This window comes from Adiantum capillus-veneris, chromosome 17 (genome assembly GCF_014529385.1).
Source record: "Adiantum capillus-veneris isolate H3 chromosome 17, ASM1452938v2, whole genome shotgun sequence".
In the NCBI taxonomy this organism is placed as follows: domain Eukaryota; kingdom Viridiplantae; phylum Streptophyta; class Polypodiopsida; order Polypodiales; family Pteridaceae; genus Adiantum; species Adiantum capillus-veneris.
This window is the reverse complement of record NC_140947.1, coordinates 156,901,774-156,973,862: the sequence shown is the minus strand read 5'-3', so window position 1 is coordinate 156,973,862 and position 72,089 is coordinate 156,901,774. Positions and strand designations below refer to the sequence as shown.

The 72,089-nt window shown below is 40.4% G+C and overlaps 1 protein-coding gene across 1 annotated transcript; it reads left to right on the top strand.

The window, feature by feature from the left end:
• The first annotated feature begins 15,586 nt into the window (after positions 1–15,586).
• On the top strand, positions 15,587–18,569 carry LOC147438384 (pentatricopeptide repeat-containing protein At5g39350-like). The gene has a single exon (XM_086487684.1). It carries the CDS (start codon positions 15,743–15,745, stop codon positions 18,050–18,052), a length of 2,310 nt encoding a protein of 769 aa, XP_086343810.1. The 5' UTR covers positions 15,587–15,742; the 3' UTR covers positions 18,053–18,569.
• The last annotated feature ends 53,520 nt before the right edge of the window (positions 18,570–72,089 follow it).

Sequence of the window (72,089 nt, the reverse complement as noted above, 5' to 3'; positions counted from 1 at the left end):
TTGGGTCACAAGATATGTTTGCTACACTTATGCCTTTGTTTCAAAGTGGTACATTGGATAATAACCATGTAGAGCAGCCAAATGAGGTTCAAAGAGCTGAAAATTTGCATCCAAACATGGCTGAAAATCAGCATGAATTTCAGCCCATTGATGATGTGCAAGTTGATCATGAATTGTAGAAGGAACGCACTTCTATCAGGGATGCACAAGCAATGCCAAGAGGCTGAAGCAAACTTTACAAGATAGTAAGTTGAGTGCTCCTTTGTGTGGTAGAACAAGATCATCTACTCGCCCTGTATTGAGTGATTTTATGGATGTAGCTCTCATTGCAACAGCATGTAATGAAGAACCACTATCTTTTGAAGATGCAGCTGAAAATGAGGAGTGGATGGTTGCTATGCAATCCGAATTGGATTCCATTTTCATGAATGGTACTTGGGAGTTATGTGACTTACCTAAAGGTAAGCATGCAATCGGTACTAAGTGAATTTACAAAGTTAAGTGAAAGTCTAATGGTAGTATTGAACGCTAGAAAGCGAGACTTGTTGCAAAAGGTTATGCGCAACAATATGGTATTGACTATGAGGAGACTTTTGCGCCTACTTCATGCATGACTACCATTCATACTGTGGTTGCATTGCCTACTCATCTTGGTTGGAAATTGCATTAATCGGATGTGAAGAATACAATTGTTGCCACCTCTAATGCTTCTATAGGTAGCAAGCTTGGCCCCACAAAAGTTGCTACTTCTTCTGGTCCGGCTTTCTAGCTTTAAAGTCTCGTCCAAGTGCTTGTCAATTTCCCTAACCAAAGAGAAAAGGGCATACTTGAAATTCTTTGCACTTTTAAAGCAGTTGCCAGTATTTACACTAAAACTTATGACATTTTATTGGTTCCTTCACAACAAGTTCAAGATCTAGCTCGGATCTTGCATTATTAACCGATGTAAATTAAACAAATCCGTCGTCGTTTAGTGAAAAATGTCAAAATACTCTCTTTTTTTCCTCTTATTCTTTAGTTTTTAATTTCTCGGTAATTTTTTCTTTGGTTTTTCTTTTGATTGTTTTTTATTTTTTTTTGTTCCGTAAGGGTGGTTGTTGGACAAGATAGGGATGTGTGAACAATTTCAAAACTAGGGTTTCTGGTGGAGATAGATGAGCTTGAGATGGACGTCTCCGGTGTCTCAAATCTGGGGTTGGAGGCCTTGTGGGCAAAACATAGAAGCCGATGGAAAAAATGGTGGGTTGAATGGGTTGTGGACAAGCAGCTGGTGACGTCCGTGGCGGGGCAAGGCAAGACAACTATCCAGGGACAACCAATTAGGTGAGGCTCTGCATAGGCATATATGCCACTATAGAGGTGGCACATAGGGCGAGACTAACCACGGACAACCAACTAGGTGAGGCTTTGCATAGGCGGATATGCCACAGTAGAGGTGGCACGCAAGGGAAAAAGACAGCAGGGCAGATGGATGCGATAGTTCACAACATCAACTATGTTTGTAAGGCAAGCGCAGACAAATTGAAGACGAGGGTAGGTGACTAGAGAGGCGATGGGGGTAGAGTAACACAGGGCTGAGGCGTAAGAAGCCAGGTTGTTGTGGCCATAGGTTTGGCGAGCGTATGCGGCTTGTACTCTTAGCACTAGTCCTGTAATTGGACACTCAAGTGTCCTGAGTCACCAAAAGTGTCTTGTTGTCCTACCAAGTTTTGGCAATTTATTTGCTAATCTAGAAACAAGTCTTTATACCTTGCTTCTACCATAGGTTGGTTATGAGGGAAAGAAAACACTCGTTTTTCTCCATGTCAAAATACAATCCCGATGGAGAGAATTATGATAAGATCTAAGTCATCAATTTTAGTAAACTTTCAAGCTTTTTCAGCACAAAAATCATAAAATTCTTAGATGGCCTTTTTTATGTTTATAAAAGCCAAACGTTAGTACTTAGTGTTACGAAACAATGGAATACCCTTTAAAGACTAGTTTCCAAGTCACACGGAAGTTATAGACATAAATTTATACTTGAGCACGTGTTAAATAAGATCATAATTTAGGTCTTCCAAAGGTCCCCTCATGGAATTGGGGCTATTCTAGTGCAGTTTGACAACTACAAATGACTTTATATGTTGAAACCAAGAAAGTATGTAGTTTTTTGAATCTCTAACTCAAATAAATCTCATCGCTTGAACTCTTTCTTGAATTTTAAAGTGTACAAAAACTCTTCAAAATCTTGAGTCCTCCATAATAACATTGAAACCAAGGTTTTCGGCACCCCAATTGTGTCTTTACCACGTACTTTGATACATTTAGTTGATCTACGTGAAAAGTTTGATATTATGAGGTTTTGAATGCTAATGCCTCAAGAATGAAAATATCAAAGTTTTCTCTTATACAATTTTGAATATTTGAAGTGATCCAATAATTGTTGCATACCAAAGCCCTTCTACTTGCCACCTTGAGTCCTCAATGGAAAGGGTAAGCAATGTATCACTTTCTAAAACTCACAAATACATAAAAAATATATTTTTGGCCAAGAAGTCAATAGGAGGGCGATAGAAAAAACGTGCAAAGCTCTCACCATCCACCCAATGGTCACAATCAAATTAACTTTGATTGTTGACAATGGACCTATTTCAAGAAAAACTCAAGTCTCACACCATATAATTTTAATAGTTGATGGCTCACATTACTTGGTCTACGCTACAAATTTCAATTAATTCATCCATGAGATTCAAAGGAATCTTTGAATCTCAAAGCAAAAGAAAATCAATTATCGTCTCGTCATCCTCGTTTTGAAGTTTTCCATTGCCTCTGTGTGTGTGTGTGTGTGTGTGTGTGTCTTCCCATTAAACACTGTGTGTGTGTGTGTGTGTGTGTGTGTGTGTGTGTGTGTGTGTGGGCCTTTGCACGCAACATCTTTGTCTCTTCCTCTCTATATTTGAGGTGTAGCATTGAGCATGTAATCTATAGCAGGAGAGAAACCGTGTGATGGCACCCCTCCATTCTAGGGCTCGCTCTTTGGCAATGCCAACACATCGTAGATTTTGGCCTCACATCAGTACATAAAAAAATAAATCTCTCCCTTCAACTTCGAGCTCGCACATTGATGTGAATCTCTCTCTCTGGCTCTCTCCCTCTCTCTCCCTCTCTCTCTACGTGCCATTTCCCCTCTTTTTCTTCTCAAAGGGAAATGAATTATCTGTTCAGGCTCTGCTTAATGAAACCATTTGCTAAGGTTGAACACACCTACCCTAGATTCTAGGAATTTGTAAATTTGAAAGGAAAAGAGCTCGCCTTGTCGCTATCATCAACTCTGTGGAGCCCCTCATGACTCGCCATCGCTGCCTCTGCACAATCCTATTCCCCTCTCCATTCCCTCGATGTGTAGCTCCTGAAGGTACACCAAAGTAGGGAGATCTGTGCAAAGAGTTTTACAAGAAAAAAGGCTCTTCAATCTTTCCAATGGCTCCTCTCTAAATGACTGCTATGCAGCAAAGAGTAGAATCATTTGGCCATGGAACCTTCAAAAGATTATTTGTCACAAGCAGATAAGCGTGCAAATCTACTTTTAGACAGGATTCATTGGCGGTGAAGCAAAGATAGAAAGAGATAGAGAGAATGCCCATGCGGAGAGAGAGAGAGAGAGAGAGAGAGAGAGAGAGAGAGAGAGAGAGAGAGAGAGAGCACTCGTGTGTCTGCATTTCCATTTTGCTCACTACCATGCAACACTTGAAAATGACGCTTTTTTCCTATTTCATAAAGGGGGATCTTTCAAGATACCCCCTAATGAACCCCTTCATAAAAAAATGGATAGACCTATTGGCTTACTCAATAAAATATGAAGAATATTTTTTTCAGTTGTTGGTATTCAATGTTAAATTCTATTTTATATATATATATGTGTGTGTGTGTGTGTGTGTGCACACACACACACACACACACACACATATATATCACCATATTATTGAATTTGGGAAAATCCAAATTCTCACTTTCAAATGAGCTTAAGATTTGACCACATGGTCAAATCTTCACCAAAGTTTTGAGAGCATAGTTAGAAAAAGCTTTTCAAGTACTACCTTGTGGAAGGATGTGGCCTTAAAAAATAGTTTGAGATTTGTCCATATGGCCAAATTTTTAAGACATTGATGATTCCCAAATTGGTTCTAAAGTCTCAAACTCTATAATATGGTATATATATGAGAGAGAGAGAGAGAGAGAACCTTACAAATGTGAGGGCAATCATGACCTTTTAAGTTTTCTTTGTAATGAAGCCTTACTATATTCATTTGAACATTTTCATTATGCAAGTAAGTGTGTGTGTGTGCACACGTACGTTCATCTCTCTCTCTATCTCTCTCCATTAAAGTATTTGGAAAAAATCATTTTTCCAAACATACAAAATTTCTTTTCTTGAATTCTCCAAGAGAAAAATTTACAAAATTAGATTTATTTTTCAGGTTTTTACACTATTTTTCTCTATTTTGGGACGAAATTTCTCCTTTCACCTCCCTACTCTCAGTCAGCATTTTTGGAATCGAAAACGGCACAATATTAAGGTGAGACACATTTTTCCCGAACACTGCTCCATTAACATGTCAAATATGTTCTAATAATCACTCAATTTATTACAACAAAAAATGTTTCCTTCTCGAGGCCATCGTGAAGTCTTCACCTTGTTTATTGTACACAACGATATGCTTAAAATGGCCATATCAAACATGTAGAACTTTCCATTATTTTGTATACTTTAAAGTGAATTTTTTCGCACATGAAACTTTCAACTATCTATAGCACAATTGTGGAAAAGTCACATAAATTTTTTTAGAGGGTCGCTTTTTTCTTGAGCTTTTAAAGTCGATTTCTTCAAAGCATCAATTGTAGTCTTGCGAAGGTCAACTTGATGAGTATAGTTATTGATCATGATAGCTTCTAAAATGCAAGATTATATTTTTAGAAGAACCTCTAGCTAACATATTTAAGCATATCAAGAGGGTTTTCTTAAATACACCGTCGTCTAAGGCAAGTAGAATTGAATTTAAACTAGTAGTAAAAAGGACACTTAAGTGTCTTGTTTTGGTACCAAACTAATGGTAGTTAGAGAAGGAGCGCACAACACGTATGAAGAGAGAGAATACAAGGGGTTGGGAAGCTCACCGATCATTGATTGATCATGATCATTGGATTGCCTAGATCGTGACCATTGGATTGCCTAGGGAATGCAAAAGATTCTCATGTTTTGGATCCGGGGCTTGAACCCGTTCCCTCTCTCCTCTTTGAGATTGACCGTAATCGCTAAGTTGTCGCGTACTCGTTGAAAGCTATGTGTGTGTTAAGTTTATAGATCACGTCATTGCGTATAAGTTCACATTTATTCACACTCAACTCACATCGAGTTCACACCAAATTTGGTGTGGTGTACATACTGCCCCAATTTCACACCAAGCTCACACTCAATTCACATTGAGTTCACACCGAATTTGGTGTGGTGTACATACCTCCCGAGTTCATATTTAGTTCACACCTAGTTCAAAAAGTGATTGGACGGCCCGGATTGCACCCGCCTCACAACGCCTAATGTGGCCATTTATCCCACATCCCTAGGGAGGTGCCAATTAGCGTGACGAGCGTCGAGAAGGGAAAAGGTTGAGTGAGAGAGGAAAGGAAGAAGAGAGAGAGGGGAAGTGGGTAGGTGAGAGAGAAGTAAAGAGAACGTTAGTGAGGAGAGAGAAGGAGAGTTAAAGAGAGAGAGAGAGCAGTGGAAAATGGAAAGGGAAACGAAGGGGCACTTGGATGAGATGGTGCATGAGTTAGGCCTCTATCACACACATCCGCTCGAACATGTGTGCAATTGAGATAACAAAAAGCCATTCGTTGGATGTGTTGTCTCTCAAAGTACCCTCTCCAAACCAACAGCTCTGTGGATCAACAACTCTACAAACATGCGTTAAAATGATGGCGCAAAGGAATGTTATTGGTTTTCCTTGCTCACCACTTGCTTTCCCCACGAATGCATTTCCAGTCAGTTGGCACTGATTGGTAGGTCTTTAAGAAAAAAAGATAACAATTTCTGAGACACGGGTATGTATGGTGCTCATGTGTGACACGGGTCTTAGTGAGCACTTTGACTGGTAGAGGTATGGAGTGTGTTGCGAGACCCTACCCTAGAATTGATGCTCTATGCACTCCATACGAGTCCTATCGTATCACATTTCCTTGAACTCTACCTCCACTACTCATCCTAATTGGGGGCACCTTTCCCTTTCCCTCCTAGGGGAGGGGACTATCGCATTGCAAGATGTGCTCCTAAATGGGTATATTGCCAATCTCTGTGTTCAGGGAGGTCCTTCAAGCTGGAAATAATGAGCAGCAACCGTGAAGATCAACATGCCAAGGCCAATAATTCTTCTATCTCATACTGGCTTGCTAGATAAGCCCCTTTGCCAAATCATGCTAATTCTTTGCATAATCCCCTGGGAGTTCAAGGTCTCTCGCTCAAATAATAAGCCCGCCCACCTTTGTAGAGATTGTTAGCTCAAGACCATCTCTAGTAATGTTCCTCCTCCCTATTTTCCTCAAAGTTTTTTAGTAGGGGAAAGCTTTATACACAATATAATGTTGAGCAATCCCCACAAAATCAATCTTATATGCAATAGCCCCTAATCAACCAGATCTACAAGGACCCTAAGATTGATAACTGGATTTTTTTGAGCAAGGAATTCTTCAAGATGAGGTGCTTCCTTTACATCTTGATAAGAATCTGGAGCATGTCCGTGGGAAGCCCTCGGCCACATTAAACACACACTTGGTTCCGACCAAGCCCACTAGCCATGATGATTTGGTCATCATTGGGGACTTTGAATTGGAAAGTTGGTTTAAGCATCTAAACGATCGAGTTTTTATAGGCCTCTGTAATGGCCCAGTACCCCCTCTTGATCTCCTAAAGTAAAGGATGTTGCACAATTGGGAGGCTAGGAACTTATTCACCTGCCAGGTTCAATATCTACCTAACAATTATTATTTGAGGTATGGAAAAGTGCTCTACAAGTCATCAGCCAAGGATAGTGGCCAGTTAAAGATATCTCCATTTCATTCTATATGACACAAAGGATTCACTTCTAGGGGGAAACCTTCTAAAGTCCTTGTCTTGGTGGATTTTCCCAAATTTCCCTTAGAATTCTACCCTTGGATTAAAGGAGTTGGAGGTGGGTAAAGTGCTGGGCAAAAAACCCAACAATGGGATAAATCCCAAATGGGACCCCCAACTTGTGGTGGAAATTGACCTAAAATCCCCTTTGAAAGGAATTTGTTTCCCTTAAGGATGCTACTAGGAACTTGATCCATCAACATAAAATCATCAATAGAAACCTCCCTAATGCATGTTTCCATTGCTTCAAACATGGGCATCTGATAAAGGAATGTCTTGACCTTAAAAAATAGAAGGAAGAATATGCTCCCCCTGAATAGGGTTCACTCAAGTGACCAGGAGTATTGGTAGGAGCAAGCAAAACAAAAACTTTGCTCAAGGTAATATGTCTATTAATAACATAGTGGTCGATAGGTTGGGGGCTCTATTGGATGATGTTTTTGAACCCTTAGGTGTGGAGCCACAAGTGGAAAAGCACCAAGAAAAAGAAGCCTCTATTGATACCAATGTTCCTCATGGCAGAGCTTCTTAAGGTCCAAAGTCCAAAGAAGGGCATGATCCCACATCAGCTACCACACCCATAATTGGTGAGGTTAATGGAGATGCCCACTCTTCAGCAACTCCGACACCTTTGACTATGACAATGAATTTGTCTAAGGCACTCACAAGTTACCAAGTAATGTCAACAATACACATCAAGATTTTGATAAAGACCTTTGCAAGTGAAGACCCAACCCTTTTGAACCAAATGGTGGCCTTTCCTAAGAACTCTGTGGATGTCCTTATGTCATAAGCAAAAGAGGAGACACTTCCCACCATTAAATTCAGCTCCAAAGCTAAGAGCATAAAGGAAAAATCTATTGATCCCAATAGGGCTTTAGCTGCCTTGTCCAAACCTCCTAAAAATTCAAAGAAGTGAACTGCCCAAAACTCATTAGTTTCTCCCTCAACTATTAATGCTTCACTAATGTTATCAAGGCTATGACCATTAAAAAGCGGCTTGAAGATATTTAGTTGTTTCTTGATTTATTTGCTTGCAAGAACTTAAGGTAGGGGGCAATAGTTTGTTGGATAATCTTAAGAGTCTTGGAGCGAGATATGAGTGGTATTTCAATAACCATACACATGGAAAAGGAGGATCAACCATTGGTACTCATTAAAAACACTCTTCTCTGGTAGGTTTTGTTAAGTTTGGCACTAAGGGAAAGTGGGTTGCTATCTCTTTCAAAATTCCAATCAACTATACTGTAATTAGTAGTCTTTATGCACCAAACTCCATTTTTGACAGGATTGAGTAGTGGAATGAACTTGCTGGTATGCTTGACCCCATTTTTATCGCAAGAGACTTTAGCATGGTGGTTAATATAAGGGACAAATGTATCTTAGAAAAGACAGACACCACTTGGACTAACAAACAAAAAGGTAATTTCTTTAGAGCACCAAGAATTGATAGTGTACATGTCAGTGGATCTGCTTAAGGAGCATTGGCAATGAGTAATAGAGCAGATCACTCTTTATTATTGCTTAATCATAGTCCTGTTTGCTTTGAGCTATTGAAGGGTGAATGCAACAATAATTTTTGTTGGGTACACATCGATCAGTCTTTGTTTAAGCTTAAAATTTTCAAAAATAAAGCCAATTTTATTTTTTTCTATGTTGCTTTCAAATCTATTCACTCCCCCTTCAAGGCTTGGGATAGAGCAAGGAAACCCAACATTGCCTTATTGGATTTAAGAAAAGAGATACAGAAATTCGAGTTGAGAGAAGGATGATGATAAAAGGGAGGATTCTTATGCTTGAAGACCTCACTCCTAAGCTAGGTCCTCCGAACTACAACGATATCGCTATGCCCAATGGGTTGGCATGTCACTATGGCTCAAAGGTGAAATTGGTTTTTGCTTGTTAGGACCTGAGGGCTGAGTCGTAGTTTATTTTTTACTTTTGCTTGTAGTCAAGGTTGAAACCTTCGAACTCTAAGGGTGTTGTTTACACCTATAATGGTTTGAAGTGTTTCGATTATGTTCTTGGCACTGCATGGCAGTTAAGAGTAGTTAGTCGTTGGTTGTTTCCAGAGAGTGTGTGTGTAGAGATGTCGAACGGTATTTAGCAGGGGTTGTAGTGTGTTTTCCGATGATGAATACTATGCAGTAATACAGTTTTAGTCTCTTTTGTGTCGATGGCAATCTACAATTTTCAATTGTGAAGTAAACCTATGTGATAATGCAGTTTACTGTGTATTTTATCTTAAATTACTGTTAGGACAGTAAGCCCCTAACACTTTGGCAATCCTGTTGTGCGTGTCCTAATCGACATGGGAGAGAATTACAGTAATCTCAAAGCAAACGATGAGTTGGTTATGATGCCCGGTTATGATGCCAAGTTTCTTTCTCGTGCTCTAACCACCACCTTCTCTCAGAAGCGGTTCTTGCAAATGGTTCGAATTCAGCCTGAAACATATGGCACTCAAGAGTTCAAGAGGTTCTTGACATGTTAGTCGACCTCGACCACCTGCAAGAATTCTTGAATTGTGTAACCCCGCAGGAAATGTCTAAGGAGTATGCAACAAAGTTCTTGGTGGATTTCTTCCCGAATCTGCAAGGGGAAATCAAAATTACAATTGCTGACAAGTTGTAGTTTGCAGAATGCAGCTTCAAGAATTCCAGTTTGCAAAATGCAGTTTCAATTTTTTAGTTTGCAGAATGTAGTTTCAGGCTTTCAATTTATAGACTGTAGTTTCAGGTATTTCAGTTTGCAATGCAGTTTCAAGGTTTAAAGAGGTACAAATGCTCTCTATTCTTTTGATGTCTGATTAATGACAAAGAAGAAGAAGAAAAAGTGTGCTATTGTCAAAAAGATGGGCACTGCGCAAAGCAATGTCCTTATATGTGTAAGCCTTGTTAGAAAGAATATGTTTGTGTCAAGTATTGTATGCAGAAGTTGTGCAGGGAGTTGTATCAAATTATGCAGAGTTTTCACGATGCATCATGTCATCAGGACAGTGTGATGCTCAAGAGGATCTGGATTGGTTTTCTGGATTTCTTGATGATGCATATAAATGGCATAATAGTCGAGTTGGTAAGAAGAGGAAGTCATGCTCTACGGCTCGGCTAATATCAAGGTTGCAAGAAGCGTGAGAATGTATTTCAAAAAAGTATGAAGATGAGTTTGATGATTACCTTAGTGATGATGATTCTCGATGGTGTTTTCAACAAACTTTTACTGTTGTCAGTTTTCAGTTACCAACAGTTTTTCAGGCACCTGCAGTTTCAAAACCTGAAGTTTCAAAGCCTGAATCTGATTTTTCAGCACCTGAAGTTTTTCAACCTGATTTTGATGTTTTTGAATATGGGATCAAAGCTGTAGATACTCAGATTTATGAAGAGAAGAAGTTGATTCAAGAAGGAGAGTTCGTTCAATGCAAGGGAGATGAAGTCCAAAAGATGATGAAGGAAGAAGGAGGAAGCCAGGAGCAACTCATGAGCCAAAGGGGCCAAGAGGATTGCCAGCTATCCCCAAACCTCACATTAAAGAGACTTGTATCTTTGCAGGAAGAGAAGGCGAGTTGCCCAAAAGAAGAATTAATGATTGAGAAGAAGGGAATACAAGTGGGAGTGAGCAAGAGAAGCCACCAATATCCCATACAAACCCATATACCAACATTTGACATCAATTTTGAAGAGGTTGAAATTCAGGGAGACATCAGATTTCAGTGTAATGAAGTGGAAGAGCTGAAGATAGATAAAGACATAATGTGTGCTACTAATGAGGATGATGTGATGAATCGGTTTTTGACGAATCTTGATGAGGAGTATTCAACAGGTGACAGTCCGCAAGGTGTTTGTGTTGACGGAGAAGAGTTTTTTGGAGTTTTGAAGACTGAAAGCCAATTTCTAGGAGTGGATATGAGTTATTCAGGTTGTGAAAACAAGGATCTTGACTTTCAGATCCTTGAATTACCAGTTTTGATACGGAAGGTCCCTGATTTGCAAAGTTCTAGAATTCAGGTCCCTGATCCGCAGATTACTAATTTGCAAAGAAGTTATGTACATGAACTTGCTGAATTTCAAAGTTTTGTTCTTTCTCAAGCGAAGATGATCAATAATCTCTCATTAGAGCTAGGGAATGAGAGGCATTCAAGTATGGTTGCGGCAAATGAAGCGCTTTCCAAAATCAATCAACTTCAAGAAGAGAAGACATCATTGATGGCGGAGATTTCTCAGGTTCAAACTGAAGCCGACTTGCATATTTCTTACTGTTATGAAGTTCATGATGCTCTTAAGAAAGTTGTTTTGGATAAGGATAATCAAATTGAGGACTTGAAGCTTCAACTTACTCAAATCAAGAATATGGAGTCTTCTTCAAATCTTGATGTTACATAGGGTTTATTTAACGATGATGTCATTATCAATGATCTTTATGATGTTGGTGCTTTTACAACTTCAGTCATGGATATTGGAAGTCCATCTTTTTTCAATGAATTTCATTTTACTGATGATATTCTTGATGATTTATACCAAGTTTCTGATGTCAATGGTTTTGTTGATGCTAAGGAGATGGTTTTGACTGATGATTATGCAAGTATTTTGCAAGTTCCTGATGATGGTGAAGTGGGTTTTCCTCCTGAAGATGGTTCTACATTTCTATGTGATGTTGCTGATGGAGGAGATGATGTTGATATTCTTATATCGCATTGGTTTTATGTCTTCATGCTTGTCGACGTAAGGGAGCAGAAGTCAAAAGTTTTCAATTTCAGGGAGATATCACTGATTGGACAGTTTTGCAGCTACAAAGTGGATTTCTTTCTATTTTCAAGGAGAAATTTGAGCAAGTCATCTTGATGGTGTTTTTTATGTGTAAAGGAGAGTTCAATGTGTTATTTTTAAGCCTTGAATCAAATGATCAGTTTGATGAAGAAGCAAATCAGTTTTGGTTTTTCCTGAATCAAGATTTTTTGGGAAATCAATTGTTTTGGCATGCGGAGTTTAAATCAGGTCTTCGAGTGTTGCATCTACATGCAGAGATATTGGATGTGTTCAACAGGCAGTGTCTAATGGTTGCAAAGTTTGCATCCTACCTTGAATCTTTCTTCATTCTTCTTGAAGGGAAAAATGAACGTGAACCTAAACCTGAACGTGAACCTGAACTTGCTACTGAATTTGGATATGTATTTGAATATGAAAATGGGCCTAAAGACCTGAAATCACTTGAAAAAGAGGAGAGTTTTCTACTTTGTAGAAGGTATCTCAATTCAAGAGATGTGGAAAAAATGAAGACTAAAATGATGGAGTACATGAAGGGAGTTTGGGAAAAAAATCCAAGTCATGGTGTATGATGTGGTCAGTAAGCCATATCAGATCTTTGTAGAAGAAGAAGAAGCCAAAGAGAAGAGTTTGTTACTACAGAGGCAATATGATGAGTTGAAACAGTAGTTCGAGCAGTTGCAAAAGCAAGAGGATCAACACAAACATGATGAACCTGAACAACAGAGTGCTCAGGGTGATCCTGCAATAATGGAGCAAATTGATACTGAAGCTCAGGTACAGTTAGCTGAAGCTGCAGTCACAGTTCCAGCTGCAGTTGCAGCTGAAGAAGCAAATGTTGCAGGTGGACCACAACCGTTTAAAGATCCAATATTGTCTATTGTTGATGAGATACTTAATGCAGAGGATGCTGAGGTTGCAATGAAAGCAACTGAAGACGAGGTGACTGTAGGAATTCCTGCTATTGAAGTTCAATCTACAGTTCAGGATGCAGTTGCAGTTACAGTTCCAGATAAACAAGTGATGATACTGAAGATCAGGAGAACTTTGAGGAACTTTTGCTGAAAAGTGTTGAGGAAATGTCTGAAGAACTAGCTATTGGTGTGACATTGCTTGAAGCTGCTCAGGCCATGGAGGAACAGTCATGAAATCCTGTTGGTATTGAGGATTCAGATCTTCAGGATTAGTTATCAGAAGAACTTCATTTTGGTTTTCAAGCTTGTTTTGTCAAGGGATGTTGTGGGTTCTTACAATGTTTTGTAAACATTGCCCACCGGATGTGCCAGGTGTTAGGACCTGAGGGCTCAGTCGTAGTTTATTTTTTACTTTTGCTTGTAGTCAAGGTTGAAACCTTTGAACTCTAAGGGTGTTGTTTACACCTATGATGGTTTGAGGCATTTCGATTATGTTCTTGGCGCTACATGGCAGTTAAGAGTAGTTAGTCGTTGGTTGCTTCCAGAGAGTGTGTGTGTAGAGATGTCAAACGGTATTCAACAGGGGCTGTAGTGTGTTTTTCGATGATGAATACTATGCAGTAATACAGTTTCAGTCTCTTTTGTGTCGATGGCGATCTACAATTTTTGATTGTGAAGTAAACCTATGTGATAATGCAGTTTACTGTGTATTTTATCTTAAATTACCGTTAGGGCAGTAAGCCCCTAACACTTTGGCGATCCTACTGTGCGTGTCCTAATCAACATGGGAGAGAATTACAGTAATCTCAAAGCAAACAATCAGTCGGTTATGATGCCAAGTTTCTTTCTCATGCTCTAACCACCACCTTCTCTCTGAAGCGGTTCTTACAAATGGTTCGAATTCAGCCTGAAGCATATGGCACTCAAGAATTCAAGAGGTTCTTGACATGTTAGTCGACCTCGACCACCTGCAGGAATTCTTGAATTGTGTAACCCCGCAGAAAGTGTCTAAGGAGTATGCAACAAAGTTCTTGGAGGATTTCTTCCCAAATCTGCAAGGGGAAATCAAAATTACAATTGCTGACAAGTTGCAGTTTGCAGAATGCAGCTTCAGGAATTCCAGTTTGCAGACTGCAGTTTCAGGTATTTCAGTTTGCAATGCAGTTTAAGCAAACTACCTGATTCAATCTAGTTTGGTCTTCATTGTAAAAAGGAAGATTTGAACACCTCTAGAAGAGCTCATAGTTGTTTCAAGGAGGGGATTAATTATTGGAAGCATGTCTTTAAGGATAACTCTCCCCTATCCAAGGATTCCAAGGGATTCCCTTGCTAGCAAGTATAATTTGTCTCCTTTGCTCTTTGATTTTTTTTTGAAGTTACAAAGGTGTAGAAGCTTCATTGAATCTTCTGTTCATGTGGATTATTCAAGTTTATTCAAGACCTATGATGGAGTGCAAGCAATGGAAATACAGTTTCCAATGCACTTGGACTTTCCCAATCAATGGTTGATATTGCATCATGGCCTTTGGATTGAAAGCAAAACCCAAAAGCTTGGCATCAATGCATGCATATGCTCTAGATGCAATCTTCCGGTGACCTCCTAGTGTGAAAAAAGTGCCCTGACAACCTTAAGTGTGTTCACACACATCACTACCACATATATGGTAACAAATCCCCCCTACGAGTGATGCGGTGAACGAGATCTAGCACATAGTGTATAGGGAAGTTCCATGCCCTAAGGACATGATCAATCCACAAAGAGAAGCAAGCCCAAAGGTTTGAACTTCTCACGAGGAAATGCCTTTGTGAACAGATCTGCAAGGTTGTCATGTGTCGACACATAAGTGAAGCTGATCTTTCCTGCTAAGAGTCTCTTCCTGACATAGTGATAATGCACCTCAATGTGCTTTGTGAGAGCATGAAAAATTGGGTTCCTTGCAATTGCCAAGGCACTCTAACTGTTAGTATAGATGATGTTGGCAGTGTCATGTCCAACACCCAAATCAACCATAAGGTGTCTAAGCCATACACACTCAACCGTAGCTATGAAGATTGTCCTCAGCTTCACAACTGCAAGTGGCCACTATAGGTTGTTTCTTGCTCAACCATGATATGCCGCTGCCGAGCATGAAACAAAAGCCACTTGTGGACACTCATGTGTCATAACAACCAACCCAATCTATTTCATAGCAATCTGACGGAAATGATCTCCCCTTTGGATAAAACAACCCAAGATGTAAAGTGCCACTCAAGTAGCAAGAGATCTTTATAACAGCTTACCAATCCTTAGACCCTAGGTTATCCTCATCACTATATCACACGGGCATGCCTCAAATGGGATCAATAGTGGAGGAGGAAAACACGGGGCGCGCCAATCGTGGATCGTCAGATTCTACAATTGCTCCAAATTTACAAATTTGCCTCGAATTAACTGATCTGCCCACATTTAGAATATAACATACTCGAATTCCCTATATTTCAACGAACACATGCGGACGTAGTGGTCAGTGCACAGGGTGCGGACTGCCCCAAATTTACAAGCATACCCAAATTTACTTTTCTCTCCGAATTTACTAAATGTGCATCTGACGGTCCGATTCACCTCAACCGTAGATCTCATTTGAAGCCGCCCGTGCGAGATAGTGTGGAGGCTAAGTTTTGCATAAATCTATTGACTTGTGAGACTGCAAACTAGATATCCTGTCTCGAACTACATACATAAATAAGGCATCTAAGAGTAGTCTGATAAAGAGCAAGTGAACTTTGAAGACTGAATTCGCATCCATGGTATTCCTACGTCTAGAATACCATGCCAACCAAGCGTGACTAGCTAGTTGATGGGGGCGGGTTAAGGACCCTTAAGATTCTCTGCAGTTAGCAAAGAAGCGGAGAAATGTTTCAGTGCAACGGCGGGCCATCGAATGATTTGGCCGAAGGGGGCTTTTTACTTCAAATGCAGCAGTCAGGCAGCGCTGCGTCGCCGGTTTTTCTGGTCGCACCCCATCTCTCAAAGACGGGCAGAGGAGGAGGAAGAGGAGGACGACGAGGAAGACAAGCTTCACAGAAGCAAAGCCCAGGGTAATTTCGCTCTTGTCCGAAAGAAGCACAAGAGAGCTCTCAATGGGTCATCACAAAACCTCCCCCAAGACCCCTTTGTTGCGCAAATTCAAGCTTTGTGTCAGCAGGGAAAGCTTGATTGTGCCCTTCAGAGTCTTCTCGTCAGGAATCGAATTTGCTCAACCCGGGATGTCTATGTATGCCTCCTCAGAACCTGCATCCTACAACAGGCCTTACTCCAGGCCATGCAAATTCATGCCCATCTACTTCACCACAAAGCAGACCTTAGAGGTGTGGTTGGCGATTATCTTGTGGTCACATTGGCTAAATGTGGTGGGATTGAACTTGCTCGTCAGGTGTCCGCCTCTTTACCAAGGCGGACTGTCTTCTCCTGGACCTCCATGATTTCTGCCTACACTGATGCGGGGCTTGCGCACGAGGCCCTTAACATGTACCAATTAATGCTGGATGATGGTGTTGAACCAGATCACTATACATTTGTTAGCCTGCTCAAGGCTTGTGGCAGCATACCTGATCTGGAACAAGGCAAACTACTGCATCATGAAGCCCAAAGGATGGGATTTGCATCAGATGTTTTTGTGGGAAATACTCTTGTGAGTATGTATGGGAAATGTGGGGATGTTCTGAAAGCAGAGAGCGTTTTTATCGCTCTCTCTGTACACGATGAAGTAGCTTGTAATGCCATGCTGTCAGTTTATGTCGAGCACGGTTGCACATCGAAAGTACTGCAGCTTTATAGGCAAATGCAAGATCAGGGCATAGGTGGTAATGAACTGACCTTTGGCATTACCATTCAGGCATGTCATGCTCTTGCAGAGGAATTGGACGCATCTGAATATATCAAGGAGATGGCCCTTGAGGTTGGGCGGGCATTACACCATGATGCTCGAAAGATGGGTGTGGATACTAGTGCTTTTGTGGTTAACATGCTTGTGAGTCTATATGGAAAGTGTGGGATGGTTCCAGAAGCAGAAGCTGTCTTCTCCATGCTATCAACTCGAGATCCCCAGTTTTGGACTATAATGCTCTCTGTTTATGTGGAGCAGTGCCAAGGTGAAAAGGCTTTGCAGTTCTATAGACATATGCTTTTCAGTGATATCCACTCTGATTCTTACGTGCTTGTTGCTGCTCTTCAGGCATGTAGTAACCTGCCAGAAAAGTATAATAATTTTTCTTTAGACGGACTCTCAGCTCAAGAAATGGGTTTGGAAATCGGTATGGCATTACATCAAGATGCCAGATTGAATGGGTATACTCCATATGTCTATGTTGCAACTGCTCTTTTGACCATGTATGGAAAGTTTGGGAGGCTAGTAGAAGCAGAAGATATTTTCCACAACCTGTCTGAACCCACTATTGTATCATGGACTGCAATGCTGTCTGCATTTGTCGAGCAGGGTGAATATTCAAAGGCTCTTTCTCTTTTTCAATGTATGCAAGAGAAATTGGTTCCATTGGATGATGTCACGATCATTTGCGTGTTGCAAGCTTGCAGTGAATTAGGAAATTTAGACACCTGCAGGCAAATTCATCTTGCTGTATTGGCTGCAGGTGGGTATGGCAAAAAAGTAGGTGCTCTTGTGCATTCGTATGCAAGCTGTGGAAGCATGGCTGATGCTTATGCCGTATTTGATGAGCTGGTGCAACCTAACGTGGTGGCGTGGAGTGGATGCATGGCTGGTTGCGCTGGAGACGGTAACTCTACAGCAAGTTTGGGGATGTTGGAGGCCATGCGGCTTTCAGGGATAAGCCCAAACGATGTCACTTTTACTTCTGTCCTCTCAGCTTGCAGTCATTCTGGGCTAGCTACTGAAGGCCTTGAGTATTTTGACTCTCTAGGCAAAGATTATGGCATAGATAGAGAATTGAAGCATTATGTGTACATGACAGACCTTTTAGGGCGTGCGGGAAACTTCAATAAGCTGGAAGATATATTAAATAGGATGCCTATGAAGCCTAACCTGACCATATGGTTGTGTTTACTGGGTATGTCCCTTAGACATGGCAATGCGGAGCTTGGTAAGCAGGCTTTTATTCATGCTACCAATCTGGAACCCAGAGAAAGGGTATCATACATCTTGATGTCAAACATATATGCTGAATCTGCGTCTGAAATGACTATTCTAGGACGCGTGGAAGATAGTTGGCCATGACGTGTGCATAGATAGCTCGTGGTCATGTCCTTAAGCTTTCTTCGCTTTTGGATGAGATTTTTTTACTGAGCAGGCAAGTTGTGGGTCGTGAGGTTTCTATTGGGATAGAAGCTAACGTTCAATCAGCTTGTACCCTTGACGTCTTACAATCAGCTGTTTGTAGTCTGAGCAACCACCAATGCTTGCAACCTTTGTAAACACATGCATAGTTTGCAGTATCTGAATAAAAAGTTCAGATTCTTTCTTTTTGTTGATTTTGTTAGAAGTGCATTGTCTGCCATTCGAATTTAGGATTAAAGAGACAACTTGAGTTGTTGCCGAAGAGTCATCTCATCTTCTTTTACAATCGTTGTTCTTGGTGCTGTGAAAAATGCCTAAACAAAGCCATAGTACTTCCTAGACAAATGGGTCCAAGTTTAACTGCCAAGAGGAACTGCTGACGTGGACAATTCACACACACTGTCCCATGATAATTAATTGTGGACAATCCAACAAAAGGCTACAATGTTTCATTTGATATTTGCATTTAGCTGCACATGTGTATCCCAAGGCAATGAAGAAAAGTCTCTTTGTGGAATGCATCCGAAGGCAATGAAGAAAAGTCACAATTGAGTATTTAATTTAAAACCAACTCGACTAGCTTTCTTCTGCAAAACCTTATTTTATATTATTTTAAGTAAGACCTAAGTTTGATTGGCTTTCAAAAAGTCGAAGAGAACAAGCCATTTTTTTAAATTCAATATGGAAGATTTGAGCTCAGTTTTTTTGCCATTTAACATATATAGAGAGAGAAAGTGAAGCTTAGCAAATGAGAGAAGTGCTTCCATCACGGAATCGATTTTGGAGACGACTTCGGGTAAGTGTTACTTTCTTGAGGTGAATGTGATACTTTTGTCTTAAGACGGTCATTTTTATTTGCCAAAAACTGATTTTGAATCTTCTTCTTCTCGCTCTTTTCCCTCTTCCCTCTTTTTTGTTCGTCACCTTCTTCACACTCCCTTGAAGGATGTCCTCTATAAAAACATTTTGAGAGCTTCATTTCATTTTGAGAGTTCCGATCTTTCTTTGTACCAACAATCAAAGTATAAGTGCCTCATTTTTTGCACTTGTGTTTTGGTTGATTATTGCCTCAAAATAGAGGTAATAAAGATCTTGTTATAAATAAAGTCATTTGTTTGTTGCAAAGGACTTCTTGTAAGGACTCCATATAGAAATTTCACTTATTTTTAGCCTTTTGGTTTTTCTTGTGATATTGAAAGAAATATCCCTTGGTTCCTTAAATGGTAAGAAAGTTGATATATAAATAGATCAAACTGGCTCCAACTCATTGCAATGGCAATAGGAATATAATTATAAGCAAGGATGAAGGCTTCTTTTCCTCATGACTTGTTAAAACAAGGAAGAAGAAAGAAGAAAGAAGAAAGAAGAAAGAAGAAAGAAGAACGTGATGAGCAGAAGAGGAGAAGAAAGAGGAAGAAGAAGAATAGGAGAAAGAGGAAAAAGAGGAGGAATTAAGTTTTAGAATGTCATTCTATCTAAAGAGAGTTCCACCATCGGTTGGTAGACTTTTAGGTCCAAAAGGTGTAGGCTTAGAAGATGGTTTGGACTATGATTAAGGTCTAGACATGGTGCTATCAACAAAACTAGACTCAATTGAATGTGCATAGATAGACCCAATTGCTAGTAGAAATTGGTGATAAAATTGAAAAACTATATTGAGAGCTGCATGGGAGTTGGAGTGATTGAAATGGAGGAAACACTTAGTACTCATTAAGATATGAAAGACTTTGGGAATGAGAGAATTTACTTATTTGTACTCATCTTTTGTTTGCTTTGCAACGTGAATATTTTTGGAGCTATACAACAAACTTTTTTCTCAAAGGTTTAAATTTTTTATGATGTGCTAGGACTCTTTCCATGAGTTTCTTGTGATGCCATGTAACACTTTCTAGGAGTTAGTTTTGTCCTCCTTTTCTCTTGGGATGACAAGCTCCATCTTCTTCTCTTCTTTTGTTTGCCTCTCTTCCTCCCCTTTGCATTTACATTTGTCTCTCTCCTTGCCTATTCCTCTCCTATCTCCTTCTTTGGCTCTTCCCCCATCTGTATTTTTGAGTCTTGCCTTGTTCTCTAGAGGTGACTTTTGGTTCCCACTCCCTTCATTGACCTCTTTGTTTAGGGGTCTTGTCTATTCTTTGTCTTTGGTGTTCTTGCCTCTCTAGTATTCTTCTAAGTTCTATGGCCATCCTTTGTCCATGATGGTACTGATTTGTTTACCTCAAGCATATACTTGAGGTTCCTTGCTCTGACCTACATGATGGTAGTGGTTTGTTTACCTCAAGCATGTACTTGAGGATCCCTAATCTGACCCACTACATAAGAATTTTAGAATTACAATCACTATTGATCTGGTTATAAGCAAGTCAATACTAGTGGAGGTTAACTTTTATAAAGAAGCTATTGATCTTAATACACGAGCTTTCGATAAAGGAGTCATCTTACCCTCATGTCTTTGTATGAGCTATAATAGATAAAGTCTACTTTGAAATTTGCATTGGTCACAAACTACCAACCAAAAGACAAGGACTCTACCTAGAGGGGGGACAACACAAGAAAGCGAGTAGCAAAAAATTTGCCTCCCAATTTACATTCTTGCTCCACATTCTAAAAATTGTCATCTCAGTCTTGTTTTTGGAGGTGCCTTAGCATGCTTATACCTATGTAGATGATTCTTTTACCCTTTTCCACCATACATGACCATGAATGTAACAAGTATACTTGTAGAAAAGAAAGAGCCAAAAATCAGTGCTTGTGGTATGCCTAAAAGAAGGGGTTTCTAGCTGTCAAAAATTTAGTGTAGGTGGACACAAAGTCCTACACCAGACTCACTCCAACTAGAAACCTCTTCTTTCGGGCATTTTTTTTGGGGTTTTGCCCTCTTTTGAGTGTCCAAATGACGCAAGAAAATTTTCATTCCTAGGTTTTGGGCACTCAAAGCACAATGGTAGTGCCAATATTGCCAAATCTTGAACCAGATCATCACCTTTGATTTATACTTGCTGGTTTTAGCGCCTTGCATAAGAAAAGGCAAGAAACAATTGAACTTAAGAGAAAAATCTTACAACGGACCATTAAAGGAACCTATGAACTTTAGAAACCAATTGAGGAAGGTTCTATTCAATATACTAGGTATGTGTTAATGATTCTCCATTCATTAGTTTTAAGGGGAATCATAGCCAGATGCTATTTAGAAAACCAAAGGGAGCACCCAAAAGTAAGAGATGAATTCAAAATCATTAGCACATATTTGAATATAGGTTTTTGTGCGTTTACATGGAATCTCAGCAGATCCCTTCAAGGGCTTCCATCTCCTATAAAAGTCGCAGGCAATTTCCCATGCTGGTCCCACAGTTTGAATTGAAGACCTCACAATGAGCGATCAATCGTTGCCCTGAGCCCATTGATCATCACGGGCTCCCTGCTCAATGCGCAACACGTTGCATATAAAAAAAATGGCATCACCGTTCTAGCCTCGCGCACGATGCATGATGGTTGCTTCCTTTGTCTCCACCTCGACCTGCATGCCTGAATCCACGGCTTGGGATTTGAAAACAACCCCTTTACTTTTCTATCTTTTTCTCAATCCCCAGGTTGGCATATATTGTGATTCCATCTAATCCAAACGTTGCACTACCTATTTGTGTCAATTTCGGTTCAACGCGTGGAGATATTTATGAGAAGTGGTTTTGCTCAGGGCATAACAAGTGTCGCGGAGTTCAGGGTTTGTTGTTTAAGGATGTATTCTGCTTTGCACATCAAGGAGACGGAGCTAGGAGCCAAGTCAATGGGGAAGTCAGGGGTGGAAACCCACCAGGTACGGAGATATCCAACGATCATGGTGCAGGCTAATGTGGTTGTTATTGGGATGGACGCTGCCAAACGGAAACACAAGGTACATGCCGATGCCAACTAGGATATGGAGGGGGTTTTGGTGGCGGAGGTTGGTTTAGAGGGGGGCGGGCAACGGTTAGACGTGAGTGTCAAAGGGGATGGATGTCGGGGGATAATCGCCATGCTACAACAGTGTAGCAGAGTGCAACGTTTGGACAACATCCAAAGGTGTGCATTCATAGGAAAAAGGGGCTCGCAACAGCATTGCAGAGCCGGATGATAAAGGACATGTGCGCTTGAAGCTACATGCCAAGTCACAAGCGTGTCGGCCAAGAGAATGAGGGTAGACGTTGCAGCAAGGAGGAGAATGAAGAGAGGGGCCAAGGGAGCAAAAGGAATGTGAAGAGATTCCCATTAATGAAAAGAAAATAGAGCCCGTGAATCCATTGGCACACCATCATACACAAATAACAAATTTCATCAAGGAAGCACGCATGGCCACGCATGAAACTGATTTTTTGCTTTATAGACAACAAGAGTAAACAAGAAAATTTTATTGATGGTCTGGGTTGAAGTAATAAAAAACAAAACACAATTTGAAGTAATCAAAATTTTATTGATGGTCTGATTTGAAGTAATCAAAAACAAAAAGTAAAACTATATGAGAGATTACAGCATGAAGGTGGGGATTGAAGTCTATGGAAAGGACTTGGATAGGATAAAGGGATGAAGATCTTTGGACCTAAGGACAAATCAAAGCCTTGGAAATCAGTGCAAAAGTTTTTCTTGTCATTTGCTCCCTCGCGGCGGCTTGCACAAGTATACAAGAACAAAAGTATTTTTAGAACCTCTTCCTTTATCTCTATTTGTAGTATAATATTGGCCTCATACATTGCTTATTGGAATCCTTGAACCTCTCACCTCCCATCTTGTTCTTATAAAAAATGATGCATGGCTCTACAATGTTGTGATGCTCCCACATCTATATATTGCTAGGAGCAACCTATCAAGATTCTACACAGTAAGGTAGAGACTATCACTAACAAAATAGACACTACATGGTTAAGTAAGAGCGCACACAATACCAAAATATTACAATAAAGCGTAACAATAATCAGCTAGTAAAATGCAACATATCAAGAAAGAAACCTTATCAGCTTTCTTGCATCTTCCACTCACAAAATGGACAAGCAACAAACAAATAGAATCATCAATACCATACTAATGAAACAAAGCTTATTAACATCAAACTTTAGAAAAAGATTACTTGAAGAAAATAAAATGTTCTCATCTCTATTGTAACATTTAATGCACTAGTAACTTGTGGGTAGCGGAAATTGATAACATACTGAGCATTTCATTAAGAACAAGTTCGACTTAATGAGCATAGAGAGTACTTAATTTGAGAAAGCAACATAGCAATTTACACCTAGTTAATTTGGCATTGACAATAATTGAAAAGAGAGAAAAATAGAACAATTGACAACACTTGAGGACCGGATTTACATGGAGCTGGTTCCCCTCCATAAAGGCTTTGTATTATAGCTTCTCCCATCAAAGGAGACTTTTGTACAATACAATCTTTGTGTTCCTTGACAAAACTAGTTGGTGCCCTGAAGATGGAAGCTTCATGCACCAAATTATGCTTGAAAAACACACCTAGTGTCTCTAGCCTCAGTCCCAAGACCTCACACACCTTCAAAAATGGTGAGTTGTAAGAGATTTAGGTAATTAAATAATTCAATTAAACTCTCATTGGACCTTTTGGTCTTCTGGCCAATAGAAATCAGGCAAGCCATTGGGCTGTTGGATGCTCATTGGACCCCTTGGTAGACTATCCAATGGTCTTCTAGGGAGCTTAATTTCTATTGGTTCTTTTATCAAGCATTTTTGAATTGATTAGACTAATTTTACTCTAGCCTAATTCTCATTGGTCCACCTCTATGGCCATCCAATAGGATTTGGGGGGAGATTGGGGGAAACTGGCACAAGAGCTTGACGTGTGTCCAATATTCCCTTTGTGTAAAGGGGGAGCTTTGGAGTGTGTGTGTGTGTGTGTGTGTGTGTGTGTGTCTCATCTTCTACTATTAGGACTCGCCCCCTCCTTCCTAGGGATGTGGGAAGACTAAAAAGTCTTCCCATGACCATCCAATTTTCCCCTACTTTGGCCATTGGACAATTGAGCTAATTTTTGGAACTTTAGCCTATGGTAGTCTTAATGGAGCTGAACCTTAGGTCTTTTAAGCCCCATTGAATCACATTGCTCTTTTGAAAACTGTCCCCCTTTGGATCCTTATTTTTCCTCCTTTGGATCCTTGCAGAGACCAGTCTAGCAGCCTTACCAATATTCTAGCTTTTACTCCCTTGGTACTTCCCTATATTAAATGATCAATTTATCATGAGAAAATCATTTGGGAGAATTACATATTAGTTTTTATGACATCTAGTGAAGCCTTTGCATGTGTGCTTGGGAAACTCCTTCCTTAGTCTCAATTTGCCGCTTCGTATGCTTTCATCTAAGAGATGATGAACTTGATTATGGTGAATAAGGAGATACCAAAACAAAGCCGCTTTGGGGGAAGAAAAATATTTGAATTTGCAAAAGAGAATGAAAGGGGAATCTATACTAGTATAAAAGGGGGAGGGATTCAGCCCCCCCCCCCCCCCCCCCCTCCACGTGGCGCAAGCTCATGCCTCAGGTTGGAGAAGGTCCGCCGACTGAGGGACGTGACTTGGAATTTTTGAATGGGGAGGGATTCAGCCCCCCCCCTCCATGTGGCGCAAGCTCATGCCTCAGGTTGGAGAAGGTCCGCCGGCTGAGGGACCCGACTTGAAATTTTTGGCTGAGGACGTGACTTGGAAGGCCGCCGGCATTCATGTCGCGCGAGAGTTGCTTCAATGAAGCCGATACCAACACTGGGAGAGAAAGAGGGAGAGAGGCGAGAGCGATACCACCTGCGCCTATTTCTTCCATCTGTGAGAGCGGGAGCTGTTTCTACCGCCAGAGAGAGAGAGAGAGAGAGAGAGAGAGAGAGAGAGAGAGAGAGAGAGAGAGAGAGAGAGAGAGAGAGAGAGAGAGAGAGAGAGAGAGATATGAAATGAAATGAAACGATATATTAACGTCTTTAAAAGGTCAAGAGACCAAACCAAAGAGAGAAGTAGGGGATCGGAGATTGATAGTCTGAATTTTAACGCGGAAGAGGGGAGGGATTCAGGCGATGTTCGAATTTAGTTTGCCAGAGAGAGAGAGAGACAGAGAGAGAGAGAGAGATAGATAGATTTTATTATCGTCCTCGGAGGTCAAATACGACCTATGGGACCAAAGTTACATGTGATGTAGTATGTGTATGGCTGATGAGTGACTCTCGATGCTCCAAAATTGTAGTGATGAGAGTCGCAATGGAGAGCCCACACTTTGGCTGGGAGAGGAAAGTGTGTAGGTCTAAGTTATGGCTGAAAATGTGAGAGAAGCAAGTTCGGATGTGATCAAAAGCTGAGCACTCTAGTAGTGTGTGGTACTCAGACTCTCGAACTTGCAGTGAGCATAATGTGCACAATCGATTTGACTCTTCTCCATTGCCCCAACGCCCTATCTCGCATCGAAGGAAATGGGAGCTAAGCCGAATTGCTGCGATAGTGCGTATCGCAGACAAGGGAATAGGCTCAAGCATGTAAGTGTGAGTACGGTTTCCTCTCTCAGCGAAGAACATGGTTTTGTAGTTGGGGGCAATATAGGTGGTGTAATGTATGAAGCGTGACCCACCGGATTTCTCCCAAGCCGTAATACATTGGCGTTGTAGAAAAGCTTCATTCACTTGAGAGTCAATTGAAGCATCATGTAGCAAGTGTAATGCATCCCATCTCCCAAACCACTTCTTTATGTCTTGCATCCATCCCGTGCTCAAGATCTTGCTTTTATGCGTCTTTTGAACTTTTTTGCTTGCTTCCCATGCAATTGTAGGAAGTCGATGTGAGGGGTTTTGACGCATCTTTATCATGTACTCCACAACCCTTTCCATGCCCATAACCTCAATTGAAAGAGATCTCGACTCAAGAAGTAGGAGCATATATGGTGTTTGTGTCTTAACTTGGAGAAAGTTTGTAAGAAAACGCTTTTGGACATTCTCAAACTCTTTCCAAGTAGACTTTGAGATGCTCCCGCCCCACACTTCAACTCCATTTAGAAGAACCGGTGTCACCAATGCATCAAAAAGATACTTCTTGAGAACCCAACACTTGATGTTTCCCGCATTACACATGTTCTCAAATGCATAATATGCTCTCTTTCCCGCTTCCAAACGACGCATAGCACATTCATGCCACTTGTGATTGGATGGAACCTCAAGGCCAAGGTACTTAAAGCTCTCAACAACTTCAAGTGTCTCGTTGTTGTACACAATGCATGGCTTCTTCTTATGGTTGGTTTTCACAAGCATAACCTTTGTTTTGGATTCATTTACAATCAGCCCACTATGCAAGCAAAAGTTCTCAAGGACAACCATAAGCTTTTGTGCATCTTCTAAAGTGTGTGCTAGAAGCACTACATCATCCGCATACAACAAAAGCATGATTACCGCATTGCAAATAGTGACCTCTTCAATGCCTTCTTCTTGCATAAAGTCAAGTACCATTTGTTCCAATTGATCGATGCATAGACCAAAGAGAGTTGGTGACAATGGACATCCTTGTTTAACCCCAATAGTGCTTACAAAAATTTCTGAAATTTCTCTTCCCATGCGCAATTGACAAATCACCTTCTCATAGATTCGAGAAGCCGCAAGCATAAACTCACTTGGCACTTGGAGTTCTTCCATCCTTCTCCACAAATTGTTACGTGGAATCATATCAAAGGCTTTCTTAAAGTCCACAAAACAACAATACAATCGCTTGCCTTTCAACCGACTTTCCTCCATGAGAACACGAAGAGTGACAAGATGATCAATGGTGCTATGGCATCGACGAAAACCCGCTTGTCCCTTTGCACGCTTGTCACTCTTTTCAGCCCAATCACTCAATTTCATCTCCATTATGCACCCAAACAACTTTTCCATAAGAGACCCAATCATTATAGTCCGGTAGTTGCTTACATTCTTTACATCCCCTCCTTTATGCAAAGGCTTAACCCAATTAGTACTCCAATCATAAGGCATACCATGTTGAAGTGCAAGGTTGAACATATCACACATCCACTCATGGGTAAAATCTCCCGTCCATTTGATCATCTCCGGCTTGATACCTTGAAGATCTCCCGCTTTGCGAGTGACCAATTTTTCAAGCCCACCGCATACATCCTCAATAGTAAAAAAAGACGACATACATGGGAGTGAACCATAAAATGGCATTTTTTTAGTATTTGCTTGCTCATATAATTGCCTACAATGTGTGTACATATCCACTAGACTCAAGTTACCAAAATTCTCAACCCGCTTGCCTCTCAAGTTTCTCCAAAATCTTCCACATGCATGTGCCTTTTCTTGGACTTGAAGTTCTTGTTGCTTTACTTCCCATCTTCTTCTCTTCTTTTGAATCAATGCCTTGTATGTATGCAAATGACTTTGATAGTTGTCTTTGTCCATAGTTGCATCAAGCTTTATCAAGGACTTTCGAGCATCTTGACATTCTTTATCAAACCACCTTTTGCGTGATCTATCTTTGTTGATACCATGGAGATGCTTTACAGCAAAGCATTCTTCCGCACAAGAACAAATAGCTTTCTTGAAAGCTTCCCATTTAGTTTCCAATGGTGCATCACATTGAAGCTTTGTCATCCATAATTTTTGCTCAACCATTTCAATGTACATTGGTGCCCGTTTGAAATCCATACATAGTGATAACTTCTCTTTCCTTTGGCTGAGATTATCATGCTTAGTTGCTTCTCCACATGAAAGGTCAATACATAAGGTGCGATGGTCGGATTCCGGGGTCCATTGACCAAACATAAAACTCTTTATGCGATACATGATGGCTTCAGAGAGTAGCATATAGTCAATCACACTATCCCCATTATGTCTCCTATATGTAAATCCATTGGTTCCACTCCACAAAGATACACCATTGGCAATGAGCATACCCGTGCTATTACACATGTGTCAAAGTAACTTTCCTTAGTGATCCGGATCTTTCTCATCCATTGAAGTACGATCATACAAGTGAACTTCCTCCAACTCCCTTGAAATGTATGGCATATCAAATTGTTGAGTATCATGTTGCAATGTTTTTGTGCGAGCATTCATATCCCCAAATACAATAACATCACCTTCACCTTTGAAATAAGCAATGTCCTCTTCCAAATCAGAAAATGGTTGATCTCTATCCATGCAAGCATAAAAGGGAGAATCATGATGAGGAATGTAGCAACTTGCTACAAAAATGGGTGCTCTTTTTGGTGTCATAATTTTCAGCCATACATAACGTTTGTACTTGTCATCTTTCACAATTGATACAAAATATTCCAGTCCTTTCTTAACCATACATGCTAACCCTCCTTGTCCTCTTCGTTGATTGAGATTCTTTGACCACATCAATGAATGTACATTGTAATTCTCCAAGCCGTTAATCCTTTGTGTATCATGCTCCCAAGTTTCAACAAGAAGTACAACATCGGCTTTGCTTGTTAGTTCATCAATGCCAACCCCCGCATTCCATGGGTATCCATTACAATTCCAAAAGCATATTTTCAATTGTAACTCGGTGTGATAGGTCACGCATCCCTATTTGCTTGAGAGACTTGCCTCCTCCTTGGGCACATTTTCTTCATGAGAGATCTCCTTGTTTTTATTATTCTTTTCCTCATATGCCTTGCGACGCATATTTTGTTGCTTAATAGTGCGATCTTCACATACAAAACATTTTGTATCCCTCAAATAGATCCAACTATTATCAAGGATAATCTTTCGCTTGGTCTCATCCGGCATGGTGCATACAATTGGCCGTTCTCCCGAGCGAGGAGCTCCTTGCTTCCCCACTCTATGTGCTCCATAGACCATAACTCCGGACATGCCAAAGTGGGTTTTGAAGAAATCTTCAATAACAATGGCAAGAGAAGGAGGTGTCTCTAACTTCTCTTCGGGAATTCCACGAATAACAATGTTCTTGGAACGTCGCTCCCCTTCCTTCAACTCCTCCACATCCACACTCTCAACATTCTTTGTTTGAACCATAGCTTGCATGAGTGAGGAATTAGAAACCACATTGCTACCACATACATCAGCCCAAGACTTGTTTGTGCATACATTTTTCATGTCGCATACATCCCGGCTCATAGTGTCAAATTTCTCCTCTTTCAATACATGGTCATGCTCTACTTTGCTCATCCGCTCCTTCAAAGCATTCAAGTCCACAAGAGAGCGTTTACATTCCTTGACTTCCTCTTCAAGTTGCATCAAACGTGTTGTTTGCATCTCAAGTGTCCTCTTGAGATTCTCATTCTCAACCACAAGTACCCTTAGTGTGCCATTCTCCATTGCAAGTGCTCGTAAGTCTTCGCCTTGTTTGTTTACGGTCTCTTGCAATGATACCAAGTACGCCATGATCATGGTTTCCGATGTCGTTGGTTGGGTGGTTGTGTTGCTATCTCCACACTTAGGAGATTTTGGATCATTTTCCACAATGGTTGTGGACCTTGTTGAAGAAGAAGAACCCTTGCAAGTGTCGGAAGACATTGTATGTAAAATAGGAGATGAGAATCAATTTTGTTGAACCTGTTCACTTCGGAAATGCTGCTACAGAAATGACTTCCATAACTCTTTAAATTTCTGTCTTTACATCAATGCGTAGAAGACTTCGTGCTCTTCGATTGAGGCTATAGATCACCCAAATCGGAGTTCGGATGAAGAAGTTATGATCAAAAGAGTGGACTGCTGTCTACTAGGTCAAAAAACGACTTCGTTTTTTGAGAGAGAGAGAGAGAGAGAGAGAGAGAGAGAGAGAGAGAGAGAGAGAGAGGTGATGCGGTTACACAAGGGAGAGACCGATGACATGCCAAAGACGTGAGACACATACAAAATCACGTTACGAGAGAGAGAGAGAGAGAGAGAGAGAGAGAGAGAGAGAGAGAGAGAGAGATATTAACATCTTTAAAAGGTCAAGAGACCAAACCAGAGAGAGAAGTAGGGGATCAGAGATTGATAGGCTGAATTTTAACGTGGAAGAGGGGAGGGATTCAGGCGACGTTTGAATTTAGTTTGCCAGAGAGAGAGAGAGAGAGAGAGAGAGAGAGAGAGAGAGAGAGAGAGAGAGAGCCAATCGAGAGAAATGGAGAGAAAGAGGGAAATCGAGAGATAGGTAGAGAGAAAAAAGAGTCATAGGGATAGGGAGAGAAATGGAGAGAAAGAGGGATAGAGAGAGAAGTAGCCAGGCGTGAAGATTTACAGGGATAGAGAGAGAGGAGGAGGAAAACATTGAGAGAGAGAGAGAGAGAGAGAGAGAGAGATATGAAATGAAATGAAACAATATATTAACGTCTTTTAAAGGTCAAGAGACCAAACCAGAGAGAGAAGTAGGGGATCAGAGAATGATATATAGGCTAAAATTTAACGTGAAAGAGAGGAGGGATTCAGGCGGCGTTCGAATTTAGTTTTTCAGAGAGAGAGAGAGATAGATAGATAGATAGATAGATAGTTCTATTATCGTCCTGGGAGGTCAAATATGACCTATGGGACCAAATGAACATGTCACGTGGTGTGGGTGGAGTTCATAAGTGACTCTCGATGCTCAAAAATGGCTGAAATGAGCGTCGCAATAGAGAGTCCACATCGTGGTTGGGAGAGGAAGGTATGTAGGGAGAGCTCATGGCTGAATATATGGGGAAAAGAGGACCTAATGTGGTCAAAAGCTGAGCACTCAAGTAGTGTGTGGTACTCACTCTCTCGCACTTGACGAGGGCATAAGGTGCAAAGTCGATGACACTCCTCGCCAGTGCCCCAACGTCCTGTCTCGCAGCGTAGAGAATGGGAGCTAAGACGAATGGAGGCAATGGTGCGGATCGCACTCAACGGGATGGGCTCAAGGATATAGGAATGGGTTCGGTTACCTCGTTCCGAGAAGAAGAGAGATTTGTAGTTTGGGGCAACGTGTGTGGTGTAATGGCTGAAGCGAGAACCTCCGGATTTCTCCCAAGCCATGATACATTGGCGTTGTAAGAAGGCCTCATTAACTTGGGAGTCGATCGACGCATCCTTGACCAAGTGACATGCATCCCATCTTCCAAACCATTTCTTGATATCAAGCATCCACCCCGAACTTAGTATTTTGCTCTTGCATGTCTTTTGAACCTTTTGACTTGCTTCATATGCGATTCTAGGAAGTCGATGCAAAGGGCTACGTTGTGTCTTATGCATGTACTCCACAATCCTTTCCATGCCCAAGACCTCAATGGGAAGCGATCCGGACTCAAGAAGTAAGAGCATGTAGGGTATTTGTGTCTTGACTTGGAGAAAGTTGGTGAGAAAACGCTTTTGGACATTCTCAAACTCTTTCCAAGTAGACTTCCCGATGCTTCCACCCCACACCTCCACTCCATAAAGAAGCACCGGTGTCACCAATGTGTCAAAGAGGTACTTTTTGAGAGCCCAACACTTGATCTCTCCTGCATTGCACATGTTCTCAAATGCATAATAAGCCCTGTTTCCGGCTTCCAAGCGACGCATTGCACAATCCTTCCATTTATGATTGGATGGAACCTCAAGGCCAAGGTACTTGAAGTGATCTACCACTTCAAGTTTCTCATTGTTGTATACAATGCATGGATTTTCATCATTGAGGGTCTTTACAAGCATAACCTTGGTTTTGGATCCATTCACGATCAGCCCGCTATGTAGGCAAAAGCGTTCCAAGACACTCATAAGCTTTTGTGCATCTTCTAAGGTATGTGCCAAGAGCACTACATCATCGGCATAAAGCAAAAGCATGATCACCGCATTTCCAATCTTAACCTCTTCTATGCCTTCTTGCTGCATAAAATCAAGAACCATGTATTCCAATTCATCAATGAGTAGCTCAAAGAGGGTTGGGGAAAGTGGGCATCCTTGTTTGACACCAATAGTGCTTGCAAAAAATTCTGAAATTCCATCTCCCATACGTAATCGACATATCACTTTTTGGTAGATGCGAAAGACTGCATGCATAAATTCTCTCGGCACTTGAAGGCTTTGCATACGTCTCCAAAGATTTCCTCGCGGTACCATGTCAAAAGCTTTCTTGAAATCCACAAAGCAACAATACAACTTTTTTCCTTTCAATCGAAACGCTTCCATAAGAACTCGAAGAGTGACAAGGTGATCAATAGTGCTATGATGCTTTCGAAAACCTGCTTGGCTAAGCGCACGTTTGCCATTCTTTTCAGCCCATTCACTTATCTTCATCTCCATGATACATCCAAATAACTTTGCCATCAAAGAACCAACCATTATAGTGCGATAGTTGTTCACATTGTTTACATCTCCTCCTTTGTGCAAAGGTTTGATCCAATTTGCACTCCAATCATGAGGCATGCCATACTGAAGTGCAAGGTTAAACATATCACATATCCAATATCGTGTTTTCTTGCTTGTCCATTTAATCATTTCAGCCTTGACACCTTGAAGGTCACCTGCCTTGCGAGTAGCAAGTTTCTCAAGCGCGCGGCATACATCTTCAATGGTAAAGAAGGGAGACATAAATGGAAGGGAGCTACAACCCTCCATCTTATCAACATTGGGTTGCTCATAGAGGTTCTTACAATGCATATACATATCCTCAAGAGTCAAGTCACCAAAGCTCTCAACGCGCTTGCCTTTTAGATTTTGCCAAAACTTGCCACATGCATGTGCTTTCTCTTGTGCTAAAAGAAGTTGTTTTTCGACTTCCCACCTTCTCCTCTTCTTTTGAACAAGTGCTTTGTATGTGTGTGAACATTCCAAGTAAACTTCCTTGTCTTTGATTGCATCCAATCTTAGCAAGTGTTTTCGGGCTTGACTACATTCCATGTCAAACCATTTCTTCTTGGTGCTACCCTTCTTAGACCTTTTGCAAGACATGTGTTTCGCCGAAAAGCATTCCTTCGCACAAGAGAAAATTACTTCTTTGAAAACTTTCCACTTGCATTCTAATGTTGGGCTCCCTTGATGCTCCCTTGACACCAATGCATTGAGCTTGTTTGTGATAGACCTGACTTCAGATACACTTGTATTATGTTGTATTGCTACGGCAGCCAATTTGTTGCTGGTGCTTCGCAATTCAGACACAATGCTTTTTAACTCAATGCCATCCTTGTCAGGTTTGTTCTCAAGAAGAGACATCTCCAAGAGGCTCATGATTTTGTCCTAGTTCCTTTTTATGTTGGAAAGTTGTACATGCATTGAGTTTTGTTGCTGCAAAACATCATTGATCTGTATTTACATTTGCACCTCTAAGCGGCGAAGATAAACTCTTTGCTCACGCTGTAAATGGCTCAACCCGTGAATGCTCTCTTTGTAGGAAACATGTGATGCCTTCACTCTCTCACATGAGGATTGAATGTTGGAGTATATTGTGCGGATGGCACCTAGCCCATCTGCAATCTACCCCTCTGATGATCCATTTGCAATTTGCCTCTTTGAAGGTCCATCCCCCCCTCGGGCAACACGCTTAGCACTTCGCACATTGTTGATTTGATCTCTCTCTAGGGTAGAAAAGACCACCTCCAATGAATCTCCTCCAGAGGCAAGGGCTTGCTCCATTACTCCGAGAAAGTTAGGATAGGTTATTTTTAGGATATGTTAGGACAGAGCGTGGAGCAGGATTGTCTCTCTCTCTCTCGCTCTCTCTCTCTCTCTCTCTCTCTCCTCTCCCCTTCTCTCTCTCACCTCTTTCAAGGTGCATAGATTCCCCTCTTTCAAGATCTCTCTCTCTCTCTCTCTCATTAAAATTGTGGCCATAACACGTTGAAAGAAGTGATGGGCTAGGTACCATCCGCAGATCTATCACAAACAAGCTCAATGCATTGGTGTCCACCCATTGGCTCAAGAAGGGGCTTAATGTGACTGGAGATATTCCATCGAGTTCAAAGGAGGGGGGCCCTGACAGGAAGTGAATTACGTAGTGGATGATAATACTCACGACTTCCTCATTTATATGCTTTGTGGATCTACAAGTTCTTCTCTCTCATTTATAGGCTACTATGTTTTGGGGGTCTATCTTATGTATGTAGTGGATGGATGATGAGCGATAATACTCACACCTTCCTCATTTATAGGCTTTGCGGATCTACATGTTCTTCTCTCTCCTTTATAGGCTACTATGGGGATCTACGTTTTGGGGTCTATCTTATGTATGTAGTGGATGGATGATGAGCTCTCTTTTCTAAGTGTTTTTGCCGTTATCTCTCTCTCTCTCTCTCTCTCTCTAAAATTGTGGCCATAACATGTTGAAAGAAGTGATCTCTAAAGTTGTGTTATGCACGAGCTCTCTCTCTCTCTCTCTCTCTCTCTCTCTCTCTCTCTCTCTCTCTTTCTTTTAGATCCTCTCTCCCTCTCTCTCTCTAAAGTTGTGGCCATAATATGTTGAAAGAAGTGATCTCCAAAGTTGTTATGCAGTGGGTCTCTCTCTTTCTATTAGGTCCTCTCTCCCCCCCCCCCCCTCTCTCTCTCTCTCTAAAATTGTGGCCATAACATGTTGAATGAAGTGCTCTCCAAAGTTGTTTTATGCACCAACTCTCTCTCTCTCTCTCTCTCTCTCTCTCTCTCTCTCTCAACCACTTTTCAAAGTGGTCATTCTAATCTGGTGCACAAGCTCCTCCCCCCTCTCTAATCTCGCCTCTTTTGAGGTGTATAGGTATAAATACACATCTCTCTCTCTCATAGTTTCCATACATGAAACGTGAGGGATGGAGATAGAGAAAAGATCCACTCTCTCCTTAATTCTCCACATTTAAGATTACTTATAAGAGTTCTTTTTGGGACAGATGGATATTGGTCCGAAGGTGTTCTCTCCTGGACATTCAAGACATAGTAGGATTTGTCAAGCCTCTCGAGCTACACGACGTGAGGCAGCAAGAGAGAGAGTTCGGCACTCTCTAGGGGGGATTAATGTATCTCTTGGAAGATTGCCATCATTTGATAAATGTGGATCAATGCAATGAATTCTCTCAGGGAAGGGTTGGAATGGATGTAGATATTGATCCAATGCTTCTGCAAAATCAAGAGGAGATTGAAGTGAGAAGCAATTTGGAAGCCAACAATGGAGATGTTCATGGGGAGACCATAGTTGTCTCTAGAGAGGGAAATTACTCCAAAGTCAAAAGGCATTGCCTATCCATCACCTACATATATCCTGAAAACACACCCTTGATGCATATCTCTATGTTGTCACTTTTTCACAAAAAGTCTATACTTCACAACATAGGCAGCTTGGATTTTTCATGTTCCCTTTGTGGTGCTTTTGCTTGGAAGATAGGCCATCGAGATATTGTGTTCAATCTTTCTGGTGGTGGTCTAAAAATAATCTCAAATTGCCACAGGTCGTACATACCTCTCTTATATGTGTTGCTATTTCCAAGTGGTGAAGAAGGTTGGAATCCCTACATACAGGCATTAGATAGGCCACAAGAAAACAGAGAGCAAGGGGGAGGGAATACAAGGTATATTTCTACAATGGATTTCTACAAGTATAGATTGAAAATCAGGGATGACACAACACAATATCTTTTATGTGGTGGTAGGCTACTGCAACAATTTATTGTTGATGCATACAATTGTATGGAGGAGTTGAGGCTTTTATGGGTTCGCAATCATCAGAGTGATCTACGCAGTGAGGTGTACCAAGGTTTGACTTACATGATCGGAGCAAGAGATGGAACAAGGGATGACAGAGAACAGTTATTCGGTGCTAATGTTGGCAGGAGGGTGGTATTGCCTTCATCATATGTTGGTAGTCCACGCTATATGCACCAACTTTATCAGGATGCCATAGCAATTGTATGCAAAAGAGGGAAGACTAATCTCTTCATAAAATTCACATGCAATCCTTGATGGAAGGAGATAGAGGACGCGTTATTGCCTGGACAAACGTCCAACGATCATCCTGACCTTACTGTACGTGTTTTTTACCATAAGTTCAAGGATTTGATGGGCTTGCTGATTAAGGGGGAGATTTTTGGTAAGGTCATTGGACACATTTCTATGATTGAGTTCCAAAAGAGAGGCCTTCCTCATGCCCACATTCTATTGATACTTTCTCCTGAACACAAACCAACAGAGACATCCCATTATGATAAGATGGTGTGTGCGGAGCTTCCTAATAAGGTGATGTTTCCACAATTGTATGACATTATCAGTCGGTGTAATGTGCATGGTCCATGTGGAAACTTGAATAGAAATGCTCTGTCATAAAATCTAATATCTAACTAACCCAAATGATTTTCTCATATTAAATTGATCACTTAATGTGGGAGAATAAACGGGAACAAGTGTTAAGATATAGGTATGTGCTTTTAGATCTATCTCAACACGGGGCCAATGTAAAGGGGCCCAAAAGGGAGATGGTCTATCAAATAGTAAGGCTAACCAATGGAGCATAAGACCTTAGGGTTAGCTTCATTGAAGACCTCCAATAAATGTGTGTAAAAGTTCTTTTGACCTTAAGCAAGCTAGGGCTGAGCTTGAGGTGGGAACCCGGCCCAAGCTCGAGGTGCTTGTCCTGCTCGAGGTGCTTGTCCTGCTTGAGGTGCTTGTCATGCTTGAGGTGTTTTTCATGCTTGAGGTGCTTGATTAAGATGCTTGAGGTGCTTGACTGGCTCCATGCTTGAGGTGCTTGACTTGCTGCATGATTAAAGTACTTGAGGTGCCTTGAGAAGCTTGCCTGAGATGCTTGTGGGAACACCCCCTAGTTCAAGTGCTTTGTCATGCTTGATGAGTAAGGTGCTTGATCACCTAAAGTCAAAATCATTCCTACAAGAGGGGGGGCGAGCCCTTTTCCTAGGATCTAGAGAGAGAACACCCACTCACACACACAAGGGAAGCCCCAACTTGAAGAGGCAGCAAGGACACATGTCAGGCCCCTACCCATGTTACCTTCATGTGTTGCTTGAAGCCTATTGGCTAAGCTTCAAAGGGGTCCAATGATAAATTACATGAATTATCTAATTTTTTTAGCATTTATCAAGTCCTCTCTCTCAAAGGGGAAAGGGGGACACTTGTCCCAAGGCTACCCATGTTGCTTGTAATGGCTCCTGCTTGTGATTGGCTAGGCCTGGAGGGGTCCAATGAGCTTCAGGCATGAGCTACAAGGGGGGGTCGACCCAAGCAAGCTAGGGGGGTGCCTAGGGGGTATACTCACCCACACACACTCACAATCACTCTGATTGTGTGCTATGCAAAGTGGAAGAGCTCCCTCTCCAAGCAAGTAGAGGTTGAGAGCCTACACCAACACTCTTGGCTATGGAGTGCAAATCCAACCAAGAGCCATGCTTCAATGCTTAAGCTTGCCATCTCCTTCTTCTTCATTACTATGCTATTATGTATGCTAGCAACAAGAGTATGATAAGTGAGGAACTAATTCTTTCTCCTATGAAATGTTTCTTCTTCCTCTTCCCTACCCTCATTCCCTGCTAGCTCTCTCCACCTTCGAAGGTGTTTGAGGTCTTGGGACTGAGGCTTGGGATAGTTAAAGCTTTCTTCAAGTTTATGTTATTTTTGTGGTGCATGAAGCCTTCCATCTTCATGGCATCACCTAGGTCACAAGGAACACAAAGACTGTATTGTAACAAGTCTCTCTTTATGGGAGAAATCATAATACAAATGCCTATTGGAGGGGGGACCGGCTCCACATAAATCCGGTCCTCAATTGTTGTCATGTTCTCTAAACTCTCTCTCTTGCAAAAGTATTGTCTATGCCAAGTTAACTAATTGCTATGATTATGTTGCTATCTTCAATTATGTCTACCCGCTATGCTCACAAAATCATTTCTTGAAAGTACTCTCATTAAATTCCGCTATTCTCAAATTGAATAGGCAAATTCCATTACATGCTCCATGTATGGTAGAGGGAAAGTGCAGGTTTAAATACCCTCGAGGCTTCAATGGATCGACTATACTGTGGATAGGGAAGGATACCCAACATACATGAGGAGGGATGATCGAAATCACACTGTTTATAAGAATGTGCAAATGAATAATAAATGGATTGTTCCATACAATCCATTTTTGTCAATAAGATACAATGCACATATCAATGTGGAGGTTTGCTCCACTATATCCACTGTGAAATATCTCTACAAGTATGTGTATAAGGGACATGACAGGGCGACTATTGCTCTACAAGACACTGAAGGGATTTTAGATAAAGTTACAAACTATCTTAATGCACGATATGTATCAGCATCTGAGGCTATCTGGCGGATATTTGGGTTTGACTTGCATCAAGAGAAACCTGACATACAACACCTCCATGTTCATTTACCTCATCAAAATCAAGTCTTCTTTAATGACAGAGCGACTATACAGAGTGTGGTGGAGAGAGAGGCCAATAAAAAGACTACGCTCACTGAGTGGTTTGTTGTAAATCAAAGATATCCAGAGGCCAATGATTTGTTGTACATAGACTTCCGAACAAAGTGGGTTTGGAAGTCAACAAGTAGAACATGGACTCCAAGACAGAAAGGAGACGTGATTGGAAGAATGTACAGCATAGTTCCCACTGTCAGAGAGTTATACTATTTGCGCATGTTACTCAACAAGTGCAAAGGATGTAGGTCTTTTGAGGATATTCGGACCTTCAATGGATGAGTATATGAAACATTTAAAGAAGCATGCAATGCACGGGGATTATTGCAAGTTGATGATGAATGGTTTCTTTGTTTAGAAGAAGCTTCATTTCAACAAACAGAAAAACAATTACGGCTACTATTTGTAATCATTCTGGTTTTTTGTGAGCCGATATGTCATGGTTCATTATGGAATCACTTCTGTAAGGAGCTTTCTAAGGACCATCTATATCATATGAGGACTTGCACAACCAATGAGCGTATCTATGAATGCATGGCACAAAACCAAGCAACTTAGAGACAATGCTTCAACAATATGGAAAGAGGCTCTCAGATTACTCTGGAATGCCCCAGGTGGATCACACATTGCAAGTAATGAGTGATCATGTAGTGCTTGCTGAAGAGTTAAGGTATAATGTGGAGGAACAAAGAGGCATGTCTGCTCAAATTGAATCATCTTTGAATGCTGGACAAAGGGAAGCTTACAATCGAGTTTTAGAAGCCATTGACATGAATAGTGTGACTGTGTTCTTCTTGGATGGGCTAGGTGGAACAGGAAAGACCTATCTTTAGAATGCCCTGCTCTCTCGCATACACGGAGAGAGCAAAGTTGCTTTGGCATGCGCATCATCTGGTATTGCAGCACAACTTCTTGACAATGGAAGGACCGCACACTCCAAATTTAAGATCCCTATTGATATAAATTCTGACTCAACATGCAATATTAAAGTAAATAGCTAGCTTGCTGAGCTGTTGCGAATGGCTTCATTGATCATATGGGATGAAGCTCCCATGACTCATAGGCATGCTTTTGAGGCTCTTGACAAGACACTAAGAGATGTCATGCATAATAACATGATGTTTGGCAGAAAGGTTTTCCTCCTTGGTGGTGATTTTAGACCGATCTTGCCTGTTGTACGTAGAGGAGGAAGGGCAGACATTGTTGATGCATCTTTGTGCCAACAGAGAACATGAGAGTGGTCAATTGTTGCAATAATGTTAGAGAAAGAGAATTTGTGCAGTGGACACTTGATATTGGGAATGGCAATGTTTGTGATGGGGAGCTACATGATAATGTAGCTTTGCCAACCTGCATGATGCTACCACAAAATAGTTTGCAATGATTTATTAATTGCATATATGGAGACCTTAAACACTCTCTTGCCATGCAACCTTTTTCAAGGACAGGGTAATCTTGGCACCTCACAACAAGGATGTGGATGCTATAAACAATTTGGTATTGCAAAAATTTCCTGGTACTTATAAGGAATATGTCAGTGCAGACTTAGTGTGTGAATCAGACTGTGATAGCATTTTATTCACAACTGAGCTCTTAAATAGTTTAGATCTTGGAGGAGGTTTTCCACCGCATGTTTTGCATTTGAAACAAAATGCTCCAGTTATGTTGCTCCGCAATTTGGATCCAAGAAGTGGTCTTTGTAATGGGACACGCTTGATTTGTAAGCAATTCCACAGCAAAATGATTGAAGCAGAAATCATTACATGGTCACATGCAGGAAATGCAGTGGTCATCCCAAGGATTGATTTTCTCATGGGAGCTAGAGAAGGCCTCCCTTTTGAGTTGAAACGTCAAAAATTTCCCCTCAGATGTGCTTTTGGGATGACGATCAACAAGGCACAAGGCCAAACATTGGGAGTGCTTGGATTGTATCTCCCAACACCTGTTTTCATCCATGGTCAATTGTATGTGGCAATGTCTCGCGTGAGATCATCTTCTGCCATCAAGGTTGTTGTTGGTGATGGTCACCACACAAGTGTGGTGAAAGGGGGAGACCAAAGGGAAAACACTTCTAACATTGTCTATAAGGAAGTGTTGCAATTGACCTTGTTATGAAATGAAATGCAAGTGTAAAGACCAATTCAGCCTTGCAAGATTTAAATTATGCACTAGCTTTGTAGATATAATATATAAGTTCACCCATTTTATTTAAAAACTTTGTAAAATTACATTTTTGGTCTACCTATTTGCTCATGAATTTTAGAGAGGTGTCTTCTTTGGATATTACATTTTGAGGCCTTGTATAGTGATATGATAGGGGATCTCCATAATTGTGCTATGTATTTTTTATCTCTCTCTCTCTCCCCCCCCCCCCCCCCCCCCCCCCCCCAAAAAAAAAAAAAAACATAGCACCAATCTTTGACCTTTATTTACTTTTTTTAATGAATGAAGATGGATCCTAACACCTCCGTGACCTATACGCTAGGAAGGCGACCTCGGCACATCCAAGTTAAAATATGCTACTCTCTCTCTCTCTCGCTCTCTCTCTCTCTCTCGAATTTGAAACTCGCAATCACCAATTATTTTCTAGATCCACTACTATGGAGGGGCCTTATCAGCTCCATGGAGGTTATTCATCTACTCGAGGTTTTGGATGTAGTAAGGTAACAATGTTGATGTTGTAAAGTAATCAAGTTTTATTTTGTCTCTATTTTGTTTATACTAATAGACTTTTGATTGGATATAGATTACAAAATCATCCACAGTTCTTGATGGTGGGATTTTTTGAGGCCTCATATGATCCAAGTTTGCTCTGCTACGTCCAAGTTGCTATCCAAAGAGGATTCAGAGCACGTATCACCATTGCAGAGCTCGGAAGAACCCTCCCAATGAATGCTGTGTTTTCTCAAAGTCTAACCCATGGTAGTTGGTCCCTACGCATTTTTGTTCTAGGGTCTACCCCCCCAGTGATTGGTCGATGTATCTTACATCGTGGACCATGGGTGGTTTGATACCGTGGTAGAGCATGTCGTAGGTTTTGCTTTATGATGTAGAAAGCTTGCATCTCTGTGTATTACACATAGATATTATTTTGGACATTTTGACATTTTGACTACGTATTTAGAGACCATTAACAATATCTTGCCATGAAAACTTTCCAAGGATGCTATAAATAATTTGGTATAGCAACAATTTGGAATATGTCAGTGCATACATTGTGATAGCATTGTCTGTTTTGCACTTGAAACATAGTGCTGCAGTTATATAGCTCTGCAATTTAAACGCAAGAAGTGGTCTTTGTAATGCTATATTTTCGGACCTAAGTCATTGCATAAAGGGTTGAACAAAATATTTTCAAATGTTCATATCCAAATTACATGAAAGTTCTTTTTCATGGGTCATACCACCACCGTGAGCGCACTAGAGAGAGAGAGGGGGGAGAAGAGAGAGAGAGAGAGAGAGAGAGAGAGAGACTACACTTTGTGTCACCTTGACAAATACATTACAAAATTGCCAAGGTTTGTAGGATTTTGTACCATCAACTTCATAAGAAAGAGGGATTTAAAGTTATCGAGGTGGGATTACACTAAACCTATGGCAAGAGAGAGAGAGAGAGAGAGAGAGAGAGAGAGAGAGAGAAAGAAAGAGAGAGTACTTTTCTTCATATGCTTTTATGAAATTTTTCAAGAGCGAGGGGTTTGAGGATAAGAGGGGCCATGCCGCCGCCGAAGGCGATGCCGTTTTACTAGTAAGACTAAAAGGGATAACCTTTCTTGAAAGTGACACTTTAAAAAAATAATATAAAGGTAACATCTAACAAGCACATGAAAGGACAAATTCATCACCTTCTTTTGACAATCACTATAACTTATAACTTACGCAAGTAAAAAGCCACACATTCACCTTTGTATCTTGGGTTTAGTACAAGGAAAACAAGTGATAAAATCACAAGGCCTGCAGGCATGATAAAAATTTCTTTTTGACATCCAATTTTTCAAACCCCCTTTCATATGCTTTGTGTAATGTAATCAACTTATATAATTGGCCATATATAACGTTAACTTAAAGATATAAATACAAAAAATGACAGACAATTTTGAGATTGTTTTGATAGGCAAAATAGCCCTTGACAAAAAAAGTAGACGTCAATTTTAGGCTTTGATTTGAGGGTAGATCCCACTTTAAAATCACTACATCTCTAAGCTTTTGATAAAAAAAAACATAAACGTACACATAGAATTGAATTAAAAGAGCACTTTTAAGCTCTACACCCTAAGCTTTAGATCCCTATGCTCTACATCCCACTTTAAAAACTCTACATTTTTAAGCTCTAGAGCTTTCTTTACAAATTTAAAATTGTAGATCCCTAAGTTGTAAATCCCACTTTAAAAGCTTTAAAGTTCTAAGTCGTAAGACTCTAGCGTCTTGGGGTGACCCTCCCCCTGCTTGTGGATCCATGTAACATTTTCACTTTCTTTAATTCAAAGTTTTACCTTTTAATAAAAAAAACAACTCTAGGTCCTCATTGGATCATCGGAAACCTTACTTTAAAAGTTCTACATCTTTAAGATCTAAACTTAGCTTTAAAATCTTTAAAAATAAAAATAAAAAATCTTTAAAGGTTAAAGCCCCAAATGATAAATTCGTTCCATAAAGTTTTAACTTTCAGACTTCTAAGGCTTCTAAAGATTTGTGGAGCCTCTAAGGCTTTTATCATTTACCTGTCAACGTTTCATGCTTCCAAAGGCATTAGGCAGCCCAAAATCGTTTTCTGAGTTCATTTCATATTTCAAAACTCAAGACATACCCATCATTAGATTCACACAATTCATCTCAATGAGTACCCACTATCTTATTTCAACCAATCAACATTTTTGACATGTCAAAAAATGTTTAAAAATACAACTCAACCTTTTTTCTATTTTAGTCAGCAGAAAGAGAAGTGATTTCTATAGCCTTTGCCCTTTGGGCAGGCCAAAAAGTGACCTAAGAAAATGAAACCATTATTCTCTCTCTTGGGTTTACTACATGGCAAAAAAGTGACCCTAAAATCTCTCTCTCTCTCTCTCTCTCTCTCGTGCACGCACACACACGTTCATTTTTCCACAGTGACATACAATTAAGTCCTCAAATGCAAGCAAATAAGGCTAAAATACAAAAAAAATGTATTGGAGAGATTTTCTTATGAAGACAAAGATGTTTATTTTAGAGATAGACTGGTATTAGCTAATGAGATAGATATAAACTCAAAATATTGGACTTTCATTAAACTCAAAGTATTGGACTTTGATAAACAAAGCTGTCAATCAAGTTTGCTCAAATGAGTCGTCAAAAAGGTTATGAGTGTGAAGGGTGGAAGCATGCGAACAAATCCTCATTTACCATGTCATGCCACTTTTTAGGGTAGAGGAGCCAGGTTAGGTACAATTAAAAAGCAGGGGCCAATTTAGGAAAATTCAAATTGTAATGCTTCAATTTTACATTTGTGCTCAATGATTTTCATTGAATTGGATATCAAATTTTAGCACTAGTGAAGATCTACTCACACATCTATCCATTTCCATTCTCTATTTGCATTATCTCAACAATATATTAGCTTCAAGTTATATGCGTACTTGTATTGGTCACGTCTTTTTACTGGCTCCTTTACCCTAGAACCTTTTTTTTGGAATTTCAATTGGGGGTGGAATGTATGGAATATAACTTCAGGGTCACGCTCATTGCACATGAGGTGTACTAAGTGTAGGAAAAATTTGCAACTTCACACTAAACGAAACAAAATGAGGAATTCGATTGGCGGTGGAATGTATGGAATAATTTCAAAGTCATGATTTACCAAACTATGGTAGTGATGTGTGTGGTGAGGACTGACGAGGCACTTTTTTCCCTCTTTACCTCCCCCGGGTTGTGTATACGCCCATCACTCTAGGGCAAGCCTTATCTTTGTATTGGCACATCGAGTAATTTAAACCTTCATGTGTTGAGTGCTCTTGAGCTTCTCCTTCATTTGCAAATGTATTTCCAAAAATTGGTATTTAAGCTAGCTTTGACATCTAGGGCAACATTACCAACAACCTCCCAGCTCACGTTCTCCGATTGAGGTGATTTTTGGTGAGTATTCTTAGGGTGATGTAGCTTCAAGCAATTTCTACTTATGGCTAAAAATGCATCTGGTTATAGAGTGGGCACCCTCCGTTATGATCGAAGGGGGGAGAATATGTCTAAAGAGTTCGATGCATTTTTTGCTAGACTTTGTATATAATACAAATGTACAGTGTCAGTGTATACCCCTCACCAAAATGGCAATTGAGGCCGTCATGCATGTTGCATCTAGAGTAAGTAGGTGTTCAACTAAAACATTGTATAGTATATCAATTTTTACGAGGCTTGATGTGGCAAGAAGTCAAGCTTCGCCACATGTGTTTTAGGTTGAGACTGTCATGCGTGTTGCATATGGATTAAGTAGGTGTCCCACTAAAGCGTTGTAGTATATCAATTCTTATGAGGGTCCATAGCTCAATTGCATGTTTTTGGTTTCTTTTCTTATGCTTTGGTGCCTAAGCAACAACGCAAAATTATAATAAGGCCATGGAATGTATTTTTGTTGGTAATAGTCTACAAGGCAAATGTTACATGTTGTATCATCCATAAACAAAATGTATCTTGATTAGATGAGATCTTGTCTTTGTGAAAGATGCAGTCCATCCTTGTTAGCATGTATCAAAGAGATGGATACAAGCTCAAAAAATGTGTATGTTATGTTGTTTCCTCTATTTAGTGGCCGTGGAAGGATGAATGTAAGTCCTAATGAGGCAAATGTATATGTAGCCTATGCAAGTTTCAAATGATGTTACATATCAACCATTTTTTAATGTAGATTTATAAAATTTAATTGACAATGATAGGGCTAAAATTGAGCCAGTTGGAGGTATGACAAGATGGCTGGTTCAAACCTTGTGTTATAGTAAATTGGGTGCACATTTGTCTGGTTGTACTTGTTCAAGTTTTCAGTATGCCTATTATACATCAAATTATTATGTTTTGGATTGTTTAGTATATGTAATGAGGAAGAGCCTTTATTATTTGATGATGCACAAAGATTAGAAATTTGGTTGGCTACAATGCAATCTGAGCATGATACTATTGTGAACAATGGCACATGGTCTTTGTGTGACCTGCCTCTTGGCAAAAGGGCCATTGTTATTTAGTGGGTTTTCAAATTGAAAGGTAAGCATGATGGTAGTGTTGATCACTATAAGACTAGACTTGTGGCAAAAGGGTATGCTCGAGAAAAGGACATAAATTTTTATGAGAAATTTTCTCCCACTTATCATATGACTACCATTTGGAGCATTTGTGCATTGCCAGCTCACAATGGTTGGAATGCAATCACTTCGACTTAAAGACTGTGTTTTTAAAGGTAATTTGCATGAGGAAGCTCATGTATTACCGTCTCGTGGTTTTGTTCAAAAAGGGCAAGAAAACAAGGTGGGAAAGCTTAAGAATGAATTATGGGGTAAAAAGCAAGCTCCACATCCTTGTTATGAGAAGATTCATACTTATTTGGCTGCACATGGTTTTCAAAGTAGTCCAATTGAAAGCACTTTGTATGTCAAACATACAGATGATGTATTTTTTATCATTGTGCTCTATGATGTGGATGACATATTATTGACCAGACCAAATGAGGTATTGCTTTGTGTCAAAAAAAAAAAGAGACATTGTTGCATTGATTCATCCTTGAGTATTGCAAGCTTGTTGCTACTCCTCTAGAGATAGGTTTGATGAAGATATAATGTCACACTCTATTAGTAGGTTCTTTGTTGCCTTATTTATGCATGCAAATGTTTAGTATGAAATCTTACAGATGACTAGATTTATGCATAGCCTAGGTTCTTATCATTGGAAGGAAGTTAAGTGGATCTTCTACTGATTGAGTGGAACTATAATCTTGGGTAGTTTTATCCCAAGGTGGGATCATTGCCCGCTAGACTTACATGCTGTGCTATGACACATGAGTGTCCACTAGTAGTTTTTGTTTCATGCTCCGTGGCTCATGCATATCTTGGTTGAGCAAGAAGAACCTAAGGTCATTGCCTTTCCCACCCTTTATATATTCTTCCCTGACAAACCTTCTATTCTTTCCCTATAGATCTACTCCACACACATGCAACCCCTTTTCCCATTCCTCTCCTTGTCCTCCATCTTCTTTCTCTCTCAACGCCTCCCTCTTCTCCCCACATATGCAAGATAGAGATTGTTTAAAGACACATTGAGAAGGAGAGTGAGAGACACTTGGAGAGAGATCAAGTGAAAGACAAAAAAACAAGCAATCCAAAGCTGATATTTTTTCATGAGATCAGGTAGGGCCTAGACTATCTTGGTCGCCTTCCTTGAAAGGCAAGGTCGCCTTCCTTGAAACTTTGTTCTAACCATCGGGTATCTACATAAAATTTATGTCGTTCTTGTGTAACCTTGATTTCCTTTTGATTTCATATGCTATTTCAATTTTTCTAGCATTTTTTCAAAAGCTTCAATCTTCTGCATAAAATTTGACCTTGTCCAAGGGGTAATACAATCTTTGCCATAAAAGGCCTTAAATAAAGACAGGCAAGTGCTTCTTTGCAAAGCCCAAACTATAGTAAGGGTAGGTAATTCATCCAAAACTCTGGCTCTCTGCTATATTAAGCGTTGAGGATATCCCCTATCACTTGGTTCACTCATTTAGCTTGTCCAATGGAGAGATGTACTATCATTTCCATATACTATGAACATTGAATGTTGTCTTTAAATTTTCAACATCCCACCCCCTCCCTTCTCTCCCACCCATCTCTCTCTCTCTCTCTCTCTCTCTCTCCCCCCCCCCCCCCCCCCCCCCCCCCCCCTCCTCTTATCCCACCCCCCACAAACCCATTCGCTTTCAAAGATGTGCATCTAATATGATTATTTGTTAGAGTGAGAGGCACATACAAAAGAAGAGAGACACACAACTAGAGAGAGTGGGATATAAAGGGAATGATAAATATAATAATAATAAAATGGAGAGATGTACTTTCTTTGCCACAAATTGTTTTTCTTACAAGTGGAATATTTCATCGCCAACAAGCGTCACGTTTGTATCTCAATATCATAGCACGATTCTCCTCACAAGAAAGATCCCTTGCACAATTAGCTTACCCGAATGAATTAAATTTATCTATAGAAGTATAGTTAATGAAAAGATGCTAGAACCTCCCTTTAGGATTCCCTCTAGCCACGGGTTCCTCTATGACTACCAAGTTACGACTTCCTCTCAATCATCACTAACCCAACCGTGATATATTCCAAGGAGACCACCCATACTAAAATGGGGCCGCACTCAATGCCGGCACGAAACACTTTAGGCAAAAACCTTCAAACTTGTCACAAGGGCAATGCCTTTGTTAGAAATTCCATAGGGTTTCCATGTGTAGGTACATAAGCCAAGCTCACCTCTCTTGCTAAGTGTCTCTCTCTAACATAATGATAATGCACATCCATACGAGTATGGAACGCTGGGTTTTTTATGACTGCCAAAGCACTTTGAATGTTAGTGAAGATCATGGTCACAATGTCCAACACCCAAGTTAGTAAATTGGACACCCAAGTTAGTAAAATGGTGTTTGACCCAAACACACTCAACAATAGCTATGAAAGCTACCTTGTACTGAACCTTACAATTAGAAGTGGCCAATGTAGGCTACTTCTTGATCAACCAAGTTACACATCATATTTTGAGCATGAAATGAAAACCAGTAGGGACAATACTGCTATGCCATAGAAACCAACCCAATTTGAGACTAAAAAAGCATGAATATTTGGCATCAATGTTCCCCCTTGGGATAAAACAACCCAATATATATAGTACCACTCAAGTAGCAAAAGATGCACTTAATTTCCTTGCAATTCATAGGCCTTGGTCAATGCATAAATTTTCAAGACCACACAATGAATATCTTGCCTCCTAATTCATACATAAATCAAGCAACCAATAGGCCATGATAGAGGGTGACATCAAACTAGTAAGCTTCAAACTTGTCTTCATAGGAGTAGTGATAGTACTTGCAATCTTTTAATGTTGAACTTATGCAACAATTCTCAATATACTTTCTCTACTGTAAAGACATATCTCCATCAACATGGTTAACTTGTAAGCCCAGAGAATGATGCAAAAGCCCAAAATTTGAGATCTCAAAAGAGGCATTCATTAAAATCAACAATATGTCCCTCATTTGGTCTAGTGAGCAACATGTCATCAACATAGAGCACAGTGACAAAAAATACATCATTTGACATCTCAAAGAAGGCATTCAAATCAACGTTAAAATCAACAATGTGTCCCTCATTTGGTCTAGTGAGCAACATGTCATCAACATAGAGCACACTGATCAAAATTACATCATTTGCATGTTTGACATACAAAGGTCTCTCAGTTGGAATATTTTCAAAAGCATGTAACCAAGTAAGCATGAGTCTTTTCATACCAAGCATGTGGAGCTTGATTTAAATGATACAAATCCTTTTTAATCCCAGAATTCGACATCTCAAAAGAGACATTCAAATCAGCCTTAAAATCAACAATATGTCCCTCATTTGGTCCACTGAGAAACATGTCATCAACATAGAGCACAATGACCAGAAAAATGTCTTATGCACACTTGACATAGAAAGTGCTCTAAGTTCAACTATTTTGAAAATCATGTGTACCAAGCTAGCATGAATCTTTTCATGCCAAGCATGTGGAGCTTGCTTTAAATCATACAAAGCCTTGTTAAGCTTACATAACTTATTTTCCTACCCTTTTTGGACAAAACCATGAGTCTATAATACACACAGTTCCTCATGAAAATCACATTAAAAAATGCACTTTTTTCAACCAACTAATGAATATTCCAGCTATTATTGATTGCCAATACACAAATGCTACAAAATGGACTTAATACAGCAAGTGGGGCTAAAGATCTTATCTAAATCAATGTTCTTCTCTTGAGCATAACTTTTTTCCACAAGTCTAGACTTATAGAGATCAATGCCACCATCATGCTTACATTTTAACTTGAAAATCCACTTAGCACCAATGGCATTTTTTTCCAAGAGGCAAGTGTTAGTGGATACGCGGCGAGCAGATGCTAGCATAGCAAGAACAAAACCAACAACTCTATGTCGGCCAAGGATGAAGCTTAATCTGTAGGTGCATGGAAACAAGAAGATGGATGTCAAGAACCTTCTTGACCTTCTAATACAATCTCTACTCAAAGGAATCAAATCTAACCGTTCTATGCATTAATGAAAGCAACTCAATCTATGATGCTCATGCTATCCAAATTTAGACCAAACGCATTCAAAATGTCACAAAACTCATAGGACACACTCTCCTCATCAAGAGATCAATAACCTATGGACTATGACTTGGTATCCTACCTCAAACCACCTCGTGCGACAATCGCGTATAAAGACAGATAGAAAAATATAGGTCACCACTTTTTGATTTGTAAGATCCTAATCCGTAGCTCTACTCACCGTGAACCCATAGGTATGAAGATATCACCAAACGGACACACGGTTTGCAAGAAAGCTCACCCGGAAGCTCGTGGGATCTCGCTTTGCGACGACACCGGAATTGTGCAAACTTGGTGTTGGATTGAAGCCCTAGCTGTTGCTAACGCGTTGGCAGTGTCGCTTTCGCAATGGAAGTTCTATAGTTCACTTAGGGAAGAGAAGAAATCACACTCACTCACTTTCTCTCTCTCAAACACAGCGTACAATAAAGTTTGGATTTGATTAATTCAAAAGTTATCTTAGGGTTACAAAAATTGGCTTAGATACAATTCCTCCTTAGAGGCTTGTTCCCACAAAGAATATTGGCCACTCAAATATTACAAAAATGTCATTCTGCTTCAAAAATAATGATACAAAAAATTGGGAAAGCTCCTTCTATGCTTGTGTTGGAATTAGGGTTGCAGAGAGACACACACAACTTGGAGAAGACAAAGGAAGCTCAAGACACACAATAGAGAGTGTGTTACTTAGTGTGCAATGGAAAGATAGATAGCCCTAGAGTGATGGGCGTATATACAATGCTCGGGGGCAAAAACCTCCTAAAGAGGGGAAAAATGCCCCGGAGTTCCTAGTGTGTTCACACACATCACTACCACATGTATATGGTAACAAATCCCCTCCGCAGTGATGCGGTGAATGAGAGCTGGCACATGAGTAAAGGGAATTGCCATGCCCTGAGGACATGATCAATCCACAAAGGGGAGTAAGCCCAAAGCTTTGCAAAAAGCTTCAAGATTCTCACGAGACAATGCCTTTGTGAAAAGATTTGCAAGGTTGTCCTGTGTTGGCACATAAGCCAAGGTGATCTCCCTGCTGAGAGCCTCTCCCTGACATAGTGGTAATGCACCTCAATGTGCTTTGTGCGAGCATGAAAAACTGGGTTCCTCGCAACTGCTAATGCACTCTTACTGTCAATGTAGATAGTGTTGGCAGTGTCCTGTCCAACACCCAAATCAACCATAAGGCATCTGAGCCATACGCACTCAACCGTAGCTGTGAAGACTGCCCTGTACTCAGCCTCACAACTCGAAGTGGCCACAATAGGTTGCTTCTTGCTCAACCATGATATACATGAACTGCCAAGCATGAAACAAAAACCACTTGTGGACGCTTGCGTGTCAAAACAACCAGCCCAATCTGAGTCCAAAAAAGCATGTAAGTCTGGCGGCAATGATCCCCCCTTGGGATAAAACAAGCCAAGATGTAAAGTGCCACTAAGGTAGCGGAAAATCCTCTTGACAGCCTCCCAATGCTTAGACCTTGGGCTATGCATAGATCTGCTGACCTATGAGATTGCAAACTGAATATCTGGCCTCGTGTTGCATACATAAATGAGGCAGCCAATAGCAGTTTGGTAAAGAGTGACATCAACAGGATCGCCATCATCATGTAGACTCAACTTTAGACCTGTTTCCATGGTAGTGGCAATAGGTTTGCAATCCTCAAGTCCAAACTTACATAGCAATGTTTCTATGTAACTTTTTTGACACAAGGCAATACCACCATCACACTGCTTAAACTGTATACTCAAGTAATGATGCCACAGCCCCAAATCTTTCATCTTGAAAGTAGCATTCAAATCAGCCTTAAATTCAGCAATATGTCTCTCATTTGGTCCAGTGATCAGCAAATCATCGACATAATGAACCACAATGAGAAGTACATTACCCTCACGCTTTACATACAATGTGAGTTTTGTTGGACTGTTACGAAAGCCTCGTTTAACCAAATGAGTGTCAGCTTTCTCATACCAAGCACGAGGAGATTGCTTCAACCCATACAAAGCCTTCTTACATCTTCACACTTTGTCCTCTTATGACAAAACCGTGAGGCTACGTTACATAAACTTCCTCAAATATGTCACCATTCAAGAAAGCAGTAATAATGTCTGATTGATGTACATCCCAACCAAAATGAACTGCCAATGCACATAGAAAATGCATAGTAGTCATACGACAAGTGGGAGCAAAATTCTCTTCATAATCAATGCCTTTTTGCTGTGCATAACCCTTTGCAACAAGTCGAGCCTTATGGCGATCGATATCACCATCCAGCTTGCGTTTCAACTTGTAAACCCACTTTGTACCAATGGCCTTTTTTCCAGGAGGCAAATCACATAAAGTCCATGTGTCATTTTCTATAAGTGCATCATATTCTGATTGCATGGCAGCCATCCAATTTTTTGAATTTTGTGCTTTATCAAAAGACAGAAGCTCCTCAACATCATGTAAGCTAGACACAGCCAAAGCATAACAATCTGATGCATAAGATGCATGATGAGAGCCTGAACGAGTACGACTAGACAAAGGTGCATCCAATTTACTGTCACGCAAAGTGTGCACCAGCCATTTTGGCATACCTCTAGCCTGCTCATTTTCAGCCCTTTCCTCATCTAGTACATCATGTACATCTGCATCAGTAATAGGCTGATCTATAACATTTTCGAAAACCCCCATAGGCTGTACATTTGCCTCATTGGAAATTACATTTGTATTTCCACCACTGAAAAGAGGCAACAAAGTGTCATAAATGTCCTGTGAGCTTACATTACTGTCTCTAGTACATGACAGCAAGGGCTGAACAGAATCTTCCACAAACACTATATCCCGTGAAACCAGAATACACTTTGTTTGCGGATGATATAACCTGTAACCTTTTCTTTCAACACTATAACCAACAAAAATACATTTGACAGCCTTATCATCCAATTTTCTGCGCTGTGTTTGTGGCACCAAAGCGTATGCCAAACACCAAAAACACGCATGTGCTCAATAGAAGGCTTTCATTCATGCTATGCTTCATATGGAGTAATAGACTGCAAAGCCTTTGTAGGACACCTATTAAGTACATGAGTGGCACACATGATGGCCTCAAGCCAAAAAGAATGTGTCAAAGCTTGACTTTCGACCATACATCGTGCCGTTTCCGTCAGTGACCTGTTTTTCTTCTCAGCAACACCATTTTGCTGAGGTGTATAAGGCACTCTACATTGGTGTTTTATCCCACGACTAGCCATAAATGCATTGAATTCATGAGACATGTACTCCCCCCCTCGATCGGAATGGAGGGTGCCCATAGTACATTTTGAGACATTTTTAGCCATAGCCAGAAATTGTTGGAAGCACATAAAAACTTCGGACTTCTCTTTAAGCGGAAATACCCATGCACGCTTGGAGTTATCATCAATGAAAGTCACGAAGTACAGGTAATTTCCCAAGGGTGGAGTTTGCATGGGCCCACAAACATCACTATGCACAAGCTGCAACCTGCATATGGCCCGAACTGAACCATCCTTTGGAAACTTAGAACGCTGCATCTTACCCAAAATACAGCCTTCACAAACGTGCTTGGCAGGTGCATCAAGAGGTGGCAAAGAAGCAACCATATCAGATTTCTGCAAACGCAGCAAACTGGCAAAATTTAGATGACCAAAACGTGCATGCATAAATTTTGCATCTAAAATAGCCCTTGAATCTGCAACAGCATTTGCAAAATTTTGTACACACTTGTCATACAAAGTGAGCTTATACAGCCCATGGCACAAAAGGCCAGATGCAACAATTTCATCCCCAAAATTGAGACCTTGAACTGTACATTTGTCATCCACAAATTTGACTACAAGTCCAAGACTAGCAAGTGCGGATGTAGACAAGAGATTCTTCTTGATCCTAGGTACATAAAGTGAATCAACAAGTGTGAAGGAACTGCCATTTTGCAGCAGTAAGCACAATCTTTCCAACTCCATGAACTGGATAAGAGGCATTGTTGGCACAAGTGACTGAATTCCCATGAGGGACAGACTCGAGAGAGGTAAACAATTCACGATGTGAGGTAATGTGCTTTGTAGCACCACTATCAAAATACCACACATGTGAATCTGCAGCAACTGACAAGCATGCATCATGGACAACGAGATTGTAAGTGCACTCTGCACTAAAATCCCATTGTGCATCAACATCAGCAACACAGTCTCCTTTCACAGAAGACTCAACAATGGCTGGATTTGTAGTGGAAGTAGCATTTGCAGTGGAACCACCCTCTTTCTTCTTAGCCTCTTTGGCCTTCAACTTAGGACACTGCTTGATCAAGTTATCATTAGCTTTACAATAATGGCAACGCATCTTCTTTTTACCCTTATCACCAGAATTGCCAGACGAAGTGCTGCCAGCAAAAGCATTAGGAATAGAAGTTTTTCCACCCGCAGCAAAAGCATAAGAAGTGGCTGCATTGCTGTTACCACCCTTTCTTTGAGAAGCAATAAAGGCCTGTTCAATTGCACGCTGTCTAGTCCTGTTTTTTTTGGAAAGTGACTCTTGTAACAACAATGTGCATAATGCATCAAACTTGACAACTTCTAGATTTCCTTGGGTCATAAGTCTTCAAGTACTAGCAAAAGTCTGGTAAGAATTTGGTAAGGCATCAAGAACAGTCTGCACAAGGGAACTATATGAAATGACTTCACCTGCAGAAATAAGTTGCTCATTGATATCCTTGACACTAGTAAGGAAAGTGTCTATATCATCTTCCTCATGCATAATCTTTGACTCCAACTCTTTACGCAGCAAAGCAATTTTAGCCTCATTGCGACTCGCATGAAGACCAACCAAAATATCCCAAGCCTGTTTTGCAGATTTTGCTGAACGGATGTGAGGAACAATGGTGCACTTGACAGACAATGCAATCAATGCATGAGCCTGCGCATTCTTAACATCCGAACGAGCTTGTTCTACCGTAGGCAAAACAACTCTAACAGCAGCAATCCTTGCAGCAATACCTGCAACATCCTCAACATCGCCTACATCCTCAGAACTAGGACGTGCATCAATGCCCTGCACAATATTCCAGATGCCCTTTGACATAAGAACGTGTTGCATCATATAAGCCCACATAGGGTAATTGTCCCCATCCAACCTGTCCTCATCAACAAACATCTTGAACACATCTGTGTTGTTGTTGCCAGCCATGGTAAATGCTGCACCTGATGTGAAAACTACCCAAAAATAGGAGAAATGGAGCGGGAACAACACGTGCTATATAGCACAAACCGTAGAAGACTGTAAGGCACCTGTTATGCAAAAAACGGCACTGACAAAAATTATGCACAAAATGACGAAATTGCCTGTGTAGACCTACCTGCCTATAGTGGAAACGCAGGCCGAAATGAGCCCAAATCAAAAATCTGAGCAGACTAAGCCCTACGAGATCCCCTGAAATATTTGTTGACCTGCAAACACTCGCCAAACCTCACTGTAATCGGAGAAAGTGAGCAGGCATGTGCTGGAGCAGCTGGCGACTAAGCTCGGGAGGACGTAACCTGCTCTGATACCAATTGTTGGAATTAGGGTTGCAGAGAGACACACACAGCTTGGAGAAGACAAAGGAAGCTCAAGGCACACAATAGAGGGTGTGTTACTTAGTGTGCGATGGAAAGATAGATAGCCCTAGAGTGATGGGTGTATATATACAATGCTCGGGGAAAAAACCTCCTAAAGAGGGAAAAAATGCCCTGGTGGTCCTAGTGTGTTCACACACATCACTACCACATGTATATGGTAACAGCTTGGCCATCAATATTCCCCCCTTCCGTGTTCATGTCGTCCCTGACATGATGGGTCTTGATCTTCTGCTTCTGATAGAAGCTGTCTTTGTGTCAATGGAATCCTTGGGGCTTTAGCATCTTCAAGTACGACTCGTACCTTATATTGCCCAAGGTGATTGTGGGGCCGAATATTTTGCTTTCATACGTAAAGAACCCGGTGTAGAAGGCTTCCCCAAAAGCCTGCATGTGGTAGCTGGATAAGAACATGATCCTTTGATAGAGCAGATGTAATACCTCTGGAGATGGCTGCTTGACAAATCATATGTCATTGTGGTGACAATGTCGCCCGTTTGATAGGAGTGTTGAGTCTATAGCTTTGGATGGTGCGAACACTTCAATGCAAGCCAATAAATTTTTGATGATTTTCTTGATGATCAAATACGTAAAGTCAGGAGAGCCAGTGAAAGTCTTAATGGTGCCCTTCAGGGTTTTCACCATATATGAGATACTTATTCTCTCTCCTTCCTTGGGTGGTGGCAAAGAGGGGTAATTAAGTCAATTGGGATATCTCTTCAAGATTCTGAAATGGTTTGCCCATGTGCGTACATGAGGGAATGGGCAGAATAGGATGTCATCCCTGATAATTTTTGGGGCTTCCACCAAGCACTTTAGAAATCATGGGTACTTGAGGAGCCAAAATTCTCATCTTGGTTGGGAGTCCACTATTTTCTTTACAGTCTCTATATTTTTGACATCTCCATCATATACTGGCTCTGTTGCTTTTGCTTCGACCCTCTTCCTGATCACCATCACTTCATACTTTAGGAGAGGATATGGGAGCATAGGTTGCATCCATTTCTCCCTAAGCACATTTGTGGCAAGCCCTTGGGCTCCTATAGAATGTAGCATTCTTGTCTCCCATTCCAAGGCTGCCTTGTGGTCTTCTAATGTGGACTTTTCTATCAAAATTTGGAGGCGTGTCTCCTCCTTTGCAGTCAATGATTGCCCTTCTTCTGCTTGTGCCTCTATCTATTCTTCTTGGTGCTACGTATCTTCTGCATCCTCAGGAACTTCCATGGGCTCATCTCTGGCATTTGTCCCTAGATCACTGGGCCCTGAATTCTGTGTCTTATGTCCTTGCTTCGGCTATTTCTCTTTGTAATTTTGTTAGACATTGTTGAGCAAGCACATCTCTTTTAGTAGCTTCTTCTGCCTTGGTCCACCAACATCTCTTTTAATGTAGCCATTTTTAGTTGAAGCTCCTCATGTTCTTTTTGAAGCTCTTTGTGTTCAGCCTTCATTCTTTCCTCCATGGCTAGAGATCCTTTAGCCATATGCATTCGTTGTTGTCTTTGCTCTAGCCATAATTCCTTTTGAAAGGTGGTGATTTGTGCTTCCAAGGCGAGCACAACTTGACCATCTACCCCTGCACTTGCCCATACAGCCCTCGGTGTGTTGGGTTTTCAAGCCCTTGTGGTCATAACCCATGGGAAACAGTTCTTCTACAACATGCAATTAGGTTCAGTTTATGGGGAAACGACCTCTATATCATGCAGTCCAAGTTCAATGTGCATGGCAAGTTTGTGGTTACATATATGTAATAGACTTTAATCAACAAAGAGATATAGCGTGTTAATTTCTACTGAGTATCAATTTCTCTCTCTCTCTCTCTCTCTCTGTCTCTCTCTCTCTCTCTCTCTCTCTCTCTCTCTCTCTCTCTCTCTCTCTCTCTCTCATTTCTCTGCTAGCCGAGCTCCTCGCCATGGCTCTTATTCCCCACCAACGGCATCCCCTATAGCTGCAACCCCATCAAATGGATTTACAACATGCTCAATCACATCGACAACCACAAGAAAGAAGAAGCTTTGCTTTCAAGAATTTGGTCCATCAACAACTGCTACACATCTCACATGAGTATCTGCTTCGTGACTACAGTGCTCGAAGAAGTTAGAGTTTTTTCGATTGACCTAAGCCCACATTGGAGGTCATAGAGGGTTAACCCTCTGTCGGGTCAGTGGTTGATGCGTTACGGCCCTGTTTCGATTTCTTTTCCGCGATGCCACATTGGCGTTTTTTGGAGTTTTTCGCGACAAAGAGAGCATAAAACAAGAAGAACACATGGTAACAAGTGTACCTCTCATGTATGGCACTGATCAATGTGCCGTGTGCATTGTACAAAGTCGTAGAAGATCCGCATGCTTTAGGTCTCTCAAGCTCTCTCTCACTTGTGAATATGAAAATGAGCTAAAAAGTGGCCCAAATAAACTTATATCGCGGTTTCTCGGACCACTTTTTACCAAATTTGACATGTGCCCTATCTTGTTGTGAAATGTACTTTATGCTCAAAAATTCCTTCATTTGGACTCCGTTTGCTCTGTTTACGGAAAATTTGTCCTTTCGTCTCAAAACTGGCCAAATCGGCTTTCTGCAACTTTTCTCATATTTGCTCCCTGTCTTCACCATAAGCTGCTGTTCACTTACTGATGACTCCCATATTTTTCTTTTGTCCCCATGTTGCTATTGCACTTGCTTTTTTTATTTTTCTTTGTTTTTCTAGAAAATTAACAATAATATAAGAAAAATAGCTAACTTAACCCGAAAAATATCCAAAAATCAAGATAATTAGATAATAGCATAATAAACAAATATGTACATCTATTCCTAGTCTTTTTGGTCGGAATTGTTTGTTTTCTCACTTTTTTAGCATAAAAACTGTGATTTTTATATATACACACACACACCTAGAGGCTCATCTTGGTGTTTGTCCTCTATCTCCTGTTATAACACATTAACTAAGGGCATATATACTCAATTTTACCAAAATTCTCGCGATCAAACACAAAAACCCATAAAATCATGAAAACCAGTGCCCTTTTTTACACTTGTAGTGTGTTGGTTCCGCATTGAGAATGCCTCCCCCCTTCCTAGTCGAAGTCCTCCTGGACGATGGTGTATCGCCCGAGGGTATGTGATCTGTATGGGAATCAAGAAGGTGCTAATGCTGGCCAGGTAGTGAGGCCCTATATGCATACTCAAGCAATGCATGGAAAAATTAATGTTGTGCAAGAGGAAGGTATAAGCATGATGCTTATTGGCATTCGATGTTGAAGTTTCCTGTGAAATTATGACTGTGATGAGAGCAGTGAAATAACAAGCTCTCCAATTTCCTTGCTCTTTCTTTGATAGTCAACATAGTTTGTGAAGCCATGTAACTGTTCAGTGACTTTATATCTTTTGATGTTTGTTGTTTAGGTATCTAGATTTGAATTGTGGGTATTGATGGACTAGAAGAAGTGTTCTTGAGGCAGTTCCTCAGATTGTTGCTTTTGAATCCAAATTTTTTCATGCTTGCTTTGAGCCATAAGTAATTGCTTTGGTACCCATATCTGCTTGTGGCGAGACTTTGGTTTTAGCTTTTTATTTGTAGTGGATGTCGTTGGAGAGTTATCTTCAAATTTTATTTGCTCAACTCTGGCAACTTGATCCTTCCTGATCCAAATCTTCTTGATAGCTTTGTTTTGCAAAGTATGTGGGGTTCGTCGTGGAACACTTTTGTGAATTCTCACTGATTGCTTATGATTGATTGAACTCACGTCGTGTGTAAGAGTATTTTCCATACTAACCCTTTTTTGCGTTGAAGGTCTCTTTGGAACCCATTGTTGGACAATGGTCGTCTATAAGGGCAGCTTACCTTTATTGAACTTAGCATGTTGTTTTAAGGTGTAAGTCATGACATAATCGCCTGTTTTGAATTCCTTTGATCGTACATGCTTATAAAAAAACTCTTTTTGCCTTTGTTTTTGCACATAGATGGAAGCTACTGCTTTCATGCGACGCTCATCTAGCTTTTCAAGGTCATCTATTTGTGAAGACATTTCATGGCCTGTCCACTCTAGTTGCTTGTCTACTCTTAGTGTTGGGATTAGGAATTCCATAGGAAATATAGCATTAAGACTGGACACCATGTTGTACGGTGTTGTTCGTATAGAGGTTCTATAAGCAATTCTATAAGCCCATAATGTTGAATGTAACTTTTGATCCCAATCCGTTCTATACTCTGACACTATCTTAGTTAAGATCATACATAGAGTCTTATTTGTAGCCTCTACCTACCCATTAGCCTGTGGGTGGTATAGAGCAGACTAATTATGGACTATCATGAATTCTCCAAGAAGACTCTCTATCATTTCATTTATAAAATGTGTGCCCCAATCATTGACAATTTCTATAGGTAGACCATATCTAACAAAGACATTTTCATATAGAATTTGTGCAGTAGTCCTGGCATCAACTTTTTGTGTAGCTTTAGCTTCAACCCATTTAGTGAGATAATCCGTGGCCACAATGATATACTGGGCATGTGTGTTGTAAGCGGGGGGTGAGATTGGTCCCACAAAGTCTATTCCCCACTTAGCAAAAGCTCTAGCTCCCATCATTTAGTGAGATAATCCGTGGCCACAAAGATATATTGGGCATGTGTCTTGTAAGCGGGCGGTGAGATTGGTCCCACAAAGTCTGTTCCCCACTTAACAAAAGCTCTAGCTCCCATCATTGTACATAAGTGCATCTCATCTCATTTTATCGGCACTGTGGTGCGTTGACAAGACTCACATCATCTTGTATATTCGTTCGTGTCCATATGTAAGGTTGGCCACCATATTCCAGAGGTGAGGATAATTTTTGTTGTCTTTTACCCTACGAAATGGCCTCCACTTATTCCTTCATACGCTTGCTCCAAGATTGGAATATACATGCTCTCCGTTGCGCACAGCCTGAGTTGGTTATTCTTTCCTCTTTTATAAAGCTGATTTTCAATCAAAGTGAAATCACGAGCTTCTAATTCTATCACTCTCTACCGTGCTCTGGTGGTATTTTCAAGAAATGTTTGCTTCTCCAAAAAGTCAACAATGTATTGACTCCATTCTGGCGTAATTGTTATTTGATATAGTGTTGCATGTTGTTCTATTGGTGGGCTTGATCTGCATTTGGCACAACTGGTTACATAATCATGAACATCAACACGCATAGTTGGCCAATATACTCCCAATTGTTGCAAGTGCTGTAAAGTTTTTGTGGATGAACAATGAAATGTCAAATCCTGATTATGCGCTTCTAGCAAATGGGCTTTGTACTCCTCTGGGTTTATGAACACTTGTAGGATACCATCAAAGCCTAGGTTATAAACATCCACCAATCAATTGAAAGTTCTTAGCTTGCTGAATCATTCTTTATTTACGGTCTTGGTTAGTTTGTTGAATTCTCCGCCATGTGATAGTAGGCTTACGATCTCTTGGGACCACTTAGGTACCATTTCTATATTGAAGAGATATTCATCTAGGAGATCATCATCCACACCCTTTAAAGCTTCTCCATTTGGAAATCGAGAAAGGTGGCCAGCTCTGAGATGCATCTTTCCCTTTTTAACCACTATCATAAAGTCAAACTCCAGCAATATGATGAGCCATCTTACGATTCGCCCTGTGTTGCATGGTTTGTTGACAAGGTATAAAAGGGCTTGATGGTCTGTGAAAAACACAAACTTATTTGCGAGGAGTTAATGCCAAAATTTCTTAACAACATAAATCATTCCAAGCCCCTCTCTTTTGATGGTTGTGTAGTTCTTTTCAACACTGTTTAGTTGTCGGCTAGAATAGCTGACTGGAAAATCCATGGTTCCTTATCCTGGCTGAGCCAAAATACATCCTATAGCAAAGGCAGATGCATCAATATGGACATGAAATATTTTTTCCCAATCAAGTGCCTTTAGCATCGGAGCAGATACGAGGGCATCTTTTAATTTCTTAGATGATTCCTCACCCTCATCTGTCCATTCAAAGATCACTATAAGTCTATATAGAGGTTGGGAGACAATTGCATACATGTGTATGAACCTCCTGTAATAACCAGAATGTCCCATAAAACAATGTACTTGCTTTGCATTGTTTGGTTTAGGCATTTTGATGATCACTTTAATCTTATCCAAATCTGTGGATATGCCATTTTCCGAAATAGTATGTCCCAAGATTCGTCCTTGTCTCACCATAAAAACACACTTTTTTGGATTAAGACAAATTTTATATGTCCTGCATTTCTTGAATATTTTTTTGAGGTGTTCTTTGTTCCTCTCTTACTAGAGAGTGTACACATAGGTCATCCATATAGATTTGCAGGAAGATCCTCAAGTATTCTTTCAAAGCATGTGCCATCAATCTCGTTGAAATGTTGCAGGTGCATTCATTAACCCAAATGGCATGACTGGATATGCAAATATACCCCATTCTGTGGCAAATGCCGTTTTATATTGGTCCTTAGGTGCAATTGCGAGTTGGTTGTAGCGAGAGAATCCATCCAAGAAGGAATATGTACGATTTCCTGCCACTCATTCAAGGATGTGATCCGTGATTGGTAAGTGATAATTATCCCTTATTGTGGCTGCATTTTTTTTGAGGTTGACACATACTCGGAGTTTACCATTCTTTTTGGGTACAACAACGATTGGAGATACCCAATCAATGTGTTTTATCTAATAGATAAACTCCACTTCCTTCAGCTTATCAATTTCTTCCTTGATACGCTTAGCAAAGGTGTCATTGTACGTGTATGGCCTTTGTCTTCTAGGCTTTGCATCAGGTTTTAAAGGGATAGTATGCTGACATATTGTTGGATCCACTCCCTTTAAGTCCTTATACACATCCTTATATTCTTGGAGAAGGCTGACAAGCTCCACTTCCTCTTCTTGACTCAGATCAGTTGCTATATAGACGGGTTGTGGTGCCTCCCCAGGTCCTCCTAGGTTTAGCTTCTTTGCATCCTCCGGTCCATCATATGACTCCTCCCGTGGTTCTCGTCTGGGCTGTGTCAAGACTATCTTCCGGTCCATCATATGACTCCTCCCGTGGTTCTCGTCTGGGCTGTGTCAAGACTATCTTCCGGTCTTGAATAGTGAACTTCCTGTAAAGGGAAGGTACACTCATATGGTTGTCGCTATTGTCTTTTTCATCTTCTTTGTTTTTTGTTTCAATTGTCCATACCTCCCTCAAAGTTTTCTTGAGCTCTTGGTACTTCTTTTTACGTTCAACTTTCATCCATTTCGTTTCTCCTATTTGGTTAGTTCTTGTTTCCCATTTGTTTGATTTAGTTTTCGAGTTCAACTTTTGAGTTCAATTTTTCACGTCTCTAAGACTGTCTTTTGTCCTAGAGTCTTGATCTCGAGAGAATTGGCATGATATTTTATTTTTTATGCAGTCTTCAACTTTTACCAGAGATAAAAATTCCGTTTTGTTCCTCGTTTTTGGCATTGGGTTATCCCTAGCTTTGTTTGTTGCCTTCTTTTTCCTACAGTGTGCTTAATGTCTAGGTTTTTGATTTGGAGAATCATAAAACCTTATGTCTGGTATCATTTCTTCTATCTCGGTGGGGTTGTCAGAGCATTCATTATCTGCATCATGATCTTGTTCAAGATGATCTGGAGAATCATGGAACAGCTCCCCATCCGTTTCTTCCTTGTTTTTAGTTTTTCTTGGTCGTCTTGAGATTCGGTTATCCTCATCATCCTTAATTAAATCAACCATGTAGTATGGAACCACATCATAACCATCCTAGTCACAAAAATTAGTCGTTGGTTCCTCTGCAATAGCGCACACATCTAAGGTTGCTAGAATATGTGTCTGTTCCAAAGGTTCTAAGGATTCTTCTGGAAAAGGTTCTAGAATGTATTCTATATCCTCAATAGCTCTTTCTAGAATACATTCTTATTGTCTTAGGCTACCACAATTGGATGCTCCACACATCCACAACTCCTTTGGTTTACCCAGCCAGGTTGGAAGTTCCGACCCTACTATCGTAGCAGAATCATATTCCTCTACCGGGGTTCGGTCCACATCTTTGTAGCTATGGTCTTTAAGGTTTATTCTCGTTGTAGTCTCCATGTGCCTGAGGTATATATGATTATAGCCCCAATCTTGGACCATCTTTAATTGTCGCTTGATGGTTGTCCAAGTATTATGTCGTAGTTATTCTTCTTGCCAAAGTCCACTATAGCAAAGGTATGCTCGTACTCAATTCTGCAAGATGTAGCAACTACCATTTCTAGGATCCCTATGGGTCTCTCCATATAATCATCAGCAAGTTGCAACTTCATCCTGATGGTTTTCAAAGTTTTTTTCCCCCATTTCTTCCATACATCCTTTGTCATGATGGCTACACTAGCTCCATTGTCAAGAATTGCCATGGTGGTGACACCTTCTAATTCAACCGGGAGCGTGGTATTGCTATTTTCCCCTTTATAGTATTCTCCTACCTTGTTTAATGGTACTAGTTGCATGTTTAATTGAGGTTTCTCTAATTCTTTGATTCCTTCCTTCATTCATGAATTAGGATCCTTTACCCCAAACTTTTTGAGACATTTTCCTAATGTAGTCCACATATGAGGTCTTATTTTGAGAAGCTTGACAAGAGTAATGGTACAAGTCACGGGAGTAGATAAGATGGTTATCAACCCCTAGAAGTCCATCCCCATTCTCCCATATAAGAGGGCAAAGTTCTCAGAGATATCCCAAGATCTCACGGATCCCTTGTCCCCCCAATACGAGTGCCTCTCTAGATCTGTTTGAGGTCCTGCCTCAAATTCTTCAATAGGCGGCAGAAAGACATCTCCTCCCATATTGGTTTTGTTAACCCTTTGGCTTAATTCATTAGCTTCATTGGCTTCCCTTATCTACCTTCAAAGATCATTCAAGCCTTCATCCCCTTTCATAATGTTTTGTATGATGGGTTGAAAACTTTCAGACATCTGATCTATTGTGTTAAACACTATCCTAGATTTTTCAATTGATTGTTCAGGTTCCAATTTAGCTTTTGAGCTAACAACTATCCTTTTAGATTTGTGTGTTGAAGGGTTTCTAGGTATTGATACTGGAAGTTCTACCCACTCCACTGGTTTCTTTACAGTTGGCTCTAGCAAGGTTTGGGCTGTTTGGATCATCTTTTGACACACTTTCTGTCTTTGTTTTTCTAGCTCTGCATAGGGATATGTCATCCATCTTTGTTCTTGCATTTGGCTGATTTTAAGCCTTGATTCATAAGCCTTCAAGAGTGCATCGAGATGTTCGATTACTTTCTTGACTAGCAGAGATCCTCCTGATCTCGCACTTTTGGATTCCCTTTTCCTCTCAGGCTCTATGTCTGTTGGCATTTCTGGTTTTTGAATTGTTTGTCCTTCAAGTTTCTCATCTGTCTTTTGTTTCTTTCAATTCTTCTACTAGGGCGGTTTGTTCTCTTTCTTTTTGCGTGCTTTACTAGCCTTCCATTTGTTTCGTTGGCTTTTTCATTTGATGCTAGGTGCTTTTAGTCTTGGTTCTTTGATTATCGGTTCCCCTTTCTCTTTTTGAGCTTGAGTCGTGTGATAATTTGTATAGGTATTACTGTTTTGTTTTCTGAACCACTGCTTGAAGGGATTGCATCCAAATGTTTAAAGTTGTTTTAACCGCTTTGTTTGAATTTTTTGGACAATCGGCAATCAAATGATTAAAGCCGCAGTCTAGAAAATACGCATTGACTCGGATAATTTAACGTATGAGGACAGTCTTTCATGAGGTGATCGCCTCCATATTTATAGCATGGTCTTAGCGATTGTCGTAGCGCTCCTTGAACTCCCCTCTGTTGGTAAGCATGTCTCGATCCATTGAAGCCCCCATTGGCTATGAACAACAATGTTCTCTTATCCAAACTATATCTACTTTCTCCTGCAGCATGTGCCACTGTTGGTGGTCCAACATTGTCGATCATGCTCCATGGTTCTGGTGCTCTTAGCTCTTTTGGTGGGTAGTATGTAGGACACGTCATAGTTCCACTTGGCTCTTTGTAATAGATAGGTACATGCACTAAGGCTTATTCCTCGGGTTCTTCCACAATGGGTGTATACCTCCCACCTACCGGTCTTGCTCCTGGGAGTGGTGGTTGTTGCCCCAAAACTGCCTGTGGTCTCTCAAACCCAAATGGTCCTGGAAAATTCCTTGCCGTATATCTAGGCAGTGGTGGTATTTGAGGTGGTGCTACTTAAGCTTGGGGAACATACTGTTGTTCTCACATATGACCCTTATTGTAGTAGCACTCTTCAATCATGTGATTTGTCCATTTTTGTTCGACTACGCACCACTTTAGTTGCTTAGCCTAAGGCTTAGGGCTAATCCTCTTCAGCACCTCCTCTATGAGTCACTCTTGATTTACCATCGGTTCGTTTCATTGTACTGATTTCATGGACTTAGATCCACTTTGTTGAGATGATGAATCATCATCTCCGTCTCTTTAATCTCCTTCTTTGTAGATCGCATGATTATCTACTAGGAATAAAGCCTCTTTGGTTAACTCATTTAGAGTGGGGCTTTTCTTCATATGCAACTCCTTTTGAAGGTCTGCATTTCTCAGTCCCTGGATAAATATCAACATAAGTTTGGATTGAGTAGGTAATCCTTCCATTGGGCAAAATTTTACATATCGTTTCAATCGTAGGGTTGCCTTCCTGACAGATTCTTCCTCTTTCTGCTTGAACTTATGGATTTGAGAGACCGTATTGTGGGATATCCCTCTTTGAGAGAATTCCTCCACAAATTTGTCTAGATGGTCTCCAAATTCCGTCTTTCAGCAGAATCAAACTAGGTGGTGGCGTCTTCCTCCAAAGTGAGTCCAAATCCAACAAACTGTGTATCAAAGTCCCTGACCTCTTTTGCTTGAGTCACTCTCAAGGACGTTGTCACGTGGTCTCTAGGGTCTCTTTCCCTTGAATATTTCTTGTTATCCATTTTTGGACCTGAAAAAGTCTAACACGCCTGTGATCTATTAGCCTAACTGTGGAATCTCGTCGTCCCTCTCCCCTTATAGGTTCTCATTCATATCTCAATCCGCCCTCAAATGGCTCTCCCAATCCCTATCCTCTATATGACTTTTCAACAGGTAGTTCTACTGCAAATCTTCTTTTCGTTTTGATTTTCTCCATATAGGGGAATCCTGCTGTGGTCAGCACTGTTGTAGGTCCCTTTCTCTCCTTGGGATAAGAGTAAGAATATGTAGGCATTGGTGAGACTATAGGGGTCACATATGATCCGTTTGTAATAGGGACTTCTCCTTTATAGAACTCCTGTTCCCTTGTTACTGTGGGTCGCAACCAAGATTGCAACATTTCAAGATTTGGGTTGAGATTTGAAGAAAAAATTGGAGTTTCAACCACTCTAGTTTGTCTAGTTGGAAATCTGTCTGTATCCTCTATTTCCTCAAACGGATTTGTAGACTTGCTAGGGGTAGGGTTTAGTCCTTGAGTTTCAACTGGATCTGTTGGAATTGCTCTAGTTACTATCAATCTTGCTACCTCCGCTTTCTCTATCGGCACATACTCCCTTCTGTATTTGTCTACATATATTATGAGACTCCCTTCACTTGATTCATACCAAAACAAATATAAAATCTTTTCTGTGCTTAACTCAAAGTCGTAAGGTGCTGGTCATTGGAAATATGTTTTGACTCTCCCATTCAGGTGCTCATATATCCCTACCATTCCTTGGTTAATCATCACTTTTGTCACCTTTTTGTCAAACACCACGGTGGCGTTAGGTAGGTCTATCCGAGGAGGTATTTCGGTGATTTCAGAAACCATCTTACCTTTTACAACATTGTCCCCGTATTTTTTATAGTTTTTTGGGTCCTTGACAATGAGGTAATGTATTCCTCATCATCTTGGAATCTATCCCCATCATCATACACTAGAAGGGCTTCCACTCCATCAGCTGGTTTTTCCTCCAGTACATATGCTTTTCCATCCCCTTTCGTCAGCATATACTAGAGCCCCATGGGCATTTGGTCCTTCTAAGTAAAGGGTGGTAAACCTCATCGTCCAAGTAGGGTTCTTAGAGGTGCTACCTCCTCCCACTTGGCTTGGTCAATTAACAATGGTGTTCTGGTCAACCATGAGGTAAATAGATTGCTCTGAAGAGGTGTTGGTCCCACTTTCGTCTTCTATAATTGGTGCTAGTGGATCTATTCTTGCTTGGGTCACACTCTCCTCCATAGACACTTAGCTGATCCAATCTCCTTGTGATCTCTGGTCTCTTTGGAGATTTATTCCTGATCTTAAATACATCAATTCCTTAACACTCAACTATCAATCCAAACCTTTTACCTTGAAAGTTTTGCTCCGTTGTTCTTTACTCCGGCTATTTTTTCAGCTTTCCAATTGGTTGACTAATTGTACTTCAGTTTGGTTTGGACTTGCTGGACCTTGTTGATGGCTATCTGTACAAAACTTTAGACTCTGCAAATCTTTGTCAAACAATGATTCTCAATTTAGTAATATTTAGTGCCGATTAGTTAGACCATGCGGGTACTTTCCGTCCAAAGTTTGTTTTAAGGAGGGTTGGTTTCCTATGTATGTTCTTCACACTAATTTGACTAGTAAAATGGGTTGTTAGAGTTAAGTGGAACACTTTGGCAGGCTCAATTCAATCAACTAAGTTCTTATTCTGGCCCTTAGACATTATACGCGTATAATGTCTATCTGGAAAAAATGAGAAGATTTCTTCTCCAGATATTCTCTACCTTGCAAGTAACTCTCAAAAGCTTTCAAAGTTGGATTTGAACCAATTTTGTACAAGTTGTAATCAGTCCAAGCCTACTGACTATGGCCCAATTTTTGTCGTTTGGCACTTACTGGCCCAAATATGCTCTAATTTCCATGAAATCTTCGCTATTGACTTCTAGGGTCCCTTAGAATACTAGGGTATGCACAAATTTAGATTTTGGAGTCAATAGGGTTAAAATACCATTATACGCGTATAATGTCTTTTTGCCTAGAATGAAGAAGTTTTTGCAGGTCTGTGCTTAGAGTAGTGTGCTCAGACACCCTGTATAGTCAGAAAATCTACAATTGTTCAAAATCATCAAGAACACATCATACACATATAATGTCTTTTTGCTCCAAATGAGATGAATCTTGCTCCTGTGCTCAAAATCAGGTTTTGATGTCAATTTTGCACCAATTCACCAATTGTCTTTTGCATTGACTAGAATTTGAAAAATTCTCTTTAAATGTCAGGTTGGTCGTCTAAATGATGTGAAATCTTGCAATCAAGATTAGAACTACCTTCCAAGTGCTTTAGTGATGCCAAATATAAGGTTAGCACCCAAATCTAAGCTGGAGACATCATACGCGTATGATGTCTATCATCTCAGAATTCAGATCTGTTTCTAATCTAAGTTCCCATTTTTATCAAAAACATGTACATGTGTTTAGAACAAAATTTAAAGCTCAAAAGTGTTCACAAACGCAAGTTTTTGTTCTTTTCAGTCACAATCACTTCATCTTTTGGCTTTTGATCCCCAAATCTATGCCAAAATTCCCCACTGAAGGTGTCTCTAGGGTATAAGCTGGTACATTCAATTTTGACAATTTTGGTCTCTTTGTAGCCCTTGAGACATTATACGCGTACAATGTCTAACCTTGCAAATTTGTGATTTTTACGTGCAGAACCCTCCCAAATGTCTTCTTAAGTTCTCAACAACCCTCAATCATGTAGAACCTTTTTGTGAACTTTTTTTTTGCACTATTTTGACTAAGAATTAACTCCTTTTCAAGATTTCAATGCAAATAAACAACTCAAGCAAGTCTTCATTGATGGACAGCTAGATCAAGATCAAATCATCGACCTAAAGCTACTCCTAAACATTAAAAAATGGGATTTTGCAATTATGAGTAGATAAACACTTAACTGACACATAGTGGCTAACTAATGCTTTTATCACCTCATCAACCACTCAAACACCAAAACATATACAATTCTAAACTAAAACCATCTACACGGGTGACCAAGGCAAGACACACGCTCCCTAGCACCTCTCTATGGATCCTTGCTAAACTAAGATAAAAAGAATACTCTGGCAAACCAGAGGGACTCTCATCTCATAGGATTGGTCTAAGGTCACCTACCTAAGGCTTTGGTCCCTGATAGTGGCACCAATGTTGGTGGATACAATGCCAGCAGATGCTAGCATAGCGAGAACAAAACCAACAACTCTATGTCGGCCAAGGATGAAGCTTAACCCGTAACAACGCTATGGAAACAAGAAGATGGATGTCAAGCACCTTCTCGACCTTCTAAGACAATCTCTACTCAAGGAAATCAAATCTAACCGTTCTATGCACTAATGAAACGAAGCTTAACTTGTAGCGGCGCATGGAAACAAGAAGATGGATGTCAAGCACCTTCTCGACCTTTTTCTAAGACAATCTCTACTCAAGGAAATCAAATCCAACCGTTCTATGCACTAATGAAAGCAACTCAACCTATGATGCTCATGCTATCCAAAACTAGAACAAATGCATTCAAAATGTCACGAAACTCATAGGACACACTCTCCTCATCAAGAGATCAATAACCTATGGATTATGACTTGGTATCCTACCTCAAACCACCTCGTGCGATAATTGCGTATAAAGATAGGCAGCAAAATACATGTCACCACTTTTCAATTTGTACTAATCCGTAGCTCTACTTGCCGTGAACCCATAGGTATGAAGATATCACTAAATGGACACACGGTTTGCAAGAAAACTCACTCAGAAGCTCGTAGGAGCTTGCTTTGCAAGACGACACTGAAATCATGCAAACTTGGTCTTGGATTGAAGCCCTAGCTGTTGCTAACGTGTTGGCGGTGTCAATTTTGCAATGGAGGTTCCGTAGAGTGCATAGGAAAGAGAAGAAATCACTGTGTATGTGTGTCACAACGCACAGTAAAGTTCGGATTTGAAAAGTTAGCTTAGGGTTACAAAAATTGGCTTATATACAATTCCTCCTTAGAGGCTTGTTCCCGCAAAGAATATTGGCCGCTCAAATATTACAAAAATGTCATTCTGCTTCAAAAATAATGATACAAAAAATTGGGAAAACTCCTTCTGTGTTTGGCCATCAACAACAAGTCACAGAAAAACCACGTGCCATTCTTCACAATAGCACCATACTCACATTTCATCGTAGCCAACCAAATTTATTAAATTTTGTGCTTCATCAAATGACAAAGGTTCTTCCTCATCATACACACTGAACACAACCAAAGCACAATCATCTGATGGATAAAAGGCATGGTGAGAACTTGAAGGAGTACAAGTAGAAAAAAGTGAACCTAATGTACTGTTATGCATGATTTGTACCCACAATCTTGGCATACTTCTAGCTTACTCATTTTTAGCCCAATCCTCATAAATTGCATCTTATAAATCTACATCAAAAGGATAATCTGTGACATCATTTAAACCTTACATATGCTCCACAAGTGTCTCAATAGGACTTACATTTATACTCCCACCTTTTAGCAGAGGCAAAAATGTATCATATACATTTTGTGAGCTCATAAGTGTCTCGTTGGTACATGCTAACAAGGATTGAACTACATCTTTCATAGAAACAACATCTCAAGATATCAAGATATGCTTCATTTGTGACTGATACAACTTGTAACCTTCAATGTTTAGATTGTAACCAGCAAAAATATATTTTTCAGCCTTATTCTCCAATTTTTGCATTGTTTCTTAGGCAAAAATGCATAATCCAAGAAACCAAACCACACAAATGACATGTTGTTAGCTGCTCACCTAACTAACAGAAGCATCAAAAGGACATCACCCTTATTTTTCATCCCTACTAATTATATCAAAACCTCATTATTAATGAGAAATCTCATAAAAGTCCATGTTGTAAAGGGGGTGTAAAGGGGCCATGGGATTCCAAAATTGTAATTAAATGCAGTTCCTAAACCTTATCATTGATCCCAGTTAGCTAGGGATTCATTTCTTAAACCTTGGCTAATGTATAAAAGCCAATTTTTATAACTTTTGCCCTAAGTTTTTTGGATAATGAAAGAGCGTACGCTATAGTAGAGTACTGTGAGTTCTCTATCTTTTCAATTGTTTGTGTATCCCTTGTGCCATGTTGCATTGTGATTTTGAGCATACGAACGCGCTGGTAGGTGAAAGCTCTTCCTTCTATGTAAATTTTACGCGATGAAGTTGTGTTCTTAGTCATGCCTTTCTACGTGTTATTTTCATTCTCTACGCACAATACACGTATCCAGACTCATTTTTGACCATAGTAATAAATAGAGCACGTCCTAAGGAAGCTATAGAGTGCTTCAAAGGCTAAAATAGACCTGCCCATAATAGGTTGTTTATCTTTGGTGCAATTTTTCTCGAGTGTCAAAAATGCATTTTGAGAACATGGGGATGTTGAGGATATGCTGCACATTCTATGTAGTAAGTTTTGTTGCATTCAAAGCATGGTAGCTATACAAACTAATCGGGATAAGCTTGCGGTAAGGAAAGTGGCTTTTGATGTTTGACACACATCTGTAAAGGAAATGGCCTATGAACTTTGAGAGTAGCGAAATTAGAAATTAAAGGAAGCACTTTTGTAGGATACTTTGCAAGCATAGAGGGTGAATTTAATTGATGGTAGCAATTAACATAGTATTTAGTTAACTTGGCATGAACAATACTTTTGCAAGAGAGAGAGAGTTTAGACAACATGACGAAAGTTGA

Excerpts from the sequence above, each read along its gene's own strand:
- LOC147438384 (XM_086487684.1), top strand. The coding sequence starts at position 15,743 with ATGATTTGGCCGAAGGGGGCTTTTTACTTCAAATGCAGCAGTCAGGCA.